Source organism: Chelon labrosus (genome assembly GCF_963514085.1).
Source record: "Chelon labrosus genome assembly, chromosome: 1".
Classification (NCBI taxonomy): Eukaryota; Metazoa; Chordata; class Actinopteri; order Mugiliformes; family Mugilidae; genus Chelon; species Chelon labrosus.
In genome coordinates, this window is record NC_140337.1 from 24680043 (window position 1) to 24751554 (window position 71512).

At 43.0% G+C, this 71512-nt stretch overlaps 4 protein-coding genes across 5 annotated transcripts; 2 read left to right on the forward strand and 2 right to left on the reverse strand.

Moving 5' to 3' along the window:
- Positions 1-3526: 3526 nt before the first annotated feature.
- Positions 3527-17570, forward strand: sh3tc1 (SH3 domain and tetratricopeptide repeats 1; the record flags this gene model as incomplete). The annotated part of the gene is made up of 18 exons (XM_084549963.1): positions 3527-3635; positions 4711-4782; positions 7329-7459; positions 7666-7771; positions 8298-8438; positions 8574-8772; positions 8848-8924; positions 9014-9209; positions 9305-9435; positions 10530-10568; positions 10647-11993; positions 13054-13500; positions 13597-13777; positions 14857-15007; positions 15287-15409; positions 16689-16839; positions 16943-17139; positions 17231-17570. The coding sequence occupies 18 exons, from the start codon at positions 3527-3529 to the stop codon at positions 17483-17485; spliced, it is 4053 nt and encodes a 1350-aa protein (XP_084406089.1). The 3' UTR covers positions 17486-17570.
- Positions 17571-23593: 6023 nt separating this feature from the next.
- On the forward strand, positions 23594-34420 carry htra3b (HtrA serine peptidase 3b). Its single transcript, XM_084541206.1, has 11 exons — positions 23594-24038; positions 25062-25109; positions 25578-25677; positions 26500-26632; positions 27842-27931; positions 31524-31718; positions 31807-31839; positions 32546-32660; positions 32744-32801; positions 34034-34129; positions 34230-34420. Exons 1-11 carry the CDS (start codon positions 23624-23626, stop codon positions 34396-34398), a joined length of 1452 nt encoding a protein of 483 aa, XP_084397332.1. The 5' UTR covers positions 23594-23623; the 3' UTR covers positions 34399-34420.
- Positions 34421-37193: 2773 nt separating this feature from the next.
- On the reverse strand, positions 37194-52657 carry acox3 (acyl-CoA oxidase 3, pristanoyl). 2 transcript variants are annotated; one of them, XM_084541143.1, is made up of 19 exons: positions 52572-52657; positions 48004-48178; positions 47191-47288; positions 46580-46715; positions 46080-46154; positions 45906-45995; positions 45584-45727; positions 44575-44663; positions 43837-43933; positions 43067-43249; positions 42842-42964; positions 42630-42750; positions 42217-42339; positions 41240-41350; positions 40103-40218; positions 39763-39937; positions 39606-39673; positions 39187-39273; positions 37194-37751 (listed from the first exon to the last, which is right to left on the reverse strand). In XM_084541143.1, the coding sequence occupies exons 2-19, from the start codon at positions 48121-48123 to the stop codon at positions 37632-37634; spliced, it is 2076 nt and encodes a 691-aa protein (XP_084397269.1). In that variant the 5' UTR covers positions 48124-48178; positions 52572-52657; the 3' UTR covers positions 37194-37631. The 2 variants fall into 2 exon arrangements, with proteins under 2 accessions (XP_084397269.1, XP_084397268.1); XM_084541142.1 differs by having other exon boundaries at positions 37195-37751; positions 41240-41353.
- Positions 52658-59380: 6723 nt separating this feature from the next.
- Positions 59381-63022, reverse strand: LOC311485690 (transcription factor Sox-19a-like). The gene is made up of 2 exons (XM_084541265.1): positions 62174-63022; positions 59381-60049 (listed from the first exon to the last, which is right to left on the reverse strand). The coding sequence occupies exons 1-2, from the start codon at positions 62836-62838 to the stop codon at positions 59788-59790; spliced, it is 927 nt and encodes a 308-aa protein (XP_084397391.1). The 5' UTR covers positions 62839-63022; the 3' UTR covers positions 59381-59787.
- Positions 63023-71512: the final 8490 nt, after the last annotated feature.

A 71512-nucleotide genomic window follows, 5' to 3' on the forward strand; every position in this document is an offset into this window, starting at 1 on the left:
GGGGCCTCTCTGGGATGATCCACAGAGGCCCCTCCCCTCAAAGCCCCTGCCACCCCACTAACAAGATTCTGTTGCCAGACACCGCAGGACACCCTCAGAAGGCCCATGTCCATTCTCTGATGAGTCACAACAGTTTTAGACATATAATCTATCACGGTGACCTTTCATCTCATGATTATACAATGCTTGGGGGGCGGGCACCTATTTAAAAGCCTCTGGTGCATTCAAGAACCCCCCCCCCCCCCCCCACGTAGCAATGACCCTCGAGCAGCTGTGTGGACAGTGAATGCGTTCATGTAAAGGCTTAGTCCAGCTTCTCATGTCAGAATCCATGATGAAGAAGGTGATGAATGGATTTGTAATTGTCTTCTTCTTTTCCTCTTTGTTATTTCGCAACTTTGCCGTTGTTGGGCTCATAACCCTCAAGCAATTTATCTCAAAATGCCACATCACTGGACCAGACTTGGAGTTTGTGTCTGCAAGTTTTCCTTTTCATCCTCTTTTGGTATTTTTGGCATTTTGTGAATTTTTACTGCCCTCTGCAGGGTAAAACGATTTACTTCACTTTAGATTCTGCTTGCTTTCCACGGCGTTACTGCTGCTTTGATTGAAGAACTGAAAGACAGAGGGGGCAGTCAGCTTTCTGACTTTTCTGACCTTCTGAATAAAATTAGGGTGCAATAATAATGTGCAGTCTGTTTTTTCTCTTTAAGAATGTGCAATAACAAACCATGTACAGTCACAATATTTATACATTTTTTTGGGCTGGGTGTTGGGTATTTTGGGTTTATTCATTCGTTTTCTATCCAATTCTTGTACATGTATATCCGACAGTGCTGTATGCGATGGAGATGTCAATTTCCCTGCAGGAACTTCCCAAAGAGCTCAATAAAGTTGTCTATCTATCTATCTATCTATCTATCTATCTATCTATCTATCTATCTATCTTTGATAAATTCCCAATTTCTGGCTGAGGATCATGACCTCCTACCTACCAGTAATTTAAATTTGTCCTCTGTGGGGGACATTTGTAAACACCCACTGCATACTACTGAATTAAGTTCTTTTGCTATCTACAGAGGACATTTAGGGCTTTTCAACGTTATCAAATGTAAAGGGGTGGGGCTTCTGTACCTTTCTCTTTCTGATTAAGGAAAATGTTGTCCATCAGTTATATGATATCTTAAAAATAAAAAAATAGAATATGAATACTGAAATAGTATTCAGTATTCTAATTACCTTACAAAGATTGGGGAATTAAAAAAATAGAAAACACTTTAGGAACAACTCAAAAAAAAAAAAAAAAACATGAAGAACAGCACAAGGCGTTGACCTGGCCTCCAAATTCACTAGATCCCAAACTGATCAAGCATCTGTGGGATGATCCACAGAGGCCCCTCCCCTCAACCCGTAGGACCGACACCCTCAGAAGGCCCATGTCCATTCCCTGATGAGTCCCAACTGTTTTGGAGGCACAAGAGAGACCTACACAATATTAGGAAGGATAAAATCAAGTCAGTTAAACGTCTGGGATCATTTCTTAAACCTACTCCACTGACACTAAAATCCCACTGCACCTTTATAAGTCTCGCACTTTACACTATGGTCATCTGACAGCTACCTCGTATAATGAAACATATTTATACGACGGTAGATTTTTCCAGACGCCTTGCAGAATGTTAATCACTTTAGTGCCATCGTGCGTCTTGTTATTGCCTGTGTTTTCTGGCCTCATAAATTCCTGTACCAGCTTCAGATTAGTTATTCTTGGCTGCACCGCCTCTGAGCTGACAAGAGGAACCGGGGGAAAGGAAATGCTGAGTCTGTTCCTGGGGTGTCTGACTGAGAAAAAAACAAAACAAAAAAAAAAAATGCATCCACTCGAATCAGAAGGAAAACTGAGCGGGGAAAGTTTAGTGTGTAAATCTGCAAGAAAATATTTGCTGTGGTAATATTCAGCTGCATTAAAAGCCCCGCGTCCCCCTGCCCCCTGCTCTGTTTAGATGTTTGGCAACGGGACAAACGTTATTTGCTCAGTGAATGATTATTAACCTGAAAGCCACGTGCTCAAATTTTAAGGAGAAAATGTGGGAACTTCTTAGCGTCAAATCACAGAAAAATTAAATAAAACCTGGTGGTGTAGAGTGATGTCCTGATAGAGAGAGAGAGAGAGAGAGAGGCTGCAGCATGAATATACATTTAAAATATAAACTAATACAAAGAATATTTATGTGACAGCCTTCCTTACAGGACAGGACAATGCAGTGATTGAGTCAAGTCCACGAGAGCGACACAGGAAATGAATCCGATTTGACTTCAAAATTAAACTTTCGAGGCGCGTTAAGGTCTGCCTCGTGTTTGCTGTAGTCCTCATCTGATCTCAAGACAAACTGGTGGTCATCGCAGACCGCCACCGCCCTGGGTCTGGTGGTTTCTGGGAGTTGGTGCTACATAATGAAACTGACGTGAATCAGATCGAAACACTGCACAATAGAAAATAAAATAAGTTTGTATTCGTGCAAAATCCATCCATCAGCCGACTGGGTCCTTTCTGTGTGGGTTCTCTCCAGGTTCTCCAGCTTCCTCCCACCGTCCAAAGACATGCTGGTTAGGTTCATTGGTGATTTCTAAATTGACCGTAGGTGTGAATGTCTCTCTGTGTTAGCCCTGTGATAGACTGAAGACCTGTCCAGGGTGGACCCCTGGGACCCTCCAGAGGACAAGCGCTAGGACTTCATTGCTTTAAGCATCACGTTGACTAGTCACCGATCACGTGACAATAACAACATGGACACCTCCAAGAAGAAAGGTGAGGATCCCAGCGTGTCGTTGCAACAAAACTAGCAGTGGAAATACTTCACTAAAGATGAAGCCCATACTACCGTGAGCCTGAAATACAACTAAAGTACTACTGCAATGCATTTGAAAAGGCTAACGCTAACACTAGCAGAGGAACGGTCCAAATCGTCTGGACAGTTAACAACTTCACCAAACGTCCTGTGGTAACAGAGAGGAGGCTGAACATCAACTATTTAATAAAGTTATTAGAGTTTTATACATTTAACAACACACTATGTAGTAGGCTACTATTAAATGCTACTGATGCTGCCTGTTTTTATACAGGCTATACATATCTACAGCACACAGTATGTAGCACATGAGCTGTCTGTTCTCAGCATATGTATTCAGGTTAAGAATATAGATTTCATTACTTTCTACTGTGTTTCTATTAGTGACATCATCAGAGACCAGTCGGCTTTTAAAAAATCTGAAGTCTTTCAACCACTAGTGCAAACCAGCGGTGCATTCGTCTCCTATAACCACCTGATCTTCAACTCTCCCCTCCACAGGCTCTTTTCTCGTTCAAGCTTTTATTTTGAAAGGACAGGCCAGCTGCCGGACTCTGCTTTCTGCTGCACCGCCCGGTACAGAGTTTCTCTTGGCTGCCCCGTCCAGAGGCATGTGATGATGAGGTGTCGTCGTCTGATCGCAGGGCGACAGGAGAGAGACTGTAGCTGCCTCGGACATGTCAGCCATGTCGGACACGGACACTGAAAGCCCCCCGAGCCGCAGAAAGAGCTCTTCTGACAGCCAGCAGCACCTGTCGGATACAACCAGCCTGCAGGAGACCACGGGTAACGTCTACCGTCTGAGCATGCGCTTCTGCTGTTACGATTTAAAAAACGATTAGTATGTAATTATGAATGGCGTTATTTACTTGTTTGTGGAACTCAAACTCACTTTTAGCAATTTCACCTGTTTAGATATTTGCCAATAATCAGTTATCTGTCCTTAATTTTAGTTTTTAAATACCTTTAGATAACTATTTAACAGTTTATTGTGCGCTCTAATGAAACGTTTTTATTTGTTTGTTCAACCTTTCTTGTTATTTTAAAAGTTTTGAAGTGTCCTGCCATGCCAAAACTGAATTAATAATACAAAAAAATAAATAAAGGTGGCAAGAGATTAAAATAATAATATAAAATAATAATAGTAATAACTTTAAAGAAAAGAAAGGAAAAAACAAAAAATATAATTTATTTTATTTTATTTTATTTTATTTTATTTTAGTCTGACCCTAAAATATACTTTTTATTAATATGCATATTAATTTAAGTCGCAAAAGATTAAAAAATAACTTTAAAGAAAAGAAAGAAAAAGCAAAAATGAAAATTTCTATTTCATTTTATTTTATTTTATTTTATTTTACTGTAAACCTGACCCTAAAATATATTCTTTGCTGATACGCATATTGGCGGAGGTGGGAAAAGAATAGAAAGTGAAAGAAAATCAAAGAAAAGAAAACGTAAAGGGTATAATATTAACATTTTTATTTTAAATCTGACCCTAAAAATCTACTTTTTATTAATACAGTCTGAGAAAATAGAAGAAAAAGAAAAGATGAAAAGTATCACAGCAACATTTTTATTTTAAAACTGACCCTAAACTTTTTATTAATGCACATTATTGGAGGTAGTTTGAGTAAAGAAAAGCAGAAACAGACTGAACGAGTTCTGCTGCTTTCACTATTACAATCTGCTGGTCCAGGGATTAAAGTACAATCTATAAGTTTAGACTGCTTTACAACACCAGAAACGGCCAACTGCTTAGTTCTGTCATCACCGTGACAACATTAAAACCTTCATCCTTGATTTACCTGTAGTGTTTGTAGTGTTATGTAGTAGCGTGCGTTCTTTTCTGTTTCTTCAGTGCACGGTTTCTCCAGAGATGCAGAGAGTCTGAAGGAAACCTCGTCAACATGTGAGGAGAACTTCCCCAAAGGTAACCCCTTGTTCAGTCGCCTTGATATTATGATAAATATAAAGGTTTATGTCAGCGAGGGAACAAACAGAGTGAAGTGGAGCTGATCTACTCAACAGAGGCTTGTCAATCAAACTGGTTTACGTGGTATACAGTATTAGCACCACTCAGAATCACACAAGTCCTAAAAGTAGACAAAGAGAACCCAACCAAACAAATGAAACTGAAATATTATTCTTTTCCATTTGTTTATTCAAGAAAATTAATCATTTGTTCATATCTGTGAGTTGCTGTTCAGCAGTTACCGGCAACTAAATGTTTCCGGTAACTGCTGAACAGTCGTCTACAGCAGAACCTCTTCAGTTCTGAGATGTTGGTGGGTTTCCTCACATGAACTGTTTGCTTCAGGTCCTTCCACAACATTTCTATTGGATCAAGGTCAAGACTTTGACTTGGCCGTTCCTAAACATTCATCTTGTTCTTCTTTAAACGTTCTTTTGTAGAACCACTACACAAGTTGTCTTGGTTCTCGTTGTCTTGCTGTATGACCCAGTTTCTCTTCACATTCAGCTCATGGACAGATGTCCTGACGTTTTCTTTTAGAGTTCACTGGTAGAATTCAGAATTCATTGGTCCATCAGTGATGTTCAAGACGTCCTGGTCCAGATGCAGCAGAACAGGCCCAAACCAGGATATTAGCACCCCCATGTTTGATGGAGGGATGAGGTTCTGATGTTTCATCTCCAACCATGACGCCTCTCATTTAAACTAAACTATTCTACTTTGGTCTCATCTGTCCACTAAACATTGTCCCAATAGTCTTCTGTCTTGTCCACGTGATGTTTAGAAATGTTCTTTTTGGAGAGCAGTGTCTTTGTCCATCACACCATGGTTGTTCAGTGGATTCATCAACATCAACATTAGCCAATGTGAGAGAGGCCTTTAGCTGCTTAGAAGTTCCCCTGGGTTCCTTTGGGACCTCTCAGACTATTATGGAGTGATCTTTGTTGGTGGACCACTCCTGTGGAGGGGAACAGTCGTCTTCAATCTGTCTGACTGTGGATTATTTGTGGGTTCTAAACTCCTAGCATAAATCTAGCCCTCAAGTTTGAACATCCACATGATAAGTCTATAGCTGTGGAGCAAATTCAGTTCCACAACATCTTGACCTCCTGCTACACAAGCTAAAACAATCAGTGCATGGTGTATTACGGTGTCCGATGCCAGATCTTCCTCGAGTGAACTCCAATAACCCAACTACACATCAGCTTCATTCCAGTTACCCTACATTTGTCGTTGTTGTGCAACGTGATATTCTAAGGTCCACGATCAAACAGGAAACATCTCCGTGTCCATCGTATATTTATTATAACGGTGGCAGTCGTGACTATCACATGACAGTCTGTAAATCTGTAAATGTGCAGCGACCACATTTTAGAGATCCTCAGAAGTCACTCATTAAACTGGGAGTCGGTTACTCAGTGTCTGACAGGGGATGAGTTTATTTCACAGGTAACTCATAAGCAGTTTGTATTTTAATTATGTTTTTGAGTTCTATTTTTAAATCTAATAGTAAGGATGGAAACGATAGATTAAATAGATGATTTAGGTGTGAATAGAAATAGACTCACTTCTACTCACTGTTCCACATCTGCTCTCTGTCATAGAGTCACGTCCATAAACTACAACCTGTGCTTAATATTTAACAGTTTTCACTTATACAAGAATAAAAAACATGTTCACTCTCTTTTTCTTTTTCTGTTTTTAAGCTTCGTTAATAACACAAGTTAGGACGGCTCGCACAAAAGCGACCATTCAAGGTTTTAACTCAAAAACAGTTGTGTATCTGCTCAAATAGTAAATGGTTCCTGCATTTATGTATTGCTGTTCTACCTGTCGGTGCTTTACAGAAGATCAAACCGCACATTGTATTTTCTTACATACACCGATCAGCCATAACATTATGACCACATTCCTAATATTGTGTAGGTCTCCCTTGTGGTGACCCATCAGAGAATGGACATGGTACTTCTGAGGGTGTCCTGTGGTGTCTGGTAACAGGATGATGTTACTGGGGGCCTTTGAGGGGAGGGGCCTCTGTGGATCATCCCACAGATACTTGATCAGTTTGGGATCTAGTGGATTTGGAGGCCAGGTCAACACCTTGTGCTGTTCTTCATGTTTTTTTGAGTTGTTCCTAAAGCGTTTTTGCCACCTACACCAGACCAGGCACCCCCACCCCATTGCTATGGTCTGGTCAAGGTGGGTGCTACATGTCTAAGTAACATCCACACCAATAAATGCCAGGTCTAAAAGTTTCCCAGCAGAACATTGAATTGTCACAAGATGGTCAATGATATTTGTTATTCCTTAAGTTAGATATTTTTGTGCGTGCATTGCTGCTAGCATTGGTCGACACTGATTATTGCTTCTTAACACACACACACACCAACCTTCTTGCTTTCTACTCTAAATTAATCTAAACAGCTAACGAGCATTGACCACCTAACTGAAACACAATGCTAAAAACCACCCCGCGCTCTAATTGTGGTGTTTTGTGTGTTCAGCTGTGTCTCTGTTTCTGGACGTGGTCAAGGGTCCCGATCGTCTTCCTGCAGATGAAGAGTCGCAGGAAATGCTGAGAGGAAAACTGCGCATTCTTCAGGCTGACAGCAGCGAGATAAACACTCTGCTCACGGTATCAGCTCACGCAACACACACACCCTATCTCGCTATGACACTTTAACAACAACGTGTTTTACTATTATGTGGAATGTGGTTGTCGAAACTTTTTTTTTTTTATTGTGTTCATTACGATTTAAGACCAATAAAGTTGTGATTTTATGTGTGTGCAGCGTGAATACATGAAAACCGGTACGAGTGTTTTCTTTACTCTTTCTGCAGGAGTTGTCCGCTCACCTCATCTCCGTGAGTAGTGAAGAGAAAAGCATTTCTGTGACGTTTAAAACATTTGAGGACGTATGGAAGTTCACCACATATTACAAAATGGGTATGTAGAGTTTTATTATTCTTAGCATGTGATTCTAAATCTGATAATAATGACTAATAATAATAATAACAATAATAATAATAAAAAATATATTTTTATTTATTTTCTATTTTCTATTATAAAATAAAAATGACAACAACAATAATAATTATAATAATAAATATGTATTTTATTTTGTTATTTATTTTATTTTCATTATTTTTATTTTATAAAAATGAAAAATCGCAATAATAATAATCATCATCATAATAATAAAATACTACTACTACATTTATTTTATTTTATTATTTATTTTTATTTTCATTATTTATATTTTATTTTTATTATTTTATTTTATAAAAAATCTAAATAATAAAATACTACCACTAATAAAATATTTTATTTTATTATTTATTTTTATTATTTTTATTATATTTTATAAAAATAAAAAAAAATTGTAATAATCATCATCAGCATCATTATAATAAAAATACTGATTATACATTTTTTTTTAAAAACCCATCAAATTATTTTTTTTCTCCTTCAGGTTTCCTGGATCAGTGTATCTCCAATCTCCTGTTAGACCAGATGTTATGGCTCAGCTCTTCAGAGGAGGACACTTCCATCAAGGTTTCCATTCAGGAGAAAACACTCAACCTCTTCTACAAAGGCATCCTCATGCAAGATGGTACATCAGCGGTGAAATGCAGTTTTTGAAGCCACTCCTATAATCAGAATATTTAATACATTGATGGGAGAAATGTGCTTGAAAGCTAATTATAAGTTACCTGTATGAGAAGCTCTTCTCTCTCATTCTTCTCAGGTTCGTTGTTTGCTAGCTGTAGCGCCAACCAGATGTTTGACAGCTCCACCTCTGGAGGAGACCTGTACCTGGAGCAGGGAGACATAGCCCAGTTTGAGCCTCCCTTCCTGGGCTCAGGGTGGACCGTCCTCTGCCTGGCGGATGGAGCCCGGGGCACTGCGCCCAAACCTGCTCTGAAGCCAGTCGACCCCTTTCACCAGTGAGTTGCATCCATCTAGAGGCTTGTATGGACATTTGGAAGTTTTTTTAATCTTTTTTTGTGATTTCTTCACAGATGGTTTCTCAAATCCTGCACCGAGAGTATTTTACTAGGCGGCGGGAAACCGTCCTGTGACTTCCCTTTGGAGTTTGGTAAGTACAGGGACAAAGCAACTGGTACTGAACATCTACAAAGCATAGGAGGACACGTACTTGGACGTCCTGTCCTCTTCTCTCTGCAGCCAGGGGAACCTGTCTTGCCACGGTGGAGTACGACGCTGAGGGCCCAGATGAGCTGAGCTTGGCTCCAGGCGATCGCATCGTCATTGCGGGACTCCTGGTGCCCTGTTTCGATTGGTTCATGGGCAGGAAGGAGGCGACAGGAGAAGTGGGTCTGGTCAAGACGAGCTTGGTAAAACCATCCGCTGATATTTGCCAGTAAGCGTACAACCACGTGCTGCGCTAAATAAAATAAGTCGTTACTCTTTAAAATTAAGTCTTGTGTCTTATTTCATTCTCTTCCATCATTGCAGCTCTGCAGATATTTTTGGGGACGGGGAGGAATGGATGTTCTCCAGTCAGCCAGAGGACAAAGTCGTAGAGGAATCAATTGCAATGTTGAAGAAAAAAACTCCAAATGATATTGGACATAACTACAAACTGGGTAAGACAGAATATATATTATAAATGCTCGTATTTGTATTGTATTTGTATGAAGATCCAGCACGCTAAAGTTTATACCGGCGTAACCTACGTATGTAGACTTGTGCCATTTCTACTTGTGAGCTCGTCAGTCTGTCTCGCTCTGTAACAACTCCACCCAAACACTAGCCGGCGCTGTGTCTTTCTTTACCAGTCAGGTTAATTTTTGTTTCTGCTTCCTGCTTCACTTTCGACAATGGCGACTGAAACTTTCGCTGAAATTTAGCCGTACAAGTTGTACAAATGTTTGTATCTCTGAACCTCCTCAGTTAACCTTTCCTCCATGTGTTCCATCTTTACTGATCCAAAACAATCAATTCAAAAACAGTGGAGATGGAGAAGCAGCCAGAAATACTAAAGCGGAAACACGCTGCTACCAAGCAGACCAATCACAGCTCTTGTGGTTTGCATTGCCATGATGCGTACTTACATTTCTGGGGAGGTGCACGTCAGGCTACGGCGTTAGGGTCTACGTGGGGTCTAGGCCGAACCTGTACTCTTATACTTCTGTGTCAATTTGTATATAAAGTATAAACCAGACTTTACCATGTCAACAGTGCTAAACACCTTGATGCAAAGTGGGTGTAATGTTGAAACCCTAAACTGAAAGTACAGCTTGGTCTGATGGGGATGTTGTTAGTTATTCAGGTATTTGGTCAAACTGGGGCTCAGTGGCACCGAGCTCCTGTCCTCTAATTTCTTCTCTATTACTAGTCATGCAATTCTGTGCTACTACTGTATAGCACGTTAACTTCTGTGTGTCCCTCTTACCCCTCCCCCTCCCTCCACCTCCACCACCCCTCCCCCTCTATCTTCTTGTGAGTGTCTCTGACCTGTGAAGCTCCATACTACACCTATTCTCTTTTTTTTTTCTTGCCACCGTCGCCTTTGTACTTGCTCTGGGGGTTTCAGGCCGTTTTTTGTAAAGTGCCTTGAGACATTTGTATTGTTGATGAGATATAAATAAAACTGAATTGATTGGACTTCTTCCTGGGATATTTTCTCATTCACTTCCCTTTTCTCTTTTTTTTTTTTCCTTTTGTTGTTCCATCTCAGATACCATCTCTTACCAAGGCCCCAAAAAGAAAACGCTGTGTAAGTTTCACCTCTGAACCTCTACGTCACTTCATTTCTGTCTTCTCCGGATGTCTTACTCCCGTTATTCTTTTGCAGCCAGCTCTTCAAACCAAGTCCATACTCAGAACAATGACCTGAAAGGAAATATTGAGAGGATTCTCCATCAAGGAAAAGCTTTGTCATCTGATCCCACTGCCCGGTTGAACGGGCCAACGGCGGCAAAACTTCCAAGCCCGCCCTGTTTCACTGTGTCCCCAGTCCCTGAAGGAAACAACAACACAGAGAGCTTCATTCCTCTCTTCTCTTTTTTGGAAGGACGAGACTACAGAACGGAGTATGGTGATCTGTACGGGCTCAGTCCTGAGCTACTCGCCTCCTCCACCTTTGCGGGTCACTCCGATGAAGATCAGCTGATTAACTTTCTGGCCGTGGCCAGGGAAACGGCCAGGAAGAAGCGTCTCTTTTGGCCACAGACTCGTTTGTGCTTCCTGTTGGGTAAGCTCTGTGCCGGAAGGACAAAGTTCAGCCAGGCCCGGGTGTACTTTGAGGAGTCCCTTAATGTTCCCCGAGAAGATTTCACAGATTTCAGGCTGCTGGCGAGCATCTACTCCAACCTGGCTGCCATACATCTTTTGCAGAAAAACATGGATAATTTCTTTGCTCTGACGGAACGACTTGTTGCCTTGCTGCTGGGGATCCCTGATTGCCTGAAAAGCTTAAAGGACGACTCTGTGCTTAAATACATCCTGAAGAAAGCTGTTCTCTCTCACAACAGAACAGCGGAGGCCCATTCTTGCCATCTGTTGGCGAAGCATCACTGGACTCGTGCTGAGGGATTTGAAGCCGTCCCTTATCTGGAAAGACTACTTGCTCTTTGCGATGAAGCTCAAGGAACGTGGAGCATCTTCCTCAGTCATGGATATCTGACCCTGGGAAGGCTTTACAGCAAACTCCGACTTCCTCACCTCAGCGTCAGTTCAGCTACAAAAGCTTACCTGCAGCCCTCGGCCACGCTGTCGGACTGCCTCGGCAGCGTGGCTTTAGTTTTGGACGATATCGAGAGACATCCCGGGATCACTGAGCAAGAAATATTCATTCCTCCCCAAGTGGCTCCATTTTTGCAGCAAGCTCTCACTCTTACCAAAGACAGGATCCACGCTGGAGGGAGCGACAGCTTCCATGTTTTGAACCACCAGCTCACCATGTGTCTCTGCCAGCTCTTTTACAAGCACAAAATGCCTGCACGTGCAATCCACCACATGCACGCTCTCATCGGTAGCGTTTCATCTTCCCGGCAAGCCCCCTTCTCTGTTCCAGAACGAAACAGCGCCCTCATCTGGTTGGCATGGCTCCACATTGACAACAATCAGCCTGACGTGGCTTTGGATATACTGGACTCGGTCCTGGCCTCCATGCCAGAGCACTGCACGACCCCTCAGGAAGGTTAGCAGCTTTCTATGACTTCAAGTGTTGATAAACTGTGACAGATTCCTGTTTGCTTTTCTACTACATCTGAATAACCCAAGAAATCATAAAAGTAGCCATGTGCTATTATCTTTATTAACATCCAGCCAATCAGCCACAACATTATGACCATCACTGGTGAATAACTCTGACTGTCTCGTTATTAAAGCACCTGTTCTGTCAGTGGGTGGACATTTGTCCTCTAAGTTGGTATTTAAGGGGCCAAGTTTTGACAACTAGGCGACTGAGTAGGAGCATCCCCTTCAAAAACTCCAGCCCTTGTGGGGGGTTTCCATTCTGCACGGTCGGTATTTGTCAAAAGTGGTCCACAGGGTCATGGGTAGCCAAGGCTCACTGGGGCACATGGGTCCGACCCATGTGATCCTAAACAATAGACCGGCTACTTTAGCTCAGGGGTCTAAACTCACAGTTTGTTTTGTATGGGCTGTGTAGCTGCAGACCAGTCAGAGTGTCCAGAGCGGCCTCCCCTGTTCCCTGCAGATACCCCCTACAGTGCATCAGAACTGGACCATGGACCAATGGAAAGAAGGTGGCTTGGTCAGATATATAACATGCAAGGGCAGCCCACCCCCACTAACCCTAACCCTAACCGACCCCCTTTTGCAATGGGTACATGCTTGGTCTGCAGCAATGTTCAGGTGGTGGTACGTAACATCCACATAAAAGTTTCCCATCGGGTTTCTTCCCATGGTTTCTTTTCCAGTCAGCTCTTCAAACCAATCAAATACTGAGAAGAATGAGCTGAAGAGAAACACTCAGAGGATTCCTCATCACTTGATCCCATTGTACCAGTCAGGATGCCCGAAGCTGACCCCCTATTCCTACCACCTACAATGTATCAGAACTGGACCAAACCAAGTCCATACTTTCCCAGAAGGACACCACCGGCTGGTGGTTGTAATGTTGTGGCTGACGGGTGCATGTTGTAATTCATTCATTCATGTTGTCAGTTTGTGTATCTAGAATCTTGCGACTCCATCCAGCATGGTAAAGTAAATCTGTTCAATTTAACGTAAAGGCGTGGTCCTAAACATGCTCGGCGTGGCTCTCCGATGCATGGGCGACCTCCGAAGGGCGGCCGAGAGCTACGAGGCTGCCATTGACATCTGCGAAGAATACGACGACATGCCAAACTGGGCTGTGGCTCAGGCCAATCTGGGTAAGATAGCTCACCCGTCAGACTTTGTGATTCCTCGGCTCCAGTTCTGCGTTTGTACATCTGTGGTCTTTCTGTTTCGTGAAGGGCTGTTGTGCCTGAAGGCCGGAGCACAAGGACTAGCGCTCAGGCACCTGAATAAAGCCGTGGAGCTCTTCTCTGAACTCAGCGAAGGAGGCCACGAGGCAAACTTCATCACAGTGCTCCTGGAGCTGGGGCAGCTCTACGTGAAGCAGCGGCAGCTGGACCATGGGAAGGGATGCTATGAGTGGGCTCTGCTGCTGGCCATCAGTGCTAACCTGTTAGAGTGTAAGTGTGTAAGTCACACAGTCGCTTACATTTAAACATATCTGTGTTCTGCGTTAGACTCTCTTTTATTGGTTATTCTCTCAACCTAAACTCCAGGCCAGCTCACTGCAGCCAGACGCCTGTGCCATGTGTATCAGCGCGAGAGTCCGGACCAGGCCCGATGCATCATCTACAGCCAGCATCAGGTCCAGGTGCTGAGGACCACTGGAGACAGACTCCAGGAGGGAGACACACTGGAAGCCATCAGCCAGCTCTACCTCAGTCTGGGCACTAAAAGGTGTGAGCATGTGGCGCTGGGATAGGTCTATTACAATATCTACTTATGTAAGACTGATCTACACCAATCATGCATAACATTATGACCAGTGGCGGACCTGCATTTTCCAGCTAGGCCTTCAATTCCAATCTCATTCAAAGCACCACTAGACGTTGCATCATAGACAGACATCTTATATAGCAAGATAAATGCCATTACTAAAGCAAGAAACTCACTTAGAACAATTCAAAGAGTCTCCTCTCACTCTCTGTAGCGCCACATATGTCAAATCCAGCAGAAAAATCAATGTCGACCCAATAAAATGACAAAAATATACATAAAAGATGAAAATATAATTAATTTTACTCACCAAAACTTAAGAAACTATTTAGAGTTCTCCTCATCGCGCTCATTGTTGCTGACCTGAAAGTGGCACCTTTTCTCTGACTGGGTCAAGCTAGCTAGCTCCGGGTTCTCAAAATATCCAGCTTTTCCTGGAAAGTCCGCCGTGAAAATGTAATTCTAAGAAGATCTATTTTCCACCATCGTGGCTTCAACAAATAGCTATCAAAACGTTAACGGGGACGATTTGGTTGCGCAGCTCGCAACAGATGAACATGAAACTGCTAGCTTGGCTTAAACTGAGTGGCTCTCTGACCGTCCAATCAGTGGATGCTACCGTAGGCCACAGAGAAGGCAAACTTGAAATGTGATTGGTTAAAGGAATTGTGTCATTACAATGTGTTTCAAGCTTCAGCTCTTTGCAATTGTTGAAGGCCCAGGCAGATTTCTTTGACTCCGGCAACACATGATGGCTGAAATATGATTGGATAAAAGCTCAAATGCAAAGTTACACTGCTGCCATCAAGGAGTGTCATTGCTATGGGGTGGGGGTCCCTGGTCTGGTCTAGGTGGGTGCTACATGTCTAAGTAACATCCACATGAATGAATGCCAGGTCCAACAATTTCCCAGGAGAACATTGAACTGTCACAAGATGGTCGATGGTATTGGCTGATCGGTGTAAACACTCCTGAATCAACAAGAAGAACCAAAATGGAGCCTGAGTTCCAAACCAAACATATCTCTGAATGTTTTTCAGGGCGTACCGGGCGGCTCTCGACTACACTAAGAGCAGTTTGGGTATTTTCATCGACCTGGGCTGCAAGGAGAAGGAAGCTTACGGCTGGTTGCAAGCAGGGAAGATCTACCACCTGCTAGGACAGACGGAACTGGTGGACATTTATGTACAGGTCTGTTGAACTACCATAGAAGTTTGTCATGCCATAAATTCTGATCTGCGAGCTTACATTAAAAACATACATTTATATATTATACTGTTCCTTTATTTGCCCTGTTTTTTGGAGTTAATGCAAACTCAATGTGTTAACTTCATGAGGTAATAGTAGGTCACTAGTTGTTTTTAGTTTCATAAAAGTCATTACCATTTGAGGATGAACAGAGGACATCACATTTGTACATATTGTTATCAAGTGTTTAAATGATAACCAGTGTTTTTGTGGCATTTCCAGGCAGCTCAGGACGTCGCTTCGGGCACGGGCAACACCGGCTTCGTCCTGAAGCTTCTGGAAGCTGCAGGAGACATTTTTCTCAACAGCTCTCAGAGTCGGGACAAGGCTATCACCTTCTACAGGGTACGGGGAGTATTGCCTCAGTATGGGGGCACCCTTGATGTTAGTGTCAGTAAATGTGATGTGGACTCAGGGGTGTCAAACATATGGCCCGTGGACCAGAACTGGGCCAAACACCAGAGGGTCCAATCTGGATTAATTTGCAAAGTTTACATTGAAGACATTAACTGCAGTTTTTCAGTAATAGTAGCTGCTATACTCAATGTGCCCATTAGTAAGAGTAACTAGTAAGTTAGCTAGCAAGCTAGTAAGAGTTGTGGACATAGACTGTATATAAATATGGACAATGCGTCTCCACTTCCTTGCATTGGCCAAACTTACACTATTTCCGGTACGGGCGACGCCATCTTGTTTCGGAGCCAGAGTCTGATCAGTCCGGTCCAAGAGTGGAGTCACGACATCGATGCCCCGCCCACACTTCCTCCAAACTCACTTGCATTTTCATTTAATTAATGCTACGCTCTGCTCTACCTCCACCAGTTACAATGAAATGTTAGATTATACACCAAACTTATTTTTAAAAAAATTGTTTACAACTCTCATGGTCCGCTTTACAAAGCGGTTGGCATGGCAACTGGAAGTCACCATTACGTCACATCCTGTTTCTATAGCGTCAAATAACTAACTATAACATAACTTATCCAAAAAATTGACACTTGAACATTCATCAACATTATATTAACTACCTAAAATGACAGAAACCATCCTTGAAAAAAAAAATAAAAATGATTTGACGTGTATCTTAGCGTTTTAGTCCCACCCACTAACATGGAGGAGGTGGAGCTTATGACCTATACTGCAGCCAGCCACCAGGGGGAGCTCTACTTGCTTTGGCTACACTTTTGAGGAGCAGTTCCATCTTTATACTGTCTATGATTGTGAACGTAACGCGGCACTGAGACCCAGAACTATCCTGTAGCAGCAATGTGCAGAAATTGCACTTATTTTTCTTAAGAAATTTCAGGTTCTTCATAAAATGTTTTTGTAAAAGCAAATTAAATATATTAGATGTAAACATTTTCATCATGTACTTATTTGCACTAAAGCAAAGGGAAAGATCTGGAGTTATTCATAGGATATTATGCTGCTATGTTACTGGTCCGGCCCCCTTGAGATCAAATTGTGCTGTATGTGGAACCAAAATGAGTTTGACACCGCTGCCTTGGACGTTTTTGTTGCTATGATAGCGTTACTATTACGAAATTATTCTTAAAGAAAAAAGAAAGCTAAACAACATAATTCTCTTTCAGTCCTGTAAACGTTGTGTCTCTCCTCCATGTAGGACTATGCTCTACCCATCGCAGTGCAGATGGGCAGCACTCTCACCAGGCTGAGGTTGTGCAATAAGCTGACTGAAGTGATGCTTAGTCTCAAGCTGTACGGGGATGCGGTGGAGTTCGCTCATATGGCGCTGGACATCAGTATCAGGCAGGGTATGCACACACTGGAGCTTTCAGCTAATGTTTTCTTGGGACGCCCGTCACTAGCCGTGCAGAAACTTGAATCTTCGCCTGCGTTTTTGTTTCGTGCACACAGGCGAGCATCTGAATGAGCGAGTGGCCCACCACCGGCTGGCTTCCCTTTACCACTGCCTGGAACAGTTTGAACTGGCTGAGCACCATTTCCTGAAGACCCTGACCCTCTGTCCAACGCCTCTGCAGTTTGATGAGGAAACACTCTACTATGTCGAGGTGTACATGACACTGGGAGACATCATATTTTATGATCTGAAGGCAAGACAATCGCATCATTTAAATTTAACAACAATAATCTGTAAATGAAATAAGTAGATTAATTTTATATGTTTTGCCTCTGCCTCTGAAGGACCCTTTCGACGCTGCAGGATACTACCATCTAGCTCTGGCTGCAGCCATGGATCTGGGCAACAAGAGGTCTCAGCTGCAGATCTGCACGCGCCTCGCCACCATCTACCACAACTTCCTGGTGGATCGGGAGCTCTCGCTCTTCTTCTACCAGCAGGCGAGGGCGTTCGCCGCGGAGCTGAACGTGAAGAGGGTCAACATCTCACCGGACCAACTCCACAGCGCCCCCTCGCAGCACAAGGCTCCGGGACATTAGGAAGGAGCCTCGTGTGAAGCGTTTTGTTGGTACTGAAAAGAAACGTTGCGTAAGATTTACAGCACGTGTTCTTCTTCACAGAGGAAATCACATTTTGGTGACATTCTGTGAAGACAGACAAAAATTTACGTTCCTAATTTGTACTTTTTTTAATTCTGTTGATTGCATTGTGGAACCGTTTACAGATTCAGAACTACTGATTTAACATAAGTGTCCAATGAAGCCCTCGTTATTCAACAATAAATAAATATCCGGGTTTTCCTCAGCTCTTTATTTCTTTATTGTTTATGACCAACATTTAAAGTGTTTTCAGATCATCCTCTGTTTTGTACATCAGCTTCAATTAGAATAACAACTCTAACGCTGGTCTGTGAGACTGATAAGTGGTCTCAGAGTGATGCAGGACAAACGACATCCATGCCTTTGTGCAGATATTCAAGCACACACACAAAAATCCCTTCTGCATCTCTTATTGCTAAAGTCCAGGAAAGAGGAGACTTCCTTTGATTTGTTTTTTTTGGGGGGGAAGGGGAAGAGTAGGATCTGGGAGACCGGGGGAGGCACGGATAGTTATGTATTGCTTCTCACTAGAAGATATGAGAATGAGCTCCAGTGTCTGTATATCTTTTAATAGCGCTAGCCCGGGAGAGAGCCAAGGTAAACCGGCTTTTGTTGTTGTAACACCACAGTGTGGTCAGTTGAGACTGCACACTGTAGTTCATCACCTCTAAGCCATGCAAAGCTTGTTCCTCTGTATTTTACAACAGCTTCGCAAGGAAATGGAGAAACTGGGACAAACTAGGGGTTGCACGAGTTCAGATTTTTTAAATTCAACACCGACTAGTCTCTGATGACGTCTCTAATAGAAACACAGTTGAAAGTAATGAAATCTATATTCTTGACCTGAATACTGTGAGCTGCAGATATGTATAGTCTGTATAAAAACAGGGAGCACAGCAGCACCATCAGTAGCATTTAATAGTATTTCTCTGAAGCCTTCTGCATGTCCTGCAGCTATATTACCACAACTTCTACAGGACGTTTATTGAAGTTCTTAACTGACTGCTGTCCAGAGGATTTGGACCGTTCCTCTGCTAGCGTTAGCGTTAGCCTTTTCAGATGCATTGCAGTAGTACTTTAGTTGTATTTCAGTACTGACATGGCTTCATCTTTAGTTTCCTGCTAGTTTGCTGCGATGACCCACTGAGCTCCTCAGTCTACGTCAGTCTGCACGACCCCTAGCACCAATTAGTTTAGGTTTAGGCTTGAGGGTTGCGTAATTATTGAGTCATAATGAGTCAGATGTTCACAGGACACAGGGAAATTAACAACACAACCGAGCTGCCTGCGGTCCGTGCGTCACCGAGAGAGAAACGCTGCGTATTCCAGCTGAACAAAGAGCCCTGTTTCCTTCACCGACGGACTACTTCACGTAAACACTCGCACAGCTGGGTGAGTACGGGTGAGACAAGGCTGCGTACGTCTCGGGCCGTCACCCCTCTGCTCTGTCAAAACAAACCTAGACGTGAGCGGCCCACGGTGACCTGTGGCCCGTCAGAGGAAAGCGCGCGTTAAAAACCAGCCTCACATATGCTGCTCATTTCTGAAAAGTGAGGTCATTTTTGTAAAGTGGGCGACTTAGAGGCTTGTTTTTGTAGTTGTTTTTTCACCCATAGTCGCTGGCGGCTGTAATGCTGCGTGTACTGCTCACACGAAAATGATTTCAAACCTATATCAAGAGTCTGAATCAAAGGATCTGAAGAAACGCTCTGATCTAGGACCTATTGACTTCCACTACTAATCTTAAAGCTAGAATAAGCTGCAACACAGCTTGATAATTTCTCATTTGTCCATTCTGCTCAGATTTTAAAGCTTTACTTGCTCATACATCTAATCGTCACAGTATTAATTGCGTGTCTAAAACAAATGAAAGAGACTGAAGAAAAACCTCCCTTTTAACGGGAAGTGTGTGAGCGTAAATGGGGGATAGAGGCATGAAACTGTGCCGGTTAGAATAGTACTATAAGCAGGTCAGAGATTTATGCTCAACATTTAGGTAGGAACTGACAGCTGTAGGAAATGCGGCATGTCATAAGGACACATGTGAGAAGATGGAAAGTAGACGCAAAGTGCACTGCCTGGACAAAAAAGAGTCTCCACCTGGATTTAACTAATCAAATAGGTAGGAGCCTCCTATTGGATAATTACTGCATGGGTGATTATCTTTCAGATGACAACAAGTTATTTAACCCCAACTGATCCAATGAGTAGCTTCTCATTTCTTAAACAACCATGTTTAAAGACACATCCTGTGGTCGTGGAAAAGATGTTAGTCTGTTTGAGAAGGGTCAAATCATTGGCATGCATCAAGCAGAGAAAACATCTAAGGAGATTGAAGAAACTACTAAAACTGGGTTAAGAACTGTCCAACGCATTATTAAAAACTGGAAGGATAGTGGAGAACCATCGTCTTTGAGGAAGAAATGTGGCGTAGCCTTAAGAAAACCACTAATCAGTGAGGCTAATGGGATAAAAAAAGGCTTCAATTTGCAAGGGAGCATAAAGATTGGACTCTGGAGCAATGGAAGAAGGTCATGTGGTCTGATGAGTCCAGATTTACCCTGTTCCAGAGTGATGGGGGCATCAGGGTAAGAAGAGAGGCAGATGAAGTGATGCACCCATCATGCCTAGTGCCTACTGTACAAGCCTGTGGGGGCAGTGCTATGATCTGGGGTTGCTGCAGTTGCTCAGGTCTAGGTTCAGCAATATTATGTGTCCAAAGAATGAGGTCAGCTGACTACCTGAATATACTGAATGACCAGGTTATTCCATCAATGGATTTTTTCTTCCCTGATGTTCACGGGCATATTCCAAGATGACAATGTCAGGATTCATGGGGCTCAGATTGTGAAAGAGTGGTTCAGGGAGAATGAGACATCATTTTCACACATGGATTGGCCACCACAGAGTCCAGACCTTAACCCCATTGAGAATCTTTGGGATGTGCTGGAGAAGGCTTTGCTCAGTGGTCAGACTCTCCCATCATCAATACAAGATCTTGGTGAAAAATGAATGCAACACTGGATGGAAATAAATCTGGTGACATTGGAGAAGCTTTATCGTAGCAATGCCACAGAGAATGAGTGCTGTAATGAAAGATAAAGGAGGTCAAACGAAATATTAGAGTGTGGGACTTTTTTTTTTGGCCAGGCAGTGTACATCATGCAACGTCCTCCAATGAACTAGGTGTCTACACTATGTGCACAACTATTGGACAAGGGAGTATTTGGTGCATATCATCATTTTTTATGCATATTTTCCAACTCCAGGCTGTATAAACTTGAATACTAATTGGATTTAAGCATAGCAGGTGATGTGTATTTGTGTAACGAGGGACTAAGGAGATTAACGTTCTATATCAAGGTGTGCATGATTATCAGGCAGCTTCTTTTCCTTTGGGCAAAATGGGCCAACAAAAAAACAGATTTAACTGATTCTGAAAAGTCAGAGGGATTGACCAGTCTTGAAATTGCTAAAAAAAGATATCAGGAACCATCAAACTTTTTTGAATCAAACATGAAGCTGCCAGGAACCCATCGTTCTCCGATCGATACACAAAGATTACAAGAAAAGGTCATAAATACAGGGTGAATTGGTGCCCCAGACATCATCTTTCAATCATTTTCTGTAACCGCTTGTCCTCCGGAGGGTCGCGGCAGGACTGGAGCCTATCCCCATTCACATTCACACCTACGGCCAATTTAGAATCACCAGTGAACCTAACCAGCATGTCTTTGGACGGTGGGAGGAAGCTGGAGAACCTGGAGAGAACCCACGCAGACACAGGGAGAACATGCAAACTCTACACAGAAAAGAACCAGTCGGCCTGGTTTAGAACCCAAAACCTTCTTGCTAACCACCACACCACTGCTGTGCTGCCCCTCAAACATTCAATAAACATAAAAACTACTGTGTTTTACAAAAGCAATGTGATTAAATTACGTTGTCAGTTGATGTTGGGATGGAAAACATCACATTTAAATAATAAGTCAAATGTGTCTTCATCCTGTTGTTGGTTCTCTGGTTGTAGACTGACTCAAAATCAAATCCCCCAAACCTATGGCCAGTTTATAGAAGCAAAGCTTCTCACAACACAGTGAGTCTCGACAAAGAAAAAATACGTCAACAGAAGAAAATAAGTTTAATTGTTATGGCTGAACAACAGACGATAAGACAATTAGTTCACATTTAGATAACAAGCTTTAAAATGACATGGTAATAAAATGTTAATCTCAAATAGACCTTTCAACCGAACACATCTGGGACTTTAAAAACCAAACAATCCGAACTAAATACTTCACGTAGTTTCCTGCAGCACTGGCAAGATTTAGGTGAAGGAGAACGGAGGAGCGTACGGTCTGGTTGTCTCCAATTGGCCCTAAAAGAGGACAGTAAAGGAAGCGTGTCCTCGTATCCCTAGTTCAGTGCAAAGAATGAATGACTTTATGTTTCTGGAATGAAAGGAAAGTAACGGCAGCGAGGGAGTTGGGCTCGCCGCAGGGCAGCCGAGCTATTCATAGGCAAGAACCACTGACCTCGACTGTTAGGGTCGGTAAATACCCACTAATTTAAGCTACTGCTCCACTTACAGGGCGGTTTGAAAAAAAAGAGCAGCCACACACATAATGGTGTGGTATGTCTACATATTCTACAGTGTTCCTGCCCTGCTATTAACTAACAAGTAACATGTAGAGGGAACAGGGTAGGTACATTTCTCGCTCTATAAAGACACTAGTCAGCGCTGTGTCTTTTTTGCCAGTCGAGTTCATTTTTGTTTCTACTTCCTGCTTCACTTTTAACAATGGCGACTGAAACTTTACCCAAAATTTCGCAGAAGACGAGTCGTACTAATGTTTGTATCTCTGAACCTCCTCAGTTAACATTTCCTCCATGTGTTCCATCTTTATTGATCCAAAACAATCAATTTGAAAATTGCGGAGATGGAGAAGCAGCTGGAAATACTAAAGCAGGAAACACGCTGCTACCAAGCGAACCGATAACAGCTCTTGTGGTTACCTGTTATCATCATCCGGGGTCTGTAGATTGACCTACTAACCTCTGACCTGGATGATGTCATCTCTGAGTGCCGCACGCACCCCGCGACGGCCGGCTTGTTTACCTGTAATTTGCTACTGCTGGTTTTTTGCAACATGGCTGAATATTTTTTTTTCCGATTCTGAGGTTGTGGACAAACCATAGCAGTAGCAAATTACAGGTAGACAAGCCGGCCGTCACGGGGTGCGCGCGGCGCTCAGAGATGACATCATCCAGGTCGGAAGACATCATCTGGGGTCTGTAGGTCAATCTACAGACCCCAGATGATGATAACAGGTGACTCCGGACTCAACGGGGAATGGCACTAGTGTATCATAACAAAATATTGGTGAAATGAACGAGTTTCGCGGCAGATAATGTGTTATTTAGAGGCTGCGTTGCGGTGCCCCAGTCACTCCCATTACGCTGATCTAATTATCTCCCGACTGACTCCAAATGACACCAAAGTTATATGGGTGAGTAAACGACCGTATTTTATGCCAGAAATAAGGTCCAGGTTGTAAAAAACAGTAGTTCCCCTTTATTACAGTTAATGTCTTCTTTGCAAATTCATCAGATCGGGGGACCAAATTGGAGCCTCCAGCGATACGGTTTTGGCCCTCGGGCCGTATGTTTGGCAACCATGCAAGCAGATGAAGGTGACTCTTGCTTTTTGAGTCTGATTCAGGTAATAAACTTTTGACTCTGAGCTCTGTGACCACGCCTCCAGGAGCGCAGCTGCTCCACAAATCTCTTTTTTCCCTCATAACGGCTTTTGTGTGAAAGAAACTTCATGTGGATGCTCACTCAGCCTCAGCCAAAGCAAAGAAAACGCTCAAATCTGCACCGTCAAAGCAGGCTCGCCGCATTTTTGTGTTTCTAGGAAATAGAGACATCTGTCTGGCTGTCGTTCGAGTATTTTGAGGTTTTTTAGTCTTCAAGTCTTCACATGCGTAAATCTAGCGCGGGACCGAGAGACTGGGTGGTCGCATAAAACTTCTCTGCGGTGTTTATTAGTTTATTAGTTTCAAATCCTCCATCGAAATGCAGCCGGTTTTGTTCAGCATCGTGTTTTTTTACGCGTGTAGCCGTGCCAGTACGGAGCCGAAAACCAAGTGTCCAACGCGGTGCGATGTGAGTACCTGCCCGAGCCCCAGCTGTCCGGGCGGCTATGTGCCGGACGCATGCAACTGCTGCCTGGTGTGCGCTCAGGGAGAAGGAGAGCCGTGCGGCCGCAAGGACGACCTGCCGTGCGGGTACGGGCTCGAGTGCATACACCCGACGGGCAAGAGACTTTCCACGGGCTTCTGCCAGTGCAGGTTCAGCCGCGAAGTGTGCGGCAGCGACGGGAAGACGTACAGAAACGTGTGCCAGCTGAAAACAACCAGCAGGATTGCGATACAGCAGGGACTGCCGGGCATCACCCAGATACGGAAAGGATCTTGTGAGACCAGTTTGGGTACGATTTACGCATTTATTACGCATTAATTTGGTAACACGAAGACAGGGGGCGGCCCAAGTAGGACCTTCATGAAGTAAAAGACTCAGAATTTAGAAAGTAGACAAAGACAACCCAATCAAACAAATGAAACAAAAATATTCTACTTGTGCATTTATTTGATCAAGAAAACCTCCTTGTTTCCAGTATCTGCTGTCACCTCTAAATATTTCTGGTAACTGCTGATCAGTGGTCTACAGCAGCTTGGTGGGTTTCCTCACATGAACTGCTTGCTTCAGGTCCTTCCACAACATTTCTATTGGATTTCTATTTAGGTCAGGACTTTGACTTGGCCGTTCCTAAACATTCATCTTGTTCTTCTTTAACCGTTCTTTTGTAGAACCACTTGTGTTCTTGGTTCTCGTTGTCTTGCTGCATGACCCAGTTTCTCTTCACATTCAGCTCATGGACAGATTGCGTGACGTTTGCTTTTAGAAATCACTCATCCTCATGTTTCATAGACTGATGAGGTTCTGATGCTGGAATGCAGTGTTGTTTCATCTCCAAACATGACGCAACCAACTGCAGACAGGCAGAAATGTTCTTTTTGGAGAGCCGTGTCTTTGTCCATCACACCATGGTTGTTCTCCTGATGGTGGATTCATGAACATTAGCCAATGTGAGAGAAGCCTTTAGTTGCTTAGAAGTTACCCAGGGTTCCTTTTTTTTACACTCTCCTAGGGCTATGGTCTAGCTAAGGTCAGCCTTGCATTTGGGGCCCACTTGATGTTTGAACAGCCCATCATAATCTGGGTAGCGCACCAGGAGAGTCTGTCGTGTTCCCTCTGTATTTTGTCTGCCCAGTTTTGTTGACCTGCTAATTAGGTCATTTATCCTTCTTCTGTGTAAGAGTTGGCTACGTAGTTAATTGTCACAATAGTTTATAATTTTTTTGCCTGTTTTGGCAAAAGATTATCACCTAATAATCATGCATGATCAGATCATTTGACCTTCTTCCATCTTCTTCTGTTTTATTTTGAGCAGATTCGGCACTCCACAGCGGGCAGAACCAAGTTGGCCATATCAAGAAAGGTATGCATGAAAAAATATTGTCTGTGTAAAGTGATTATTGTCCATTCAGAGTTAAATGATTAACATTAACGTTAACCACTTGCAGTTGATATTGACTAGCAGCTCTGCTACCTCATGCTAGCTCATCATGTGAACTGGTTGTTCGTGCTGGTCAAACATCTAATGTGTTCGCCTCTTGTCTCTGCTGACACCTGTAGTTACTGGCGGTAACAGTGTGTGGTTTAATACTACAGACTACAGAATACTACAGAAATTCTTCATGATGTAAAGAGATTAGTAGTCATCTTGTATACTCCTCTTTTAAGGATTAGATTCTCGAGTTTTTATTTGTACTTGAATAACAAAACTTTCTTAGATCTTTGCTACACACATTTCTTCCAGCTTGTGTCAATCAAATTATGAATCATTCCTGAATCAATCCCTTCAGTCAGCGGTCGTTAAAATACACAATTCTTCTTGTCAGTATAGGTCCTTCACATGCTGCCAGTCCCCGTTACAAGTTCAACTTCATAGCTGACGTGGTGGAGAAAATCGCTCCCGCTGTGGTTCACATCGAGCTCTTCCTCAGGTACTCACTTTGGTTTTGTTTTGTTTGTAAATCAGTTCATGTGTTCAAACAGAATGAGGAGATAAAAAGTCTCCATAATGTAAATCATTCAATTTTAGGATATCGTTGTTGTTGTTGTGGTTGTAGTTATGGTTGTAATGGTTGTAGTAGTGAAAGTTAAAATGTCTAACCTAATGTTGGCAAAAAGGACTACTAAACAGTATATTTCTTCAAGTCAGATGTGATGAGTTTTGGTATATAAAGGCAAAATCAAAACTAAGATCTCTAATGGTTAAAGTTACACTTGAAGTGGGTGTAAACCATAGACTGTATAAAAAAAAATGGACGCCATGACAGCTCCTCAAAAGTGAAGCCAAGGCAAGTAGAGCTCCCCCTGGTGGCTGGCTGCAGTATAGGTCATAAGCTCCACCCCCTCCATGTTAGTGGATGGGACTTGGGCCAAACTAAATTTTCAATCTTTGGGATAAGTTTTGTTTTAGTCAGTTATTTGACGCCACAGAAACAGGATGTAACATCATGATGACTTCAAGTTGCCATGCAAATGTTTTCGTGGGACAGTGAGAGTGGGAAAAATCCACGTGGCTCCAATCTTGGACTGTACTGATCAGACTCTGGCTCCAAACTCCCAAGATGGCATCAGTTTGGCCAATGACAGGAAGTGGTGACGCATTGTCCATATTTATATACAGTCTATGGTGTGAACCAATCAAATTCTGATTACAATCAGCAAAAGCCATTGGAGTTAAATTATACTCTATCTTAGCCAAAGTTATCATCATAGTACTCAAACCATTTTTCAATCAGTCCTTCTTCACTTGCCAGACATCCTCTCTTTGGTCGCACCATTCCTCTGTCCAGTGGATCTGGGTTTGTGATGTCGGAGAGTGGACTGATTGTCACCAACGCCCACGTGGTCTCCAGCACTACACCTGTGACGGGTCAACAGCACCTTAAGGTACGCATAAACATACTGACTTGCGTCACTAACAGCTTTTCTCATTGTAATGTTATGCTTTTAAAATACACTTAGTCCTGACTAAGTGCTTAATTTGGATTGAAATGTAGTGCCTGTAGTTGCCGTGTGTGTTTGAAGAAGGTTTATTCTTTTATTATCAATATTTGCTCACTGTCCGAGAGTGAGACGTTCACATGGATAGTAATCTCAAGAGTCAGGCTTGGGCCGGTTTATCTTAGAATAATCATGAGAAGGAAAGGTAAACAGTCAGTCTGACTCATTCCAGAGTCCTGCCAACACCTCTAAGGCCCCATTCAGACCTTGAATTAATATCCGGTCTGGGTAATCCGATCCCAAGTGACCAGCTTTAGGTACAGATCCCGATATCATCTGGGGTGCAGTAGATTATTTTAACAGCTGCTGTATCTAATGTATCTCTACCGCTGTTTCAGAACCAAGAACAGTGCTGTTTTATGCATCATTGGCTTCGTACGTTAAGTTGTCCATCCTGATGTTGTTAGAGAAGCGCAAAACTCGGATTGTAACTCCAACCCTGGAAGTTTCCATAGGTATTCCATAGGTTTTATGTATTTATTCCACGTTATAAAACGCTTAAAGGCTGACATTTGAGCAAACACTATCGGAAAAATTCCAACGGTTTCTGAAAGCTGAGGCGTTGCGCTTTACAGCTAACGTAGTGTCATTACAGTAATTGCACTTGCGCCCCTTCTGGAAGCTTATTACACTCTTATAACATGCAGTAAATCGTAAATAACTGACAGATATTAAAAGTTCAAGGTGTTCTGTAAAAAAAATGGGCAAAAGCACTTAACTCACAAGACATTTTCTGACCTTTTTACAGTCAAAATAAGTAAATGGCCATTTGGAGGCTGAGGTGCTAAAGGTTAAAAAGCAAAAGATGAAGCACTGCAGTTGATGGGGGAAGAAAAAAAGGGCGTACATGCTAGGTTTTTGTGTAATTACTCACAAAAGTTTTGCACTGCAACTTTAACTAATTTTGGTTGTACTGTTTCAGGGTCCAAAGATGTACCACTAAACCTTAATATCAGCTGATGCCTTGATAAATGTATAGTGTCTCGGTGGACTAGGTGTCTCTTCCACAACATTCATCAGTGCAAAAGACTCTGCTGTGGTTGATCTTTATTTAAAATGCTACGGTAATGTTAATTCATTCATTCTCCCCTGAAGGTTCAGATGCACAACGGTGACGTATACGAAGCCAACATCAAGGACATTGACAAAAAGTCAGACATTGCTACCATCAAAGTCAAAGCACAGGTGAGTCCGGGGCTTTGGGATTATCTTAACGGGAGGTAGATATTAATTTTTTCTTGAAATGTTTCAATCAGCCTGGAAGCTAGCCTGATTTCATACAAAATGTTCTGGCGTAGCTCCATAGACTGCATATAAAGATGGATGGTGGAACTGCTCCTCCAAAGTGAAGCCAAAGCAAGTACAGCTCCCCCTGGTGGCTGGCTGCAGTATAGGTCATAAGCTCCACCTCCTCCATGTTAGTGGGCGGGACTTGGGCCAAACTAAAATGATAAAACAGACGTCAAATACATTTTTTTCAAGTATGGTTCAGTCATTTTAGGTAGTTAATATAACGTTGATGAATGTTCAAGTTTTTATTTTTTGGATAAGTTTAGTTTTAGTTTGTTATTTGACACTAAAGAAACAGGATGTGACATAATGGCAACTACCAGTTGCCGTGCCAACCGGACTAAAGTGGGACCGTTGTTAAAAAAAAATTTGTGTATGAGTGCATGATCCAACATTTCCCTGTAACTGGTGGAGGTAGAGCAGAGCGTAGCATTAATTGAACGAAAACGATTAAACGAGTGCGTCTGGAGGAAGTGTGGGTGGGGCATCGATATAGCGGCTCCTTGTGGCTCCACTCTCAGACCGTACTGATCAGACTCTGGCTCCAAACTCACAAGATGGCGTTCCCCGTTTCCCCAGGAAAATAGCGTCAGTTTGGGTAATGAAAGGAAGTGGGGACGCGTAGTCCATATTTATATACAGTCATGTGTTGCGCCATTGGGAACGAAGATCTGCCGAAGTAATCAAATCCTTTTTAGTGAGCTTTGTTTGAAACACAGCCAATAATGAAATCCAGGCTAGCGAGGACGCCCATCTAAATGGCTCATTGATGGGGGAGGATGTTTTGGAAGAACAGATTTTTGATACGACTTGTTTTTCAATGCATATTTTAGATGTTAAATGTTACTCAACAGCTTTTAATGTCGATACTCCAACTTCATGTCAATATAGTAAGTCAAATATATTCTAAAGCTCACTTTTACATTACATTTAGTCCATTTTTAATATCTCAGTACCTTTTTAGCTGCACTACAGTCACCGTACTCTGAGAGTACCCATCTGATTTGCTGTATAACATAATATGATTGGAATTAGGCCTTAGTGGCCAAACACAACATGAGAAATGATCTATGATGTGGACAGTACGAAATAAAACATTCTGTCAGACAGCTGCTTTAGACTTGGCAGGAGAAGACGGAGACAATCTTGTTGAGAAAATCTCTGTTTCTGGAAGTGAAAACCCAAAGGTTTCTTTCAGCTTCATTTTCCACGTCACCTTCCCCTGTGGGACTTTGCTACGAGCTTCTAATCAGATGTGCGTTGCTCGCATAGCTGATGGAAAAAAGGATTAAAGAAAAGCCCAAAAAAAACACAAGTGGAGTTTTTCTTGAAGACGTTTCACCACTGACACCTGTCCCGAGTGGCTCTGTTAACTCCTATATGGCTGGGGGGGAGGGGGCTACATCTGTGTGTGGTGCACACTTGATAATGACTATCTCAGCATATTTGCAGTATATCAGTATATGAACTCCTCTTACCACATATCCTCTGGATCTGGGCCGAGGTAGGGAGGGGTGAGGGAAACAACAATCCAAAGAACTTTCAGCGTTCGTTCATTCATTCTCTGCAGAGCATGTGTTTCCACTCAGCTCCATCGGTTCCCTCCCTTACGTCTTTTAGTGGAAGAGGGATATTTTTGGGGCCGACTTTTCAACACTGCAAATGCTGTAATTTGTACTGAGCTGTACCAATCAGCCACAACATTATGACAGGTGAAGTAAATAACATCGACCATCTTGTATAACAGTTCAGTGTTCTGCTGGGAAACTTCTGGACCTGGCATTCATTGGTGTGGATGTTACTCAGACATTTAGCACCCATCTAGACCAGAAAAGGTAGAAAAAAAAAGCCCTTCATCAATGAGAAGAAGGTCAAAGAAGACTAAAAAGACCATAGAGGACTTGAGTACAGTCTTCTCTGATGAGTCATTTAACGGTTACAGCTACACAGCTAGGTCAATCATGGTGTGGATGGAGGAGAACCAGCCCAATCTCCAGACCTGAACCCCATTGACCTGGCCTCCAATTTCACTAGATCCCAAACTGATCAAGTATCCCCATCCCCTCAAAGGCACTCCACTAACCGCAGGACACCCTCAGAATGGCCCTTGTCCATTCTCTGATGAGTCACAACTGTTTTAGTTCTGGATTTGATAAGACTGTACAGTTTTTTTCCAGAAGGAAGCGGGGTCAACGTGGTCCATATCCAGGTTGGGTGTGGTTCCTGGAAATGTGACTGGCTTTCTTTAGTTTACGCTAAAAGACATGATTCAGTTTGGTTTTCATTTTCATTTTTTATTAATTACATGAAAACGCAAGTGAAATGTGGGCGGCGCATCGATAGAGTGGCTCCACTCTTGGACTGTACTGATCAGACTCTGGCTCCAAACTCACAAGATGGCGCCGCCCGTATCTCTGTGAATTCTAGCAATGGTTTGGTCCAATGCAAGGAAGTGGAGAAACATTGTCCATATTTATATACAGTCTATGTAATGGACACCAGAAGGTTATTGGATTTTTATTTTTCTGCATACGTTCTCATGATGGCCTGTGTGGTTACAGGACCTCTAAATTCACTAGATCCCAAACTGATCAAGTATCCCCATCCCCTCAAAGGCACTCCACTAACCACAGGACACCCTCAGAATGGCCCATGTCCATTCTCTGATGAGTCACAACTGTTAGTTCTGGATTTGATAAGACTGTACAGTTTTTTTCCAGAAGGGAACGAGGTCAACCTGGTCCATATCCAGGTTGGGTGTGGTTCCTGGAAATGTGACTGGCTTCCTTTAGTTTACCCTAAAAGACATGATTCGGTTTGGGTTTCATGCGCAGATGGGCAGAAGCTACACAGCTGTGTGAAGTGGTCGAATCCAGCTAAGCGCATTAAAGTCCGACGTCAGCCCGGCTCTCCAGGCCACATGAAAGGCTGCGGCGCTGTTTAGTTTGGAGTGAGATATACTTGGCTAATCACATCACCACACGGGACAAGGCTGTACTTTCTGTGTTTTTTAGGTTGCACAAATGTGCTTTTTGCTTTGCTCATCAATGCAAGACACTAAAGGTGACTTGGCTGCAGGGATAGCAGGGTAATCCAAACAAATTCAAAAGAAACTGACGACGATAATGAAAAAAAAAAAAGAATGAGGAAATATAACAGAGAGCTTGATGGAGAACAAAGGGAAAGGCAGGACTATATATACACAGAGGGGTTAATGAGACACAGGTGACACTAATGAGGGCGGAGGCACAAGGAGCAACGAATCAAAAGAGGGTAAAACACAGGAAGTAAAGCAAGGCAAGTAACACCAAGGAAGAACTTTACAAAATAAAAGCAGGAAACACAAGAAAAACCAAACAGGGTCACAGGAAACCTTCAAAACTCAAACAGTACCGTTGATTCTTTTATCTGTGTCTAAAAGTCCACACCAGTTACCTTGTACCCTAGCATTATCAAACCCTATTATACCCTCTTACCCCCACCCTAGACGAAGCTGCCTGTGTTGCATCTGGGCCTCAGCGCCGACCTGAGGCCGGGAGAGTTCGTGGTGGCCATCGGCAGCCCCTTCGCCCTCCAGAACACTGTCACCACCGGCATCGTCAGCACCGCCCAGAGGGACGGCAAGGAGCTGGGCCTCAAGAACTCGGACATGGACTACGTCCAGACAGACGCGATCATCAATGTGAGAGCATAGCGAGGCAGCTTCTTGGGTGGAGCTGAGGGTATCACCGTCTTATTTTATGTTGTTTGTGTGTTTTTTTTCTTCACAGTACGGGAATTCAGGAGGACCGCTCGTCAATCTGGTAAGAATTCAGTTCAGCTCCGTTGTCACAAACGCAACCTCGCTACTTATTTTAAGGAGTTGTGAGCTTTTATTTTGAAAATTCAATGTACACTATGCCCTTTGTGATGCCTGTCAGGAGTTTGACCTTTTTTATTTTGAAGGCATGGGTTATTACACAATGTCTTCATTTGGTTCTAGTTGCTGTTTTGTGCTTTTATTTTGAAGGATTGTTTCAGAACTTTTCTTTTGAAATTCTGACATACCCATTGACCATCCCTTTGGTCCCTTTTTTTGTTTTTCTTTTCTTTAGAGCCTGTTCATCAGCTCCATTTTGAATCTTGGAAACTTATCAGACTTTCAAAATAAAATCTTCAACCCTGCCAATTCTTCTTGCCAAATACCTTTTCCTCACATTTACTTGATGAGGAACTAATGATGCGGTGTGTTTGAAGAGGACGTGGCTGAGAGTTTAAGCCCATATTCAGTATTCAACTTGACTATGTTTTTGGTTGAACATCCAAAAATAACGAACAGTGTCTCAGAATTAAACAAATATATGAACATAACTGTATATACTGTTTGTAAATGTTGAAACATGATACATGATGTATAATAGTTGTAATAGAGGTTAAAATGGAGAGAATAAGCAAGACCGCTGAGGTATAAAGCTATACTACTAGAAGAAAGTCACCTGGACGATCTAAATGGTATCTCTTGTGTTTGAGGACGGGGAAGTGATCGGCATCAACACCCTGAAAGTTACTGCAGGGATCTCGTTCGCCATCCCGTCGGATAGGATCACTCGCTTCCTCAACGACTCACTCCAAAAGCACAACAAAGGTCGGTGTGACAGTGATATATACAAAAATAAAACATATGAGTGTCGTTCTGAATAAACTGTAAGTAACTGGGATTTCTTTCAGATGTGAGGTCAGTAAAGAAGCGTTTCATTGGAATCAGGATGTTGACCATCACGCCAGCGTAAGTACAACAGATAGCTCTCCGCTAAATGTACAGACAAGAGTTTTTCACGTCCTATCCACCAATCAGGCATAACATTATGACCACCTTCCTAATATTGTGTAGGTCTCCCTTGTGGTGACTAGTCAGAGAAGTGTCCTGTGGTGTTTGGCAACAGAATATTGTTAGTGGGGGGGCCTTTGAGGGGAGAGGCCTCTGTGGATCATCCCACAGATTCTTGATCAGTTTAGGATCTAGTGAATTTAGAGGCCAGGTCAACACCTTGAGCTGTTCTTCATGATTTTTTGAGTTGTGTCAGGCTGCATCCTGCTGGGGATGTCTGCTGCCATCAAGGAGTGTCATTGCTATGGGTTGGGTTTGCCTGGTCTGGTCTAGATGGGTGCTACATGTCTAAGCAGCATCCACACCTTGATTGACCTTGCTGTGTGGCACCAACCGTTGTCCCGCTGGAAAAAACAGTCCTCAGATTTCAGGGGGAACATTGTCAGAGCAGAAGGAGGCGAGTCGTCTTCATTCATGCGTCCTTTGCAAAGACGAATCTGATTCCAGCCGTCCTGAAGCGCCACCAGATCATCACCACCAATCCTCCACCAAATTTCCCAGTAGGTGCGAGACACTGTGGCCTGCAGGCCTCTCCGGGTATCCGTCTAACCGTTAGATGACCAGGTGTTGGACTCATCAGAGAAGATGACCATATCCCAGTCCTCTATGGTCTTTTTGGTCTTCTTTGCTTCTCTTTGGTGAAGAGCCCCGACCCTGGGAGCCCGTTTTGATCTGTTCTGGCTGTGCACTCACTTCCCTCTGCCAGTCTGTAGCTTTGTCGTCTCCAGGGTCTGCTGTTTGACCTTATTCTTATTTTTTAAGAAAGTTTAAGGATCTGCAAGTTAAGCCAGTTAATTGGACTTTTCTTCTCAACACCTTTGGCAGGGTCAATAGTCGCTACTAGCACTGTTTTCAGGATCCAGCTGGTCCTACAGTGATAACCACAGCAGTGGCTCATTAAATAGGATTTGGTTCAGGTGATCCTCTAATCAGCGCCTCGTTGGGTGGAATGAGGAGTGTTTGTGCTGATTTCAGAATCATAATTTGCAGTGGTGTCTTCATTTTTTATGTTTTTTTTTTTACCAGAGCTGTAGATTTATGTCCCTGAAATGAAGTGTAATATATAATCCTCCAAGCAAATATACTGTGTAGCATGGCTCTTATAAAATCTTGGTCTGTATGTGTTCCAGGTTAATTGAAGAGCTAAAGCAGCAGAACATGGACTTCCTCAATGTTACCGGCGGGATTTACGTCCAGGAGGTTGTTCCTCAGTCTCCTGCAGAGAAGTAGGCGATGATTTATAAGTTTGCTCTTAACTAAAACTAAAGCGAATCCTTTCCCTTTAACCGTCGGTTGTTATTCTCCTGCTTTGTCTTTAATCTTCAGAGGTGGAATCAAAGGTGGAGACGTCATTGTGAAACTGAACGGCAGACCTCTAATGACAACGGCCGACCTGCAGAGGTCGCTGCAGGAGGAGACGGACCTGCTGCTCGAGGTCAGGAGGGACAACGACGACCTGCTCTTCAACATCCAGCCTGACCTTATCATGCAGTAGACGACAGGGAGCACAGATCTCTTGCTGAGTTGGATCATAGACTGTAAATAAATAGGGACGTGACAGAACTGCTCCTCTAAATGAGAAGCCAAAGCAAGTAGAGCTCCCCCTGGTGTCTGGATGCAGTATAGGCCATAAGCTCCACCCCATCCATGTTAGTGGGCGGGACTTGAGCCAAACTAAAACACTAAAATACATGTCAAATCATTTTTATTTCAAGGATGGTTTCAGTTATTTGAGGTAGTTAATATAATGTTGATGCATGTTCAAGTGTTTCTGGATACGTTTTGTTTTAGTTAATTATTTGACGCTATAAATGTGACATAATGGCAACCACCAGTTGCCATGCCAACCATTCCATGAGTTGCAAGAGTTGAAAAAAAAAGAAATTAAAATAGTAAGTCCAGTGTATAATCCATCATTGCCTTCTAACTGGTGGAGGTAGAGCAGAGTGCAGTATTAATTAAACAAAAATGCAAGTGAGTGTGGAGGAAGTGTGGGCAGGGCATCCATATCGTGGCTCCACCCTCGGACCATACTGATCAGACTCTGGCTCAAAAGACACAAGATGGCGCCGCCCGTATCCATGGAAAATAGTGTCAGTTTGGCCAACGGAAGGAAGTGGAGATGTGTTGTCCATGTTTATATACAGTCTATGGTCCAACAGTGAGTGCAGTATATTTTTGGAGATGGCAAAAAAAGTCTGTGTCACAAATGACATCAACCGCACACATTTACTTGAATGGAGAATGATCGGTGCAAAGGTTTCGAGAATTCACGGCGGCTCAAACCATGTCAGCATTGGATCAAAACACCGTCAGCCCAGTCCCCTTTAATAAACATGAAACACGTTCTTATTTGGATCATAAATGTTCAGACAAGTAGACACATTTATTGTAGTAAGTCTACCTGCATAGCATTGTGTTCTCTTCGTTAGCCGTGCAACCGACTGCATTTGGTCCAATTGGATTTACAATACGTTAAAATATGCTAACAAATACATATGGGCTGAAGTGCTGCCTTTACTTTCATACTTTGATTTACAAAATCCACATGTGCAAAGGGTTCAGGTGACCTACTTGTTGCTTGTGGATGCTTTGACAACGTGGGCCTTGTGCCGGGGATCAAACCGCCAACACGTCTGGTTCGTGGACGACCAGAGAAGACAAAAAACATGTGTCTCCAGTCCGTGTCCACTGCAGCTGTTTTACTCGCAAAAGTTTTACAGTGAAAACTAAAATTTCACATGAACTTCTGCAATTCTTAAATGATATTTGCTATCTACAATTTGAGCAGTGAGTGCACAATAGCACAGACTCAAAAAACACTATGGGTTGAACCCTTTAAGACATAGTCCATCTACAAATATTTGGAGGCTGACTCAATCTTTTACTTTTATTTTAGCTATTTACCAAAAACATACTTAAGTTAGTTATAAAAAGCTGAGGACACACTACAAGATTTGCTTAAACAGATTTTTACCCACAATTCCCAGTTGGGCAAAGTCTGCACCAGTCTGCGCTAGTTGGGGACTGTCTGCACAAAAATCTGTTGGTGTGTGAGGGGAACAGACCAGAATCAAACTTTTTTTGAGCCAAATCTGGACTCAATCAGGAGGAATCATCATGGTTTAACAAATCATGTAGTCTGTGATCCAACATCAGTTTTTACAACCTGGACCTTATTTCTGGCATAAAATACGATTGTTTACTCACCCATATAACTTTGGTGTCATTTGGAGTAGTTCGGAAGATATTTAGATCCATGTATATCCACCGAAATGGGGCACCGAAACACAGCCTCTAAATAACACATTTTCTGCCGTGAAACCTGTTCATTTCACCAATATTTTGTTATGATACACTAGTGCTATTCCCCGTTGAGTCCAGAGTTACCTGTTATCATCATCATCCGAGATCTGTAGATTGACTTACTAACCTCTGACCTTGATGTCATCTCTGAGCGCCGCACGGCTTGTTTACCTGTAATTGGCTACTGCTAGTTTTTTGTAACATGGCTGAATATTTTTCCGGGGAAAAGCACTAGCGTATCATAACAAGATACTGGTGAAATGAACGAGTTTCGCAGCAGATAATGTGTTATTTAGAGGCTGCATTTCGGTGCCCCAGTCACTCCCACTATGTGAATATATGCGGATCTAAATATCTTCCGAACGACTCCAAATGACACCAACGTTATATGGGTGAGTAAATGATCGTACTTTATGCCAGAAATAAGGTCCAGGTTGTAAAAAACGGTAGTTCCCCTTTAAGGGTGTGATCCCCAGACAAAAGTTCTGACATGCCCCAAAATGGACGATCAGCAGCGAGCGTGGGCACTGCCGTCTACTGCTGTTCTGTGGTTCATGTACCAGTGCTCAGTTGTGTATAATGGCATACGATGCCAGGTGTGAACAAGAGCGCTTCTGCATGTCACAACTGTAACCGGTGACAAATGCAACAGGAGGCATGCTCGCAGGCGAGTTCAACAATTCATTAACTTGGATGCGACCGCAGACCTTCTATCCGTTGCAAAATCTTTGTGGGCAGGGGAAGTTGGGCTGGCGTCCAGGAAATTCCATAAGGAGCAATGTCAGTGCAATCCCTGGTTCTTATCTTATCTTACTGTGCCTTGACATGCATAAAAACATTATGCAGAAGAGTGTAGGAGGCCACGTAAGCCGACGCACATAACTGTCAACTGTGATTTGCGACGTCTGATGTTGTTAGTTTAAATGATAACATACAGTATTTCTTATTTAGCCTTTGTGTGCGACTAGTGCCTAATGAACACTCAAAGACTTTGCATGTTTGAGAGATTGCTTTATTACAGGAACAAAAGAATACGATTTATGAAACATGTGGCTGTATAAATCTGATAAAAACAAGACATTTGGACTCTTCTGTCTTTGCGTCTTCACTCACTTTTAGTCTCTAGAAATTTATGTTGAGACCTGGTCCCTGGAGCATGATCAGGATTTAATGCAATACCAAAAGATTCTTGGATTAGAGTACACCTTGCAACTTGATTCACCTTAAATGAACTTAGTGTATTAATCCACATTTTTGTGTTTATAAGAAAAATTTTAAATGCCTTCTTTTGTTTGACACTTCCCAACCCCAGGACAATACAGTTTTCGGTGACATATATACTCGCCTTCAGGTGGATGGCATTTTTCATTATGTACGCTAACTACTGCATCGCTAAAATCTTCTGTAGGACGTCTCAGAGTTTCAGAGTCTTGGACGCAAGGATCCAGCCACAGGTTTGTCCGAACAGAACTCTTTCCACCAGGAGGGACGTTCCAGTACCTGGCTGCCCTGCATCACCGTCGACCACAGGTTCTTGTAGATCTGTGGAAAGTGGAATCAGAGAGGAGAAGGTGTAAATGTTCCAAAGGAGATCTATCGAGGCCTGAATTTATCAATTACGCTGAAGTGGTCGTCGGTTGATTAGCAGTAAACGTACAGGAGTATTCCTAGAGTTACTTCCAAAGCAAAGAATTTAGCTTTAATATCCTTGTCCTCAACACATTTTCCCAACAGAAGTGGACTTTCTGTGGATCAGGCTTCTTCCAGTGCATCCCACAGATACTTGATCAGTTTGGGATCTAGTGAATTTGGAGGCCAGGTCAACACCTTGTGCTGTTCTTCATGTCTTGTTGAGTTGTACCTAAACAACTTTTATTGTGTGTACCTGGTCTGGTCTAGGTGGGTGCTACATGTCTAAGCAACATCCACCCCAATGAATGCCAGGTCCAAAGGTTTGGTATTGTCATGTGATCAGTGACTAGTCGACCTGATGCTTAAAGTAGCAAAGTCAACAAACTGATGAGTCGACTCGTCTCTACAACCCTTAGTCCAGGGTAGACTCTAACCCTGGACTAAGGGTTGTAGAGACGAGTCGACTCATCCTGCCCGCCTTATTGTGAGGGAGGCGTACAGGTCCTGACGAGAAGGCAGCTTGCAGCCAATTGTCTTCCACATCCTCGGCAGCGGCAGCAGCATACCAGATGGTGATGGAGGAGGTGCACCATCGTCACCTTTGTGCAGCTTGAACTTCTTCAAATGCAGGAAGTACATCCTCCGCTGAAGCCTTTTGATCAGTTTTCTTTGAAGTTGTTGGTGGTGGACTACTGCAATGCCCCACCACAATGCTAAATTGCTATGGGGTGGGGGAGGGGGTGCCTGGTCTGGTCTAGGTGGGTGCTACATGTCTAAGTAACATCTACACCAATGAATGCCAGGTCCGAAAGTTTGGTATTGTCATGTGATCAGTGACTAGTCGACCTGATGCTTAAAGCAGCAAAGTCAACAAACTGATGAGTCGACTTGCCTCTACAACCCTTAGTCCAGGGTTAGAGTCTTTCCTGCCCGCCTTATTGTGCAGGAGGTGTATAGGTCCTGACAAGAAGGCAGGTTGCAGCCAATTGTCTTCTACATCCTCGGCAGCGGCAGTGGCAGCAGCGTACCAGATGGTGATGGAGGAGGTGCACCATCGTCACCTTTGTGCAGCGTGAACTTCTTCAAATGATGCAGGAAGTACATCCTCCGCTGAAGCCTTTTGATCGGTTTTCTTTACAGCTAGTGGTAGGAGACTACTCCCCAATGCTAAATTGCTATTGGGTGGGGGTGCCTGGTCTGGTCTAGGTGGGTGCTACATGTCTAAGTAACATCCACACCAATGAATGCCAGGTCCAAAAGTTTCCTAGCAGAACACTGAATTGTCACCAGATGTTATTTACTTCTCCTGGTCATAATGTTGTGGCTGATCAGTGTATGTCTTTACCTGGCCATCAGCACAGCCAATAGGTGAGTTGAGAATGAAATCAGTGGGCGCAAAAACGTCCACCAAAGACACAGCGTCGTCCTTCAGCTGGTGGAGATAGAGGAAAAGTCATTTAAAGTCAAATGAGCAATAAATTCATCATTCGGTTTTATTAGACAGACAGGAAGACACAATACTGAACATGTCATATACAGTCTATGGTTCAGACTGTCAAAGGAATGCGGACTAATGCAACCCAGACCACCTGTTTGTTCACATCAGTACTTAACGCCGGTTACTTGTGATCAGACTCCCCGGGACGGACGTTAATGAAAGGTCTGACTGGGGCCTGAATTAGAGGTTTATAGGTGTATCTGTTTATAAGAGCAGGATAGCTGATGTGAGACCAGGCAAATAAAAGAGGACAGATGTTTTTGTACCTGTGAGCAGAGAGTGAGGATGGCCATCTGGACCAAGTCTGCAGGTTTCCTTCCACTCAAGTAATTACCTGGACAGGGACAATAATACTGCGTTACCAAACCTTCTTTATCGTGTTCATTTCTCTGTACATATACAACATAAGAGTAGAGTACATACCTTGGTACAGCGTGGCCATGTGGCTGCTGAGGCTCCACAGTCCGTACAGGGCACACAGCTTCCTCAGCACCGGTCTCAGACCAGCTGGAGTGTCCTGGTCAGTCGTCAGCTCGTGAAATCTCTGCAGGCAGTCGTGTTCAACGTAGGCGATAGCCAGGGACCTGCAGTAGTATACCTGGACACACAAACACACGTGTGAACAAACATGTACAAACTTGTCCATCGACCTCTACAACCTCACCAAACATCCACACAGTGACTTCCAGCTGCTATTTTGACGCTGCAAGAACGACTGCCCAGATACCGATCTGGATCGGGTCATCCCTAGCGCCCGTCTTACCTGGCTGTTGTTATGGGCCTCGAACTCATCCTTGGACATGGCTCTCTGCTGCTCCAGCCTCTTCTGACTCTCCACCAGCAGGAAACACACCAGCCACCTATAGGCTGCCACCGGCACTGATACGACAAACAACAGGGAGAACACCCACTACGTTAAAGCCAGTCACAGCACAGTGTCAAATACTGAGGATTTATGGAATCTAGTTCCTGATATTTTTAAGAAAATCTAGTCATCCACCACTGGATTATGCTCTGCAGGCTAACCAAGTAGCCAAATTGTGCCACAGATATACTAGATTCAGTTCTTGACATTTAATTTATCAAAAGATATTGAAGTTATAGAGACTATCAGTTTAAATGCATTTACATCCAAATTGGAGAAAGAGTTGCAGCTCTTTAATATGTAGCAACCCTCAGTTTTCCTGCCTTGATTCAAAAGCTGTGGACAGGTGTAAGATATTCCTTCATTATATCATTAAATTCAGCAGCAAGTCTGGAGTTTTAATTTGGAAACTTGGAGTGATGAAGATAATGTTTTCAAGCGTAACTAGAGCTCCCCCTGGTGGCTGGCTGCAGTATAGGCCATAAGCTCCACCCTCTCCATGTTAGTGGATGGGACTTGGGCCTAAAACTAAAACACTAAGATACACGTCAAATATATTTTTTTCAAGGATGGTTTCTGTCATTTTAGGTAGTTAATATAATGTTGATGCATATTCAAGCGTCATTTTTTCTGACAAGTTATGTTTTAGTTAGTTATTTGACGCTATAGAAACAGGATGTGACGTAATGATGACTACCAGTTATTAATTACATGAAAACGTAAAAATCTAGCAATGGTTTGGTCCAATGCAAGGAAGTGGAGACACTTTGTCCATATTTATATACAGTCTATGTAATGGACACCAGAAGGTTATTGGATTTTTATTTTTCTGCATACGTTCTGATGATGACACAAGCATATTATTGGTTCTACTTTATTTTCTGTGAATGGGTTAGGGTAAACCAAGAGAAACTAATTTGGTTTGACAGAAAAAAGAAGATAGATTTTGGGTAATTCTTGAATTCACAAAATTGCCACAATTGCCAAGAAATTTCTAAGTTTCATCATTTCCTGGAATATTCCTGATGATCTTACCCGCAGAGTCCATACACTCCTCCATCGTTGTTGCCGTGAACTTGCTTCCCAGGATCTTCTGGTAATCATCCAGGAAGTCCACAGTGCGAAGGGGAGACTTGATCCTTGAACCTCCTGAAACCAGACAACGAACACTGAAGCTCTGGAGACGACTGGACTTCCATTAATGACCGTTAAAACCGTTCACATGTCACCAATGTTGTTACAACTTGTTGAAGGTGAACAACAGAGCTGGACAATCAATAACCAGTGAGTCTCAACTGATTAACAGAGATTAGCCCTATTTGCATGGGACACATTTTCTTTTCCTCCAGTAATTTGCGGTGTAATTTTGACAAATTACAGGCTTGGCCCGATTCACGCGGGATTAAGATCACAGACTATTATTACACCTTACTAGAGGTCTCGTGCAAATTGACCCACAACTATCTCAGCAGAACAGCAGTCGACTGCACAATTATGTCAAGACTGGCGGCAAAAATAAGACAAAATAAAAAGCTTCTTAAGACTTTCAGCCTCCATCCAAACTATCCTTTGGCTCTTACATTTTAAAAGATATCAAACGTCTCCAACGCTGCCCTCATTGTGCAACATTCTGAGTTGTTCCTAAAGTGTTTTTGTGTGTGTGCCTGTGTCAGGCTGCAGATATGTATAGCCTGTATAAAAACAGGCAGCACCACAGCACCATCAACAGCAATTAATAGTACTCCACAGTGTGTTGTTAGATGGGATAGTGTAGTAGGTAGCCTTCATTGCTATGGGGTGGGGGTGCCTGTCTGGTCTAGGTGGGTGCTACATGTCTAAGTAACATCCACACCAATGAACACCAGGTCCAGACTAACACCGTGTTTGGATGGGATGTAGAAGAACCCCTCTGCGCTACACATTTCTTTACGGCTTCCATTTTAAGGCGCCGTGACGTTTAAAAGTCGTAGCCTGCAGGAAATAACATCGCCCTGACGAGACGGAGGACTCACCGTGGAGTTTGCCACTGAACTTGCTGAGCAGGTAGTTGCTGGTCTGCTGCAGCAACACGTTGTTGTCTCCTTCGTACGTGCAGTTGGGATCATTGTCACCACGCAGGTCACCCAGACGGTTCACTGCAAGAAAAGAGAGAGAGTCTTAGTTTTGCCTGTGCATCTGTGTGTGTTTTGTTTTAGGGATGCACCAAAAATTTTCGTCCGAAAACCGAAAAATTTTGGCTGAAAACGCCCCAAAAGTGCATTTTCGTTTTTTGGCCAAAAAATTTCTGACTTTTATCGCCGAAACAACACGTGCAAGCAACAACCACAGCAATTTTCGGCCGAAAAACAAAAATGCACTTTTGAGAGAAAAGTTTTGGTGCATCCCTTTTTTTTTGTTTTTTTTTAAATTGGTGTCTTAAACTGACTGGCTAAGTATCCATGTCCACCGCAGGCCTCCCTGCACTCCTGGATCCCCCTCTGAGCCGTCCAGGAGCCCAGAGGTTTGCTGCAGCAGCCTAGAGCATGGATCTCCCTGCCCAACTCCTCCTGCAAATAAAAGATTTTGGTTTTTGTTTTTGTTTTTTAAATCCAGAAATGAGACATCCAGATGCACCAGCAACCCTCAAAGCTTGCTCACTTGTCTGTCGCTCTTGTCCCTCATCATCTGTCCAATCTGGAACTCCACGAAGTTCATGAAGATGGATTTGGAGAAGTGTTCGATGGCGTACGCCGCTGCCAGGTACGGGATCAGACGCCATTGCTGAAGGGGAACACATTAGCAGAGCAAAATTATAACAGAGCAAAGAAGACAGGACTTCCTGAACATGTTGTGCATGAGCCATGAGCCAGTCTCGATTTTGACCTGCAGCTGGTACTCCAAAACAGGAATCTCCTCCGCGTCTTTGGGCCCAAACTGTTTCCTGGTGGCGGAGAATCGAATGGCCACGATCAGGGCCAGCTTCAGGTTGGTCAGAGCCATCCTGGTGATGGATATTCTGCCCCCGGACAGGGCGCCCAGAGAGGCCCCGAAGCGCTTGTTGGGGTCCTGGGGGAGAAAGAAAAATAAAGAAATAAAGAAAATGAAGAGAATAAGAAATCGTCCATTGGGTTACAAGTGTGCTCATGATGTTTCATTCCTTTGTGCATATTTGCACGTCTAACAGAGTGCTGGAGGTTGTATTTCTTGGCCAGGTTGTCATTGCCACATATCTCCAGGACATTTAGATGTTTACTGTGCTCTGACAAGCACACTCCAAGAAGTGAAGTGGCAGTGAGAAGCAGCTATACAAGGCTGCCTGCAGGACTGCCATGTTTGGGATTGAAGGGGGAGATTCCTACGCCTAAAAACTTTAGTTTTCAGTGGTTCTATATATGGTTTGATGTGCACAGCTCTCCATGTCTGGCCTTGTCTGAGTCACCTTAGACTCAGACAAGGCCAGACATGGAGACTATAAGAGTTAACAGATCTAAGAGTCCTAAGGATCAGTTTTGCTCCATTTTACAGAAAACCAAAAACCATTTCACTCCCCAATCTATGAGTGGATGTACAGTAAGTGTAAGCCATGGGTTCCTTCTCATACCGGTGACGCAGCCTTAGCTCTTAGGAGGCTTGTGGTGGAGATCTGATCTGACCTTGAACGGCGTCACGTAGCGACCATCAGGGTTGACGTCTCCCGTCTTGTTGAGCAGGTTCTCCCGTGGAATCCTCACGTTGTGGAACATTGCGAACCTGCCGGGGTGTAAGTGAGAGTGTGAGAAGAAATGCCACAGTCTGAAGATACGTCGATCAGCCGCAACATTATGACCACTGACAGGAGAAATAAATAACATCGACCATCTTGTGACAGTTCAGTGTTCTGCTGGGAAACTTTCAGACCTGGCATTCATTGGTGTGGATGTTACTTAGACATGTAGCACCCAGCTAGACCAGACCAGGCACCCCCACCCCATAGCAATGACACTCCTTGATGGCAGCAGCCATCCCCAGCAGGATGTAGACTGACGCAGAAAAACATGAAGAACAGCACAAGGTGTTGACCTGGCCTCCAAATTCACTAGATCCCAAACTGATCAAGTAGGATGATCCACAGAGGCCCCTCCCTTCAAAGGCCCCCCACTAACAACATTCTGTTCCCAGACACCACAGGACACCCTCAGAAGGGTGCCCATACGCCTGATTGGTGTATGGGCATTTTTAAACATAAAAATGCCCATATGTGGGCCAAATTTAATATGCCAATTTCAAAAAGACACTGTGAACTATATTTTAAATACTGTATCTGCTATAGTAAAACCATTCCCATAGCTTTTCTGTATATAGATGAATATAAGAATATTTCCTCCACTCAGATAAAGGAACATGTCACCTACCCATTATCTAGTCCATTCTGGCCCAACTTCTTGCCCATGTCTCCAACCAGTACACCGGGCAGAGCCAGCAGGGTCTTGGGATCTCTCACCTGGAGCACAGTGGTTACAGTTAAACTAGAGGCGTATTATTATCTGCCTAATTTAACCGTCTCACCTACACAAGAAGAACCCAGAGTACCTCATACTAAAAACAAAGCAGAGTATCTCTGAGGGAATGACAGTATGATCCCTTAGTTATGCTGCAATAGGCCTAGGCAACTGGGGGACAATGGAATGGGCACATGTCCTCTACTCTCTTCTCTTGCGCATTGAGCTCTTATCCTCTAACTTATTTTCTCTGGCTCCGAGCTCCTGTCCTCAAATTTCTTTTCTCTGGCCCCGAGCTCTTGTCCTCTAATTTCTTTTCTCTGGCTCTGAGCTCTTGTCCTCAAATTTCTTTTCTCTGGCTCTGAGCTCTTGTCCTCTAATTTCTTTTCTCTGACTCCGAGCTCTTGTCCTCTAATTTCTTTTCTCTGGCTCTGAGCTCTTGTCCTCAAATTTCTTTTCTCTGGCTCTGAGCTCTTGTCCTCTAATTTCTTTTCTCTGGCCCCGAGCTCTTGTCCTCTAATTTCTTTTCTCTGGCTCTGAGCTCTAATTTCCTCTCCAATTTCTTCTCTGGAATGGAGTTTTGTGTTTCTGACCAGTGGAGCTCCATACTATATCTGTTGTCATGATCTCATCAATCTGCCCAGTCTTCATGGCCTCCTGGCCTCCTGGTCAGAATCTACATGTATGCTTTAGTCAGATGGATGGCTCTTAGGATTTAAAATCATCCCTGTTGGAACATACAGTTTATTCTTGAATCAATTTTAATAATCACTTTTGTTCAGGGGCCACATGCAGCCAAGTTTGATCCCTAGCAGGCCGGACCAGTACCATAATAACTATAAATAAATCCAGATGTTTCCCTTCGTTTTACTGCAAAGAAGAACAAGAAGTCTTGGTCCGTGGTCAAAGTTCGGGCTCTTACCGGAACAACAAAGGAGTGCAGGCCGTGGCACGCCCCGTCAGGTGTGTAGAGCTGAGCGAACACAACGGAGTGGGTGGCGGTCTTCCCCAGGTTCCCCACCCAGAACTTGGCAGCCTCGAAGTCCGGAGAGTTGATCACAAACTCCTTGAAGAAAGAAACATCCAGAAGGTAATGTTTGGAGATTTCTAAAATTAACTCCATCCTTGAAAAATCCTCCACAGCAACACACTCGCTGGCTTTGGTACAGAAAGATTTTTACACCTTATGTGCACTGTACCCAATTGCACATGCACGGTGTCAGTGTTGGGTTCTCTGCACCGACCTGCGTGGAGGGATCATACGTGGCGGTGGTCCTCATGGCTCTGGTGTTGCTGCCGTGGCTGAGCTCAGTCAGTGCAAAGCATCCATATGTCTGCAAGCATTACAAAAAGGCACATGATGGAACATCAGCAAGTGTGATGACGCCATTAGATGTAAAGCTGTGCCGGACTCTTACCGTCATGTCTGCGGTGTTTTCGACAAATTTCTTGTGTCTGTCCGAGCCTGAGCTGGCAACAGTTGCTCCAAACATCTGACACAGAAAACATGTTTAGCAACTTTTCTTGGAATGAGACAAATAAAGAGAAATACTAGCATTGTAGGAGGGGTACAACTTATTGGCAAACAAAGCACATTAGCTATTGGCATGTCTGAACTGGAAGATGAATATACACCTATCAGCCACAATATTACGACCACTGACAGGAGAAGTAAACAAATAAAACAATTCAACGTTCTGCAGGGAAACATTTGGACCTGGCATCCATTGGTGTGGATGTTACTTAGACATCCACACCAATGGATGTCCATTCTCTGATGAGTCACAACTGTTTTGGGAGACCTACACAATATTACGAAGGTGGTCATAATGTTATGACTGATAGTTGTATATCTTATGAGACTGATCTGAACACTCCCGATGGAAATAAGCAAATATATTAACACTTAGCCGCTCACCCCAATATTGAGGAAGAACTTGGCCACCAAGGCCCAGTCATACATGCCCAGACAGTCAGTGAGGATCACCGTCTTCCAGGGGTTAGCCATTGCATCTTCTTTTGTCAGGAAGTCGTACCGAAAAAGTTGCTTCACCCTGCGAATATAAAAAAAATTGTATAGTTTTAATTTTCTTTGTATATTGATATGGATCTTGTTTCCACTTTGTATTATTCTTATCAACATCTCAGCAGCTCAGAAAGCTCCCTGGTCAGTTCATGACTCAGCTTACATCGACAGTAAATGCAGATAACTTGTTGAGAAAACCATCGGCAGGACTTAGAAGGTGTCTTTTAATCGATAGACCTGAGACTTTATCCATTTCTGCTCATTTGTTTTCGCTTGCTTTTGGGACTTTTGGCAGTTTTGACAATACAGGGCTAATTATACGACCACACTTTAGATTCTACATGCTTTCCACTTCGTTACTGCAGCTTTGATCACTTCTTGATTTCGCAAAACAACCAAGGTCATAACAACACAACGTCCGTTTATTAATCACAAGTTAAAAACAATTAAAGGCCTTAAAAGGGAGTTTGTGTTAAGGCAGTAATATAGAACTTAGGGGAAACCTGAGGAAGGTCAGTTCTCTCATTTTCTCCATAGGGATGTCTTCACCAGGCCGACGGGCGAACAGAGGATCATTCTCCAGAGTCTTGAACACATGTTGCTGCAGCACATAGAAGACAGAGCGTACAGGCTACTGAATGGGCCACTCAAATGTTGTTCAAACAGAAATTTCTTTTGTTTTAGTATAACGTCTCACATTAAAAACTCTTACATCACACAGATCACAGACTTATCAAAAACTTTACCCACTCTTAAAGTTGCAGAGACGAACACAACAGAAAATAAAATGTCAAAATGCCTTAAATTACTAATTATCTGTACAATAGATATTGTAAAGGACAGAACTTTCAATCAAAAAGCGAAAATTTCTTCTGCTTCTTTTGGGATTTCTGGCAGTTTTGACCGCACTTCAGACTCTGCTTGCTTTCCACATCATTGCTGCTGCTTTGATCACCTCCTGATTTCTCAAACTACCAATGTCATGATAACAGAACGTTCGTTTATTAATGACAAGTTAAAAGAATGTAAAGTTTAAATTAAAAAAAAGTGAAGGTGAATTGACTCACATCTGACGTTTTCGTCCTAAATTAAGCTTTTTCTATCCTGGAGAATCACTAGTAGACATGAACATGAACATGTGAGCATACTTCATGAATTTGTTGTACTCAGAGGTTAAATAAAGCCCCTTCCCCAGCACCTTGGTTTAGCTTTAGCATTAAAATAATAAAATACACACTCAAATATAGTTTTCCGAATTATACTCAAAGAGGCCGACCACTTGAAACCCTTAGCGTTAGCTGAGAATCTGATGTTACCTTGAATTGCAGCACGTCTTCTCCATCTAGGAAGAGGCACATGTCCTTCCAGTTGAAGGAGGCCTTTTTCCTGTAAACATCCAGCGGACCACTAGGGAGGTCGGGCACGTTTTGGTCCATCTTCTCGTGTTCAGACTAAAGGGATTCACACTTCAGGGACATAAGGCACTTTACTCTGTGCAAAACAGAAGAGGAAATAAGACATGTTATTTTTAGTTGAAGATTTTCAAAAATATGTGAAAAAGTCACCTTGGCCTGGAAGTAATCAGAATGACAGTGTGACAAGTTATAGCCCACTGACTGACCCGAATCAACAATTTGTAATAGATTAAAAGAAAAGGTGCAGTAAGTAAATGCAGTAAGATGAGATAAGGTCAGGTACGACACGTCACGTCACGTCACGTCACGTCACGACACGACACGACACGACACGATAATGTGCGATAAGGTCAGGTAAGGCATGATGGGATAGGAACGTTATAAGGTACGATACAGTACGATACGATGCGATGCGATGCAGTTATCGCAAGGTATGGTTCAGATAAAGTAAGAGTAGGTAAAATATGATAACATGCCATACGATAAAATGTGATAATGTAAGGTGCGACGCGATAAGGTCATGGTATGGTAAGGTTAATATAAGGTAATGCAAGGTAATATTAGGTACGATATGATACGATAACATGCGATACGATGAGGTAAGGTAAGGTGCGATGCGATAAGATTCGATGAGATTCAATAAACTAAGCTAAGCTACGCTAAGACTAGGTACAATACGTTACAGAATGGGATGGGATGCAAAAAAATGGGATGCAATAAATGTGGTAAAGTACGACAGATACGATACGATAAGGTTATGGTAAGGTAAGGTTCAGATAAAGTAAGATTAGGTGTGATATGATATCATGCGATACGATAAAATGCAATATGGTAACAAAAGGTTAATATAAGGTTATTTAAGGTAAGATTAGGTACGATATGATAAAATATCCACCATCGCCTTCAGACTTGCTCTGGGGGTTTCAAACCGGATGTTGTCAAGTGTATTGAGACAATTTGTATTGTTATTGACGCTATATAGATAAAATTTAATTGAATGCAATAAGGTAAGGTGCAATGAGATAAGATTCATTAAGATTCGATAAGATAAGGTACGGTACAATACAATACATTATGATGTGATAAGAAAGTATATTTTTGAAATGAAACAGTTAAAGACAGATGTCATTACATGTCTGTGGACTCTCCTTGTCAGACAGTTCCATAGTGGAATTTGACTTCAGAACAATAATGGACTACACACCATTTAAAATAAAATACCTCAGTATTATTTGCCTCTATGCCTTGCACTAATACACATAAGTTATGTATTACGGCCGTGGGCTTATGATGCAAACAGAGTCTTCCAGGTTTTCCAGACTTTTAAAATTTGGGTTTTGTGCAGGTCTCTAAAATAACTCACCTCCACGCCGAGACAAGCGAACAAATATTAGCTTATTGTGCACGTTGCCGTTGTTCATTGGTCTGGTACACCGGGTCAAATCACATAATTAGATATAAATGTAGTCTATTGCCCACGGATTCGTAAAAGAAGTGTTACAATACATATTAATGAGTTGAGAAGTTGAAGAAGTTGGCAAACAATACATTTTATTTTGGGCTTTATAAACAGTTAAAGAAATGACCTGGGGGGACAGAAAGGTTTCTGTTTGTCAAGATCAATATTGACTGACACGGTTTTTGACGAATTTGACACTGAGCAGGCAAAGCATGTTATTGGAAGCTACTAGTTCAGATGGAGGTGGGAAGAAGCAGCAGGTTTGTGAGTGTGTTGCTGGCAAAAGGTCACAACGGTAAAGTGCCTCAGAATCCAGAGGCCAGCCAGCTAAAGAGGGAGAAAATTACCGGTCAGAAGCCAAGGATCAAATGGCCAGGTGCAGCAGATAGTAGGCAGTGGGAGGACATCAATAGCGATTTTAGCTAGTGCGCTAGGTAGGTTTAAAGGGACGCCGGAGAGTAAGCTGGAGAAAATGGGAGATCTCATTTATGATTATGGTAAGGAAAGATGTGGTGTGGTTGAGAAAGAAACGTAAGAAACTAGAGGAACAGGTAGTTAGATCTACAATGGCAATGGAGGTCATTATTAGGGCTTCCAAACGGGTGGTAGGTGGAGAAAGGCTGCAGTGGGCTTGTGCAGTCGGAGCGCCGTGTATATCCATATAGTGGGAGTGAATGGGGCACCGAAACGCAGCCTCTAAATAACACATTATCTGCCGTAAAACTCGTTCATTTCACCAATATTTTTTCATGATACACTAGTATCATGCGTAGCGTAGAGGGGGGTGACTCCAGGACGCTGGAATTCACTGTTAAGCCTTCTTGAGGTGTCGTGGGCCTAACTTAACGAAACATCGGTGAAGGGAGGTGCCCACTTGAAAACCCCAATGACATGCTGCATACTGCTGTTGACTAGGCCAGGTATCTTGATGTCTTCATGTTGGTTGGTAGCGATATTTCTTTGTTTGGTTATCTGCTGAGCGGGCCATACAAGCCAGCAGCATTTGGTTAGTTAGTTTAGATAATTAATCGTCATATCTCATGACCGTAGGTTTGTTGGGGTTCTCAGTTGGACAGGGCCTCTAACTGTGTTTTGACTGGGATCTTGGCACAAGGGATTGTAACATCTAATCCTGTGCATTAACGAATTCTAAATATAGACAACACTGGATAACAGATTCTTTAATCATCAGTGCCTCTGGTTGGCATTAACTCGGCTCCCATGTTACGTTGTTTGCTCTTTGCCAACAGAAAAAAAAACACACCAAATGTCACTTCTTGCCTGGACAACGGACTTTTTCCTCAGGCCCTGCTGCGTGATTTAAATCCATGAGTGCCTCAGTGGCCATTCCATTTGAATTTAGTTTGTTTCTGAAGTATTTTTTCATTATCTTCTTTATTATTATTATACAGTTCCATCACGGAAAAGACTCTATCGCCCGTGTTTCTGAGCCTGGATGTAGGGATGTCCGGTAGTGGCTGGTCAGATGATTGCAGAGCTCTTAAAAACTAGTAGTAAAATTTTGAAATTAATCCTAAAATGGACTGAAAGCCGGTGTAGGGATGCCAGCTTATTTCTGGCATAAAATACGATCGTTTACTCACCCATATAACTTTGGTGTCATTTGGAGTCGTTCGGACGATATTTAGATCAGTGTATATCCATATAGTGGGAGTGAATGGGGCACCGAAACGCTGCCTCTAAATAACGCATTATCTGCCGCGAAGCTCTTTCGTTTCACCAATATTTTGTTATGATACACTAGTGCTGTTCCCCGTTGAGTTCGCAGACATGCAGCGGTTTGTTGTTCTTTGGCCAGCTGTTCCTCTCTCTGCCTCCTCATCCTCCTTTCAACGAGCTCCTCATCCATATACTCTGGCTCAAAACGGTAAGGACGTCCATCATAAACAAAGTTGTCGTCCACAAAATCAGAAAAATATTCAGCCATGTTGCAAAAAACTAGCAGTAGCAAATTACAGGTAAACAAGCCGACCGTCGCAGGTGCTCGCACGGTGCTCAGAGATGACATCATCCAGGTCAGAGGTTAGTAGGTCAATCTACAGACCCTGGATGATGATAACAGGTAACTCCAGACTCAACGGGGAATAGCACTAGGGTATCATAACAAAATATTGGTGAAATGAACGAGTTTCGTGGCAGATACTGTGTTATTTAGAGGCTGCATCTCGGTGCCCCATTCACTCCCACTATATGGATATACGCGGATCTAAATATTGTCTGAACGACTACAAATGACACAAAAGTTATATGGGCGAGTAAACGATCGTATTTTATGCCAGAAATAAGGTCCAGGTTGTAAAAAACGGTAGTTCCCCTTTAATTTAAAAAAGAACGTCTTGACTATACTGAACTAACGCTTGTCAAGTTTAAAGTCAACAAACGACGGCACTGTGAAAACCATCAAAGAGAACCGGGCGTCCAAATAATACGATTTTCAGTTTTGTTTTTATTTAATTTAAGGAAGTTTTAGAGAATATAACTAAATAATTCAGCTGGATTTGAACTCCCTAGTGGGTTGAAGTTGCAAGTCTGATAAATATTTATTTTATTTGTTGAGAATACATTTGAGTTTGTTTGTTTTTTTGTTTTTTTGCTGATTCAGTGTGACCTCGAAGTAACCAGAGTAGTTGTTGCTGTTATCAATAATCAGAGCAGAGTTCAAGGTTTTCAGTCAGCTCTAAAACTAGTCTGGCTGCAGGTTCAATGTCCAGACTACAGCAGCAGTCTGTTCTCCTGCAAGATCTCTGCAAGGAAGTAACGACTGACACCTGGATGAACATGGAAAAAAGAAGAAGAAGAAGAAGAAGAAGAAGTGCAAACTAAAGTGACAACCTTCATTAAATAACAGCAGCTCCTCAGTGACCTCAACAACTACGAGACAAACTTCCGCTGAATGCTCGACAACACCAGGAGCAGCTGTTTCTTCTTCTCTCTACGTTAATACGTGACATCGTGTAGTCGTGTAGTTGTGCAGGTAAACGACTCTTACCTGACAGGTCAGCGTCCGCGTCGCTCCCACTTCTTCTTCGCCTCTTTTCAGACTGAACGGCTTTCGACCGAGGGGGAACTTCCGGCTCTAGCGATCCCGCTTCCGGTGGTTTGCATTCCTTCAGAGTAAGAGTATCGACTTTATTAGGTAGCAGATTTAACGGAATAAAAATATGTTGAAATTAGGTTTTTATTAGATAGATAGATAGATAGATAGATAGATAGATAGATAGATAGATAGATAGATAGATAGATAGAAAGAAAGTAATGTAGATAGATAGATAGATAGATAGATAGATAGATAGATAGATAGATAGATAGATAGATAGAAAGAAAGATAGACAGGAGGAATTACATTTGGCAAAAATATCAAAAAAGTAAAAAAAGTGAGGTAGAATGTCTAAAAAACTATATAAACGTACAAATTAGATATAAAAACATTCAATATATGTTAAATATACAGTATACATATATATGTATGTATATATATATATATATATACATATATATATGTATATATATATATATATATATATACATATATATGTATATGAAGATATATGGTGATATAGATGTATAGATATCAGGTAAGATATCAGATGTATAGTGAGATACAAAGGTAAAGGTAGATATGTATATATATATATATATATATATATTATCAAATAGTCATTCATTCATCCATCCATCTTCTATACCCGCTTAGTCCTGTTAAGGGTCGCGGGGGTCTGCTGGAGCCTATCCCAGCTGTCGGTATCAAATACTTAATGCATGTATAAAAACATATAGTATCAGCCTGTAGTAGCAGAGCAGCCACAGTCCAGCTGGTTCCTCACAGGGAGGTGTTGTAGAGACGTATGTCCTGAAGGTCAAACGTCCTCCTCAACCTGTCCATGGAGCAGGACACAGACAGCAGCCTGTCACTGAACGTGTCCGGTTATGGTGTCGTGTAGAGGAAGGTGGTGGACATCTGAAAATTATTATCTGGGTTGCACAACATTTGAGCGATTAAATTTAGGGACTGAGCCGCAACGTGTTTCATATTTATGATTGGATGGTTTCAGGTTGTCATCTAATCCACCTGTAGCTACTGCTTTTTTACCATTACTTCCTGCACTAATTATTTAAAAAAGGCCCAAAGTGAGGAGATGCATTGATGTCTGCTTTTATTTATTTATTTATTTATTTTCTTTTTTGGAGTATACAGTCACACCAGCAGAGGGCTGTCTGACATTACACCTGAGAGCTGGGGACCAGTCACGTGGTATGGTGGCTCATGGGGAAATAAAAACATCACAGCACAACAATTACACACAAACATGTTGTATTCAACCAGGAAATGGTAATAAAAATAATAAAAATATATAAATAAAGCAAACAAACGGTGCTGGTAAGATAAAAGTTAGGTTAAACCACATGCTGTAGCCTACGTTTTCTAACCATTGTTCCTTATATAATCTTAACCCCTGTGTTTCTAATAATAGAGTGTCATTGCTGTGGGGTGGGGGTGCCTGGTCTGGTCTAGGTGGGTGCTACATGTCTAAGTAACATCCACACCAATGAATGTCAGGTCCAAAAGTTTCCCAGGAGAACACTGAATTATCACAAGATGGTCGATGTTATTCATTTCTCCTGTTAGTGGTCATAATGTTGTGGCTGATTGGTGTGTACTGATTTCTGCTGGGGTTGCAGAAGAGCATCATGTCAGCAGCAGGAGTATGTGGACTCAGTCTGTCCTGCGTCAACAGTCCGTGCTGCTGCTGCTGCTGCTGGTGTGTTGGGAAAGTTTTCTTGGCACACTTTAAGCTCTTTATACAGCTTACGACAACTTCTTAAATCTTTTTTTATTATGGTTTCATAAATATGAAAATTCATTCTGCGGCCTCCAGTGACCTCCTCGGCCATCCCGTTTGAATCTGACAGAACAGGAAACAGTAGAAGATTTGTATTTGTGTCTTCCAGGCTGGATCAACGTAATTCATCACTGTCCAAGTAGCTCTTAGCGCATTGACGCAAATTAGCAGGAGAGATCATCTTTTCTTTATTGGCTCCCTGTTAAAGCCCAGAATAGAATTTAAAACCCACCTTCTCACATGCAAGGCCCTTAAAGACCTAGCTCCATCCTATCTTAAAGACCTCACAGAAATATATTATCTGGATAGATTGATTCAGTCTCAAACTGTGGACTTACTTGTGATTCCTTGAGAAAAGTAATGTAGGAGATAGACCCTTCAGCTATCAAGCTCTTTTCTACTTTTAAGGTTAGTCTTAAGACTTTTCTTTTAATGAAACTTAAAGTCAGGCCTAGCTCAGGTGACACTGAACCATCCCTTAGTTATGATGCTATAGGCCTAGGCTGCTGGGGGATGATGCACTGTGCACCTGTCCTCTACTTTCTTCTTTCTTGCACTGAACACCTGTCCTCTACTTTCTTCTTTCTTGCACCGAGCACCTGTCCTCTACTTTCTTCTTTCTTGCACCGAGCACCTGTCCTCTACTTTCTTCTTTCTTGCACCGAGCATCTATTGTCTAATTTCTTCTCTTGCGCTGAGCACCTGTCCTCTACTTTCCTCTTTCTTGCGCCAAGCACCTATTGTCTAATTCCTTATTTTGCACCAAACACCTGTCGTCTACTTTCTTCTTTCTTGCACCGAGCACCTGTCCTCTAGTTTCTTCTCTCTTGCGCTGAGCACCTGTCCTCTACTTTCCTCTTTCTTGCGCCAAGCACCTATTGTCTAATTCCTTATTTTGCACCAAACACCTGTCGTCTACTTTCTTCTTTCTTGCACCGAGCACCTATTGTCTAATTTCTTCTCTCTTGCACCAAACACCTGTCCTCTACTTTCTTCTCTCTTGCACCAAACACCTGTCCTCTACTTTCTTCTTTCTTGCACCGAGCACCTGTCCTCTAGTTTCTTCTCTCTTGCACCAAACACCTGTCCTCTATTTTCTTCTCTCACACCGAGCACCTATCCTCTAGTTTCTTTTCTCACACTGACCACCTATCCTGTAATTTCTTTTTCATTACTACTCATGCATTTGTGTGCTACTACTGCATAGCATGTTAATAGCTGTGGGTCCCCCTCCCCATCTCCCTTTCACGCCACACATTCAAACACAAGTGCCAAATGCTGGGAGCAACTGGGAAAGAGGGGGGGGGGCTTCAGCATCTTGCTCAAGGGCACTTCTGCACGTGGCGTGCTCTGGGAATTGAACTGTTAACCCTCCGGTCGCTGCAGAAGGGACAGTTTGCTGAGAAAGTCAGTTGTTTTGGTTGTGGGTCAAATTCTAAATATAGTGCACACTCAGTCAGTGTTGATTTTGTTCAGATGGGTCTCGATTCAGGCGGATCAAACAGTTTTTATTGTTGTTGCTTGGTTGACTCCCGTACTCCTGTCAGCTTCTCCACCACACTGACTAAGCACCTCACACAACCTCGATTTTTATAGTTTAAATCAATTTGCCGCGAGCAGGTTTACGACCAGCTTGTGCGTCCGCGGTGTAAACACCTAGACACCGCAACTTTTTTTTTTTTTTTTTTTTTTTTTTACAAAAAAAGCCCCCTTTGGCAACCCCGCCACGTGATCCCTCGCACACAACACTCTCACAAACACAGAGATTTACCACAGCTCATTGTGAAGACTTTTAAGTCACTCTTAGCGCATCCATGGCAACCACTTGTTGAAGCCTCACTGCTTGTTGCCAAGTGATGGGATGTACTGGACCAGAAAATCCTTCCATTGACACCCCCCCTCCCCTTCCCCCCCTTCCCCTCCACCACCACCACCACCACCTCCCTCATCCACCTACCCCTCTCCCTGCCCCACAAACCTACCCTCCCATGGAGCACAGCCAAAACAACCCCACCTAACATGCATGCTCCTCCAACTTCCGCTGGTTGCAGGGAACTAGAAAATGTTCCCTTGGTGTTGGTGCTACTAACTTTCTCATATCTCCACGGTGGACTACTAGAGTCTGAGTTGCTGGAGTTGCTTTTTTGAGGAAACTTTTTTTGGGGGGGGTTCTTAAATATCCTATTTAGATGATAAACTCTTCTTTAATTAACTCCAGCCATCGTTACACGAATAAATGTATGAACTGTCCCGGGACATGTCCAGTCGGAGAAGTCTAAGAAGCTAAATACTTTTTTTTTTTTTAATTCCCTTGCATCTGCTCTCCATTCTTCCTCCCCCCTTCCCCTTCCCCTTCTCCTTCCCCCACCTCTTCCTCCTCCCTCCTCCTCCTCCTCCTCCTCCTTTTGATCCGGTGCCCTCATCCTTTCTCCCCGTCCTCGCCCTCCCATCACCTCCCCTCGCTGACCGATTAGCCGGTGAGGGGCTCTCTCTCTCCATTTCCATGAGAAAGGCGACGGTCGGTGAAAGGGTTAAGCCTGGGAGGACGAAGCTCTCTCCCTCTCTCTCTCTCTCTCCCTCTCTCTCTTTCTCTCTCCCCCCCAACTCGAAAAAAAAAAAAAAAAAAAAAGAAGCAGCCCTAATTTTCTGCTCGGTGGGGGAGTGAGGAAAGCTGGGGAGAGGGAACAAAGACGCCCGGGGGAGGAGCAGAGACTCCGGCTTTACTATGTGCACCTGCGGCCTGAAAAGGCGCGGACAATGCGCCTCCGAAACGGCCAATTACGAACGGGCCATCCACTCGGATTTTTTTTTTTTCTATTTCTGTGGAGAGATGGAGGAAAGTGTAGTGAAAGGGAGGAGGAGGGGGAAAAAGGAGAAAGTGAATTTTAAAAGAGGGTAAAGATAGGCACTATAGACCTCCCCTCCCTACCCCCTTACACCCCCATCCCCTCCCTAAACCCCATTCACCCACCACCATCACCATCTTCCCACCCCAGCAGGACACAAAGTTCACTTTTTTTTTTTTTAAATAATATAATGAATGGTACACGGGGAGTACAAGGAATACTTGAAATAATTCGAGAACGGTTCTAATAAAAACGTGATTTTACTGCGATCAGGCGTCTGTCAGAGAACCTCATGTTGTAGAGCTCATTATTATTATCCCTAAAGCTTAACTGCAGTGACAGCAGGCCCTCGGAAATGTGCACTTTATGGGCCATGGTGATTTAGTAGGGATGCAAATAAACAAATTTTGCATCCCTACTAACTCACGGCTAAATTAGAACGTATTTTTTTGAAAAGCGCCCCGGTTCAGTTCAGTTTTCCGACTAGTTTCCATTTTCCGTGGGATGTTCTGAAGTAAATATGTGCTCAAACAACTAGAAAACTGCATATTTTGTACCAAATTTACACGTCTGCAGCTAAAGCTAAAGGTTTGCGAATTGCGTGGGATGCCAAATGGCGCAGGCTGAACTCTAAACCTTGTTGCATTGACGGAATATCAACTATATATGTGACAGAATCGTTGTCTGCTAATAACTTCTTCTTCTTTACACAGCAATCTTCACTTTACTGCAGCTTTTTGGGAGTTTTTATTTATTAAACATGTTCCTTACGGAGGTCACGGTGGTGCATGTCGTGTAAACTTTGAGTGGTTTTTATGCTCTTGAATAATGAAAATCTGGATGAATTCAGTAAATAAATATAAGTGTCTGGACCAGATTAGAGTGAAAGTGTAATGAATCACTATAATGTTTATCATGTGTTTTATATCTAGGCAGAACACACTTATAATAATAGCATCAATTATAATAACGGGGGAAAAAAAGGTGGATTTGCACATTTATTAATATTGTCTCAAATGCCATAACAAAGATTTTTAATTAAAAATGAATCAAGACTCTTAGTATAAGAGCCTAAAATATACACTATTTACATAAATGCTACTTATAGTCACTCTAGTACACGGCAGCATTTACATACAAGAGGAAAAAAAAAATAGTCTAAAAATAGAAAATACATTTTCAGATACTTGGGCAGCAATGTAAACATTCACACATCACTCGAATAGAACTGCCTCCCTCTTTTTTTTTTTGTTTTTAATAAAAATAAAATAAGTCTGGCGTCTAATTCCAGCAGATGTTTAGTTAGTAGTGGAACATATCCGTCTGAATAATCTACGACATTCATTGTTATCAAGCTTCTGGAAATCCCAAAACAAAAAAAAAGCAAAAACAAAAAAAAAAAAAAAAGGAAAAATTTTTAAGTTCCAGCTCTAGTAAACAGACGTAAAACGGTAAAACGTCAGTCTGAAGAAGAAAATATCACGATTAGAAACGTTAATTTTAAAATAATCACACAGTAGAACCACCTACAGGTTAAGATGCTGGAAATGTAGAAAAAGAGATGGAACGTTTATCAGGTTTAATGAGAAATTTAACCTTTTTTTTTTTTAATACATTCTCCGTTTCATTACTGCTGATAATTATAATAATAATAATAATAATAAAAACAAATGAGAATTTACAAAAACTGGAAGGTTTTATATCCAGGAAGAAGAAGAAGACATAACTTACAAGTCTTTATCTTCTATTTAAAAAAGTTAAAAAGAAGATTATTAAAATTTCATTCACTTAACAAATAAAAACTAAAACAAGAAGAAGAACAATAACAGCTGCTGTTTCTTCCTAGAGCAAAGTGACAACGGAGCCATTCAGGATGCTGCCAGATGAACGAATCCAAACATGTACATTTAAAAAAAACAACAACTAAACTAATTATAGCAAATAAAACCCCTAAAATAAAAAATAAATCACAGCATCTCCAGTGATTTGGTGTGACTGAAGTGATACCAGATCAGAGCCAGTGTGTTCTGCTGATTGTCCAACTGGTGTCCCCACCCTACCCCTCCCCCGACCCTACCCCTCCCCCTCCCCCACCCCCCAAGTCATCCAACGGGAAGACGTAATAAACCTAAAGAAATAGTTCGCGTCGTGAGCCGGTTTCTTTTCTCTCCACTTGCGGCGTCTCGAACCGGAGCAGCAAACAATCATCAGACTTGGGGAGGGAGTCTTTTCACATGTTAAAAACCAAAAACATTTCCTAATATGTACACAGGAACCAGGAAGGCGTTGGCCCTTCACGCAGCTTCACAGCAGTCCTTCAGGTTTAGAGAGGATGCAGGGGTTTGTGGGGCAAGGAGGCATCTGAGGCTCTGCAGGGGTGGCGGCAAAAAAAATATACAAGAAATCTTCACATGTGCTTGCGTCTGTAACTGCAGTACAAGTACTCCACACCTGGTTCCACCTCGCGTCCAAAAAAAGAGAAGAGAAAAATCTGCCCTGGCTCCCGGTAATTCAGGCTCTAGATGTGTGTGAGCGGGACAGTCCCGGTGAGGTAGTGCTGCTGGACGCTGGCGAACCCCCTCTGCCCCGCCGAGGGGTCGGCCGCCTCCCCTCCCGGCCCGGGGATGTACATGCTGATCATGTCCCTGAGGTCGCCCTGCAGGGCCCCGCGGTGGTGGTTCGGCGTCCCCGTCGGGGGCGAGTGGGACACGGGCTCCGCCTTCACCATGGACATGGTGACGGGGCTCGGCTGCTGGGGGCTGCTGCTGTAGGACATGGGGCTGTTGGGGGGGAAGCAGATTTAACGTGTTAAACCGGTCAGACAGGTAAGTATGAGAGTTTCTGATGGGTGACACCCACACATGATTCTAGTTAAACCTCCACCAGTCGTCTAGAACTGAAAACTCCACCAGCTGCTTTTCTTTGACGTTATTTTTGGATATAAAATGTTGAAACCAGATTCTCAAGCTTTTTGAGTTTAAAAAGCCAGGAGGAGGAAACAGGCCACTTTAAAGAAGCTTAAAAAAGGAAGAAGCAAACAATCTCAGCACGACGGATTGGGACAAAAACAAAAATAGATGTCAAAAGCAGGATGTTTAACTGCCAAGTGGAATTTTAGCCCCTCCCCTGATATTTTTATGTAAAACCATATTCCTCTGACGTCATTTCGTTGGCGGAACTGGAACCAGGAACTTAAGAAAGTTAAATCAACTTCAGTTCAGCATTGATTGATTGATAGACTGATTGGTCCACTGTGTCTCAAAATCAAAAACATATTTGGCTTTCAACGGCAGGTCATGAGGTTTAATTTGGTAGAAACCAATCCTCAGGATCCCGTTTGGGTTCTGAAATGACCCAGATTCATATATCCAACTTTGAAACGCGACTAAATTCACTCCAGTACCTTTTAATACATAAAGGAAATGTGCGTTAACATAACTGTTGATTTGCATACGGGGACGAACGGTGGAATATTTGGGTCTTTTTCATTTAAATGATCCTGAATTCAAGCCTCTCTCATACATGGAGGTGTTATCGTTGCTGTTGTCACTGTGGTCAACTCTCCTAGCGGTGGAGTTGGCGAACTGAACCAAACCACAGTTGACCAATGAGTCCACGTTTGAATCTTTGGGCCTGCACGGAAGACCTACGAAAGGCGTCCCACAAACTTGGACGGGCCTTCATTGACGACCCGGGCCAACAATTTTCCCAATGAAACTGTTAAGTAAATCTAAAGGTGGATCAGTGGAACGTGTCGGATGGATGGATGGATGTTTGGATGGTTCCACTGGGAAATAGAAAAGAATAAACGGACACAACACTTGATCAAGACTGACATGGACGTTATGGGAAGTTGCATATTTCAGTTGCATCTCATCGTCGCGCCACGTTTCTAAAAGTTTTGGGAGGAATCAGTGCTGGAGGTAAAACTCCCACGTAACCCGGCGTGGGGGGTTGGGGGTTGAGGGGGTGGTGGTGGTGGTGGTGGTAGTGGGGGGGCAATGGTTTTGGAGAAGACCACACACAGAGCATCCCTGACTGACTGACTGACTGGTCGCCGCCGTCGTCGAGTCATCCTGATCAACATTCCAGGCGAGGCCCGGCCCCGAGCAGGGCGTCCCATGCATAACAAGTAGGCGACAGACTGAACCCCGTTGTTCCGTCGATGGCAGAAGTTCTCCGGCGGGGACTGGATATGCTTGATCTGAAAATGTCAAACTCACTGAAGTCTCATTTTCATCTGCTTTCATACAAGGAGAAGGAGGTGGTAGATGAGGAGGTGTTGGGGGGTGGCATTAGGCAAATTGCAAGAGGTGGTTATTTCAGATCATTTCTAGTTTGGGACTGTAGCTCTAACTGATCTTCAGGACAAATTAAAAGCAGGAACTCGATGCAGGAACCATCGATTTGGAGTTAAAAACTAATTCTGTCGTCTTGGTTTGGATTCTGAACCATTTGGTGGAGCATAATGAAAACTGTGGCTCGTTACTGACAGGAATACAACTCAATTAAAACAATTTAAAGACATATTTGAATCATCTCCACTTGAGTAAACTTGTTGGTTGCTCTCCTACTTATTCCAAGAGCTTCATCTGTGAAGACAGAGCAAAAGTTGCCTTGGCCCAACATCCCATAATGACTGTGTCTCAGTCCATGAAGCCTGTTGAAGCTTAATGAGTGTGAATCCTCATACTTAGATCATTTGACTAATGATAACAAAATAAGTGTTTCTATGAACAACTGGAAGTAAATAAAAAGTAAAATGTCTCCATGGTTACTGGACAGATTTAAAAAAAAAAACTAAAACATACTTTGTTCCAGAGGCAGATTGGAAGGATTTTACTTAAAAATATAACTTAAAGTTCGAAGTTAAACTAACTTTAACACTTCCAGACCCCGCTCACCTGTAGGAGTTGGCTCCGTTGATGTACGTCTGCGCTGCCGTCATTGCAGGTGGGTACTGGAGGGCGGAGAGGTCGTACCGGTGCAGCTGCTGCGTGTAGCCGAGCGCCTCGCCCTGCATGCCGGCGTACCCTCCGGTGGGGCCCCAGCCGTAGTTCTCCATCCTCGGGTTGCCGCCCTGGCCCTGCGCCGCCGCCGCCGCCAGCAGGTTCCCCGCTGACAGCGGATACTTGCCCACCTGAGCGTCCTTCTTGAGCAGGGGCTTTGTCTTGCGCCGGGGCTTGTACTTGTAGTCCGGGTACTCCTTCATGTGGACGGCGCGCAGCCGCTTGGCCTCGTCGATGAAGGGCCGCTTCTCCGCGTCCGTCAGGAGTTTCCACTCGGCTCCCAGCCTCTTGCTGATCTCGGAGTTGTGCATTTTGGGGTTCTCCTGAGCCATCTTGCGCCTCTGGCCCCTGGACCAGACCATGAACGCGTTCATGGGCCGCTTGACTTTATCCATGGGGTCGCTTCCCAGCGGGCACACCGTTTTGGAGCTCGGGTGAGAGTTGCCGTTGCTGCCCATGCTCCCGGTCATGTTGCCGGTGACCGGTGACATTCCCTGGGAGGTCTGGTGGGAAGGGGGCTGGCCCGTGGGCTTCATCTCGTGCTCCATCATGCTGTACATGTTGGACGGGTGCGGACAAGTTGAGCTGAGTTGAAGAAGAGTTGAAAGCGGTGGAGCGGTCTGGGCTGCAGTCAGTCCACCTGGTGCCTCTTGGCCAGGTCTCCTTACAGGTTGAACCGGGTGATCCGAATCAAGGCCTAATTACGCAGACACACCTCGGAGACTAGACAGGCCCCAAACAACAACCAGTTCTTCCAATAGTTCTTAAACTATGAGTCTGCTGTGCGAGCCATTGGTCTGCTCTGATCCTGGTAGGAAACTTTAAAGAGATTCAAACGAGAGCAAACGCAGCGGCTCCTTCTCTCCTCAGTGCCTCGGGACCACTGGATGTCACAGGGGCCGGCTCTCACTCTGAACCCAGCCGGGGTCTCTGAAAGTCCCCCTATCCTCGCTCAGTCGGGCGTGAACCAATGGGAAGGGGACAAAAAAAAAAAAAAAAAAAAAGCTCGGGTCCGTGCGCGCTCGCATTTGCAAATGAAAAGGCTCGGAAGGTGCGCGAGACACTTGTTGATGACTGGGGTGGTGGGGGGGGGGTTTACCATCATTTACTGACAGGATCATTCAAAACGAAATATCCACGTGGTCGCATTAAGAGTCTCTGCAAATACGTAAAAGTCAGATTTTAGACTCTCTCTCTCTCCTTTTCTCGCTCTCTCATTTTTTACCCATAATTCCCAGTTAGGCAAACTCCGCAGTAGTTGGGGGACAGTCGTTGACACAAAAATCTGTTAGTGTGTGAGGGGTACAGATCTGACCCAACCACAGTTGCAGTCCTCGAGCCGAATCTGGACGTGATCGGGTCGTGATGATTTGACAGATAAGTTTATCTTGTCTTGTCATTTCATGTCTTGTCATATTTTGTCTCGCCTCATCTCGTTTTTTCTTGACTTGTCTTATCATGTCAAGAAAAAACGTCATGTTTCGTCTCGTCCTATCATATCTTGTCTTGTCTTTTCTTATCATATCTTGTCTTTTCTTGTCTTGTCTCATCTCGCCCCATCTCGTCTTATCTTATCGTATCATGTCTTGTCATATTTTGTCTCGCCTCATCTAATTTTTTCTTGACTTGTCTTATCATGTCACATCTTGTCATATTTCATCTTGTCTTGTCCTTATGTATCTTGTCTTGTCTTTTCTTATCATATCTTGTCTTGTCTTATCTTATCATATCTTGTCTTTTCTTGTCTTGTCTCATCTTGTTCCATCTCATCTTATCGTGTCATGTCTTGTTATATTTCGTCTTGTCTCATCTAGTCTTATCATATCTTGTCTTGTCTTATCATATCTCGTCATATTTCACCTTGTCTTGTCGTTATCTCGTTTTGTCTCGTCTTGCCTCATCTTGTCTTATCTTGTCATATGTTGTCATATTTTGTCTCGTCTCATCTAGTCTTATCATATCTTGTCTCGTCTCGCGTCGTCTTATCATATCTCGTCATATTTCATCTTTTCTTGTCGTATCTCATCTAGTCTCATCTCGTCTCATCTTATCGTGTCATACGTTGTCATATTTTGTCTCGTCTCATCTAGTCTTATCATATCGTGTTGTTTCGTCTCATCTTATTATGTCATGTTGTCATATTTCATCTTGTCTCGTCTTATCTTATGTCCTATGTTGTCATATTTCGTCTTGTCTCATCTAGTCTTATCATATCTTGTCTCGTCTCGTCTCATCTTATCATATCTTGTCATATTTCACCTTTTCTTGTCGTATCTCATCTAGTCTCATCTCGTCTCATCTTATTGTGTTATACGTTGTCATATTTCGTCTTGTCTCATCTAGTCTTATCATATTTTGTGTTGTCTTGTCTCATCTTATCTTGTCTCGCCTTGTCTTATCTTATCTTACCATATCTCATCATATTTCGCCTCGTCTTGTCGTATCTCGTCTTGTCTCATCCTGTCTTATCGTGTCATATGTGGCCATATTTCTTCTCATCTCATTAGTCTTATCATATCTTGTGTTGTCTCATCTTGTCTTATCTTGTCTTTTCTTGTCATGTCTCATCCATCTCATCTTGTCTTATTGTGTCATATCTTGCCATATTTCACGTTGTCTCATCTCATTTTATCATAGTTCATCTCATCTCATCTTATCTTATGTCATATCTTGTCTTACTTCGTCCTGTCTTAGCTTATTTTATCTTGTCATGTCCTGTCTTGTCTTGTCTTGTCTGATCTGATCGTATTTGTCCATTGCAGAGCTAACAGGTAATAATAAAAAGTTCACAGTGGGCGGGCTTTCCTCCAAACTTGTCAGACATATTAACTATATTTTTGCAACTAAACATTCGTTGGTGAGTTGTGATTTCAAGTAAGTTTTTATTCTGTCTGTAAAAGAAAACCTGATTTGTGGCTCCAGAACGCCCGTCTCCATCCAACACTTTGTCCCTGGCTTTCCTGTTTCCAAAACAGCTGAGCCACAAGTCCTCATCCCACTCAAACTTCACATTCTCTGCCTGTCTTCATCCTTCTTCTACATATTCCACTAGTCTGTTGGTTGTTTCATGCCAACAGGAGCAGATCAAGATATTTTCCAACATTTAGAATATTTTCTATTTCCTGTCAAATTTAGCATTTTGTCACGTTATGTGGTGGAAAACCTGATGAATCTCATGCTATCAGTAGTTCCCAGTTCCCGGTTGAGGTAGTTTATACACACCAGAGTTTAGATTTAACACACATCCTTACTTTTAATGGATTCACATATATTTTTTCTAACAGAACTTATGATTAAAGTAGAGTGATGTTTCTACTCTGTGCCACTCAGAATATACATGTCTGCATAAAAATGATTCAGAACATCAGCGGATTGTCGCACAAGTCCTGAAATTAGACAAAGAGAACCCAATCAAACTAATGAAACTGATATATTCTACTAAATATTAGATGTTAAACATATGTTCTGTGAGTTGCAAAAGTATATGAACAACTTATTTCCAGTATCTGCTGTGACCTCCTTGTGCAACACCAAATAAGACGACAGATCAGCAGTTACCCGTAACTAAACATTTCCGGTAACTGCTGATCAGTGGTCTACAGCAGCTTGGAGGAATTTTAGCCCGTTCCTCAGAACAGAACCTCTTCAGTTCTGAGATGTTGGTGGGTTTCCTCACATCAACTGCTTGCTTCAGGTCCTTCCACAACATTTCTATTGGATTAAGGTCAGGACTTTGACTTGGCCGTTCCTAAACATTCATCTTGATCTTCTTTAACTGTTCTTTTGTAGAACCACTTGTGTTCTTGGTTCTCGTTGACTTGCTGCAGTTTCTCTTCACATTCAGCTCATAGACAGATGTCCTGACATTTCCTTTTAGAATTCATTGGTCCATCAATGATGTTCAAGCCGTCCTGGTCCAGATGCAGCAGAACAGGCCCAAACCAGGACATTAGCACCCCCATGATTGATGGAGGGATGAGGTTCTGATGTTTCATCTCCAAACATGACGCCTCTCATTTAAACCAAACTATTCTACTTTGGTCTCATCCGTCCACTAAACATTGTCCCAGTAGTCTTCTGTCTTGTCCACATGCTAACATTTAGCGAAGCTTCTTTGTCCTGTGCCATCAGACACTTCCACAAACATGTGCAGGTGCTAATATCCCAAACAGACGACTTTTGAAGACAAATTTGGAATATCTTATGGTTTCTAGCCGCTCACAGTCTTTCTCAGGTTTGTCCCCCTACTCTTATATGACTGGTTCTTGGTCTAGGAGTTTGCATGAAGCTGGTAATTGGCCCGTGGATTGTATAGGGACATTTTTAGGGACAAAGAGTTAATATTTGAATCCGAATGAATCCTAATTGTCTTCTTTTGACGTTTCTCTGCTACTTAGCTGTTAAATGTTGACACGTACATGATGGTGAAGATTCTCAGTCTTGATATGTCCAAAGAAAACCCTGACTCTAAACCTGAAGAGGCCTCGTGGATGAGCGGTGAACAGGTCCCGTTGACTTTGCTTTAGCTGTGTTCATGCCATAATATCTGCTGACTCAACGGTCAGCGCATCAGGTCATATGACTTTTTTTTTCCTCAGAGCTTGGGCCGTGACATTTCCATCATTCGCCCCCCGTCCCCCCGACGAATTAACGAGAAGATTCGAATATAACGAAACACGGCGAGGTAAAAAAACAAAACAAAACAAAACAAAAAACAGCTTGATGGAAAGGAGGGGAAATCTGAATGAACAGAAATTAAGTGGGATGAAGCTAGCAGCGTAGAAAAGTGGGGGTGGCGTTAGATTAAAGGGTGAGAAAAAAGAAAACCTCAGTGAAAACGGTCAAATGAAAGCCACAAAATTAAGGAGAAAAGGGAGGCAACGGAGAGGGGAAAACAAGAGAGGAGGAGGAGGAGGAGGAGGAGGAGGGATGAAATGATGAAGGAATGGGTGATGCAGTGTGTGTGTGTGTGTGTGTGTGTGCACGTATGGGGGGTGATTTTGGGTGACAGGCCTCCCTGAATAGACCTCTATTCTTCCCTCTGCTGGCTTCTCTTCTCATGTAAAACAGGCCCGTTCAGCCTCCCAGCCATCAGTCACACAGAGAAAGACCATGGCAGGCCTTTTTACGAGACTCACGCTCGCATAATCCACCCACCCCACCGCATCTCTCACCCCCCGACACCCCCAACACGGCACAGCACCCCCCACAGTGGGGAGGAGGGGGTTTAGTTTAGGTAACCAGAGAGCGTATATGTGTGTTGGGCAGCTGGGGGATGGGCACGGGGGGTACCTTTACCACACAACAACAAAAAAAAAAAAGAAAGAAAGTGCCACTGGTGTATGGGCCACCTAGAAGGGACAAAGCATTTTTTGGACGTAACGTTTTTGGACGTCATATTAAGACGCCAGGAGACGAGGAGGAGTTAACCTGCCTTCACTATGACGATGCATGCGGATGCCGTGTGGACGGACGTGGACGAAGCAAGAACATTAGTTAGAACCGTGTCCGTGAAGGTTCTCAGTCAACCGCGTCAGGGTGCAGCCGAAAACCGTTTGAGAAAGGGTTAGGGTTAGGACTCGTGGAGTTTTTTTTTGAGAAGACGTTTCATCCGAGAAGCTTCTTCAGTTCAGTTTAAATAGGAACATCTGCAGGTTGTAGCCCGTCGGAAACTTACTTGACTTGTTTCTGTTAACGACCAGAAACTTAGGACCGTGTTAGAGGTCTACAAGAAACTTAGAACCGTGTTAGAGGTCTACAAGAAACTTAGAACCGTGTTGGAGGTCTACAAGAAACTTAGAACCGTGTTAGAGGTCTACAAGGGTCCAGGGCCCAACTAGGAACTACACTTTATATCAGGGGTGTCAAACTCATTTTAGTTCAGGGGCCACATACAGCCCAGTGTTTGAGAAAGGGTTAGGGTTAGGACTCGTGGAAGTTTTTTTTTGAGAAGATGTTTCATCCGAGAAGCTTCTTCAGTTCTGAGGGACTGGTGGAAGGCTGAGGTTTAAATAGGAACATGTGTGGGTTGTAGCCCGTCAGAAACTTTCTTGACTTGTTTCTGTTAACGACCAGAAACTTAGGACCGTGTTAGAGGTCTACAAGGGTCCAGGGCCCAACTAGAAACTACACTTTATATCAGGGGTGTCAAACTCATTTTGGTTCAGGGGCCACATACAGCCCAGTTTGATGTCAAGGGGGCCAGACCAGTAACACGATGGCGTTTTTACCTAAAAAATAACAACAACTCCAAATGTTTCCCTTTGTTTTAGTACAAAGAAGAACATTATGAAAATGTTTACATTTAATGACTGGACATTTCTTAATTTCTGTTTAGTTCTAGGTCTCCGTGTTGTGTTACGTCCACAACTCTTACTAAATCTGTGTGAGCCCTTGGAAAAGCAATTACTTTTATTGGAAAAACTGCAGTTAATGTCTTCAGTGTCACTTTTGCAATTCGCAAATTCATCCTGCGGGCCAGATTAGACTCTCTGGCGGGCCAGTTTTGGCCCCCGGGCCTTATGTTTGACACGTATGATTTATATCATGAAGTTCTGCACAGTTATTAGTAACTTTGATTCTACAGAACAGAACAGAGCAGGTGAACCACGCAGGCTTCCCTCCCCGGTGCCTTTCTCTAATATTTAATTAATAGAAGTTCAGACTTCACAGAACTTCATCAAATCCTGAAAATCTCGCCCCGAGTCCGATAGACTGCATCATTTACTAGTTTACTATTTAGCCGGAGCGAGTTGGACCCGTGTTAGAAGCCTGTAAAGGCCCCAAGCCCCACTAGAAACTACACTTTATATATTGGGACAAAACCTAGGGCAGAAAGACCAACAAACGAGGAACAGCTGAAGTAAAGGCATGGCAAAGCATCACCAAGGAGGAAACCCAGCGTTTGGTGACGTCCACGGGTTCCTGCCTGTCCTGACTTAAAGAAAACCAAACAAACTCAAAGAAGACACTGAGGTGGTGTTCTGGGATAAACCATGAACAACGTCCAGTTCGTTCCATATATTCGGATTCTCGTGATCCGTTTATTTTCAGTCACAACAATTAAACTCTCACCACGTTGAATATACCACACCTGTAACTTAGCTATATCCCCATCCACACTAGTGGTAAAACCCCGGAACTGCATGTAAATACATGAACACAGTGATTTAAATTAACGAGAAAATACAAAATATATAATAGCTCCAACACTGCCTTTGTGTAAAAACTGTTGCCTAAACGTTTCATAGAATTAAACCTGCACCTCCATTGCATCTCAATTGGTTCATTTCAAATCCAATGTGGTGGCGTGCAACAGTAACTGCAACTGCTCTATTTACTTCACTACAACATGTTATGAAAAAGATATTCTAAACAGAAGCTACACAGTGAATGCACACTATATATATCTATATATAGACAACTGTAGGCATGAATGAATGAATGACTGAATGCTGCTACTGATAGATACACCTGTACAGGCTGATTGTAGGTACAAGATGCACATCATTACTGACATATTTATACATATTAGTTATATATTTTTGGTAGAATACGTACAGATGACCGTGATAAAGGGTTCAGGGGTGCCACAGATGCACGTAGAGCAAGATATCATAAACGTACTGTAGCGTCAAAGGACATAGCCAAGGTGCATTCACTGACAGCAAGAACGTCCGTCAACACACGTTCTCCAGCCACAGCAGCACCTGAACACAACACCCCAGTCTGTTGGACGACACATAAGAACTGCACCACGAGTAGTCGTGCAATATGTGTCGCGCAAGTCTCCATCTGAAAGTTTGTGGCCGTATGGGAGTGCATGTGTTGATGTTATGATGCTGGGAGCGGGGGTTAGGGACCACATACAGCCCAGTTTGACCTGAAGGGGGCCGGACCAGTAACGTAACAGCGTATTAACCTGTAAATAACAACAACTCCAAATGTTTCCCTTTGGTTTAGAGCAAAGAAGAACTATTACAAGACGTGTAATGAACAACCCAACATTTCTCAACAAAAAGAACTGCAATGTCTGTATAGTTCCAGGTCTCAGTGTTGTGTTATGTCCACAACTCGTACTAAAATTGTGTGAACTGTAGGAATAGTAGTTATTTTTATTGGAAATATTGCAGGTTAATGACTTTTGCACTTTGCAAATTCATCCCACGTGGCCAGATTAGATCATCTGGTGGGCCGCTTTTGGCCCACGAACTGCATGTTTGACACCTGTAGGCTAAAGGATAAATGCAACTAAAACAGATTTAAACGGTCAGAAGATGTTTTAAGCCTGAGAAAGTATCAGATGTTTAGGAGGAACAGAAGAGAACAGATGGATCTCTGACTCTGGAAGAAGTTTAAATCCAGCTGACAAAGACAAAGAGGACAGAAACAGGGACTGACTTGACTCAAAGAAAGAAGTCCTCTTAGGAGAAGGAAAGGTTCTGCTGCAGGTGTTTTGTTGAGCCATCCATCTACCACCCCGGGCTAACGCCAGCCAATCAGACGGCAGAGGTTCCTCGCAGGCGGTTGACCGGCAGAACATGGCGGGGTAAGAAAACTAAGAGCGATGATTGAGGACAAAATTTAATTCAATTCAAATTTATTTATATAGCGTCAATAACAAAACAAATTGTCTCAAGACGCTTTACAACATCCGGTCTGAAACCTCCAGAGCAAACCTGAAGGCGACGGTGGCAGGAGAAACTCCCTTTTAACAGGAAGAAACCTTGAGCAGAACCTTAAGCTCATATGGAGGGACACATCTGCCTGAGGCCGGACGGGTAGAGACAGAAGAAAGAGAGAAGAGAACAGCAAGAGGAACGAGATAAACATACATCTTACTAAAGCGTACATGTGGAATCTGACGATGATACAAATACAACATGTAGCTGATGATGTTACAGGACAGTTTGAGAATATGAGAGGAATCATAGACAGGTTGGAGAATTGTTCATTCAGGTAGGAGAGGGTAACTGCAGGAGGCCATGAAGACTGGACAGGCTGATGAGACCATGACAACAGATGTGGTATGGAGCTCCACAGGAAACACAAACAGCAGTTAGTTTGGTTATTTTAACAATCTTACACCTGTTAATCTTTCTACTAGTGGTTTTTATGTGACCAAGCAATTTCCCTTGCTGATCAATAAAGTCTAAGTCATAAAAGAAGCTCTGGTCTGCAGATTTGGGAACATTTTTGTCATTCTTCATTAAGTCCCATCTTTCACTGTTTATT

Coding starts and splice junctions, on each gene's coding strand:
- htra3b (XM_084541206.1), top strand. CDS start 23,624: ATGCAGCCGGTTTTGTTCAGCATCGTGTTTTTTTACGCGTGTAGCCGT. Junction 25,678..26,499: donor CACATCGAGCTCTTCCTCAG/GTACTCACTTTG, acceptor TTCACTTGCCAG/ACATCCTCTCTTTGGTCGCA. Junction 31,840..32,545: donor GAGGACCGCTCGTCAATCTG/GTAAGAATTCAG, acceptor CTTGTGTTTGAG/GACGGGGAAGTGATCGGCAT.
- acox3 (XM_084541142.1), bottom strand. CDS start 48,123: ATGGACCAAAACGTGCCCGACCTCCCTAGTGGTCCGCTGGATGTTTAC. Junction 45,728..45,905: donor CGTATGATCCCTCCACGCAG/GTCGGTGCAGAG, acceptor TCTTTCTTCAAG/GAGTTTGTGATCAACTCTCC. Junction 37,752..39,186: donor TTGGCTGTGCTGATGGCCAG/GTAAAGACATAC, acceptor CACTTTCCACAG/ATCTACAAGAACCTGTGGTC.
- LOC311485690 (XM_084541265.1), bottom strand. CDS start 62,838: ATGTACAGCATGATGGAGCACGAGATGAAGCCCACGGGCCAGCCCCCT. Junction 60,050..62,173: donor AACGGAGCCAACTCCTACAG/GTGAGCGGGGTC, acceptor CCCCCCCAACAG/CCCCATGTCCTACAGCAGCA.